Source organism: Patella vulgata, chromosome 2 (assembly GCF_932274485.2).
Source record: "Patella vulgata chromosome 2, xgPatVulg1.2, whole genome shotgun sequence".
NCBI classification, from domain to species: Eukaryota; Metazoa; Mollusca; class Gastropoda; family Patellidae; genus Patella; species Patella vulgata.
This window is the reverse complement of record NC_065880.2, coordinates 45,656,093-45,728,181: the sequence shown is the minus strand read 5'-3', so window position 1 is coordinate 45,728,181 and position 72,089 is coordinate 45,656,093. Positions and strand designations below refer to the sequence as shown.

Sequence of the window (72,089 nt, the reverse complement as noted above, 5' to 3'; positions counted from 1 at the left end):
GTTCACAATTATTATCCGATTTAAAAAAACGTTTGAATATATCACCGTTGCACCATAATGTTGGTTGAGTTCAAATTTCGTGAAAATCAGACCCTCTAGAGGTCACAATTTTGATCAGATTTCGATGAAACTTGAAATACATATTGGTTCCTGTCGATATTCGCGCATATCAGATCATAACTTCCTGAATTATGGCTCTTGATTGAACAAAAAATCACGTTTTTAGCTTGTGGTCCCTGTAGAGGTCAGAATTTTTATCCAATTTAAAAAAACTTGTGAATATATCACCATTACACACTAAGATCTTGGTTCCTTTTGATAATCGCAGATACCAAGACTTAACTTCCTAGATTATGGCCCCTGATAGTTCGAAAAATTGCATTTTTAGCTTGCGGATTCTCTAGAAGTCACAATGTTTTTCCTATTTTAAAAACTGTTTAAATACATCACCATTCCACCATAATGAAGATGAAGTTGTATTTCGGGAAAATCGAAATGAAACTGCCCGACAAAATGGCCGCTCTATGTTACAAATTGTGTAGAAGTGTGTAATACGAAGGTTGTGGACCCTCTAGAGGTCACAATTTTTATCCAATTTTGATGAAACTTAAAACATACCTTTATATCCCAAAGCTCTCAGTCCCTTTTGATATTTGCACATTTCAGGCCATAACTTTCTTGACTTTTGCCCCTGATTGTACAAAAAATAGTGTTTGTTTTTAGCTTGTTCTCTATCCATCTGTTGCAAAATGTGGGCGTATCCTGCCTGGCAGCCGCTGGTTCTTTTCCAAGTGCAATCAATTTTGTTTTCAAACCTGGAAAAATCAATAATAATTCTAATGTTATAATTAACATTTATTTTAGAGACTTCTTCATTCCAACAACCTTCCAAGATATAGTCTGACATAAAAGTCAACTTTAATAAAGTTGCACAGACATAGGATCATTAATTAGTCCGCCATTGGAACTACTTTCAAGTTGCCCATGACGACGCCTTTGAAGAATGTTTTATCATACACAGCTTTGAAAGTCTGAAGCTGTTTTTCTTTCAAGTTTATCCAATTTTATTTAAACAAGGACAACATTGCAGTAAAAATTCTACACCCTCTTCGAATGACACAATTTTGAGAACTTTTCTCAAAGCATCAAGTTTTCCTAATAAGTAAACCGGTAGCCGCATCGCAATTGTATAGGTGCAGGTACATATCACTTATCGTCATAAAGCCAAGGCTAGATGTAGAGTAACGGAATCTGCCGAGGTTTGCTGAAAGAGTGTTTTCGACATAAAATGTTGGGTCAACTAGCTTAGTGTCTATTCTCACGCAGAGCTAACTGTAGACAGACACTGAAACAGCCTAATTTTAGTATGTGCCAGCTCTTAATGGTCTAAAATTTATTTTCCATAAACCATGATTTTCAGCACATTTTAAATAATTTCACAAGTCATTTTATTTATTTATTTTAAATAGAAATGTTGTTTTACTTTTTTGAAAAAGAAATTAAAAAGAAATTTTATTTTTTTAAAAAGATATTGATGATGTTAAAAAAGAATTCCCTGGGTTACTACCGGTAAGTATAATTGATGTTTGAAGTTATCCAGTTTAAAACATAAATATTTGACACCCCGTAATAAAGTTATAATCTTTCCTGTATATAAAATAAAATATAACTTTACAAGATGTTACTTTGATACTAGTAGTACACACATGGTTATAGTTAGCTTTTTATACACAGGGGGTTCAGTGGCCGAATGGTTCGCGCGTTGTATCATAAAGTCTGTCATTGAGTCAACTGGCATGGTTTTGATTCCCCGGTTGTACGTGACAAGGAGTATAGTCACCTGTCCATCCTCATGGGTTTTCTCCAGAACCCCTACATGCAAGCAAATTATTGAAATAAAAAATTGAACCATATGTCAGTCCCGAAATGACCTAGTTTGTACCGGGTGGATGTTAAACCCCATTTCTCTCTTTTTTATACATCCTTTGTCTGGCATCCACAATTGCTTGTGGACGCTCTAGGGCAGTAATTCTCAACCATTTTGCCACGAGATATTCCTTATTGTGTCATGAAATTCTAAACAGCTGCTGTGGGTGTATGTGTTTTGTTGCCTCACAACCTGTCTTTATCAATATCTACAAGATATTTATATATTGATTTTCTATTATTAATAGTTTTTGTATATCTTATACATATATCCCAATAAAATGTTACTTTGTCATTATATTATTATTTTCTGCCTTTCTATAATTGGCTATTTGTTATCGAAACAGTAAGACATTTTTTTTTTTTTTTTTTTAATTATAAAATGAAATTGGTTTTGTAGAGTAAAATATCAGAATATGTTTGTGGATTTTAATTTCAACTGTGACTTTCTAATTGATTTTATAGTATAAGCCACATTTTTCACTCATTAGGTAAAAAGACTAGTGGATGTATTTTCAATAATTTTTTTGTTGATATAACACATACATTGCTTTGGCTATCTATGATTGAATCATATTATGCATTATTTACACTTTTGTTTTTAGGCAACTTATGAATGGTTTAAATTTTATAAAGTACCTGATGGTAAACCAGTTAATACATTTGCTTGGAATGGTGAAGCAAAGAATAAGGTTTGTTGTTATTTGTTTTATAAAAAAAAGTTGTTTTATTTGATTTTGTTGTATGAAATATAGTATTGCGTTGATCAAGAATAAAGTTCTTTATATCTGAATGGTGTAGGTGTTTTTAAACCGGCATCCAGAAGAGTGAGATGGCATAATCAAGTATACTGTAGTCTGTACACTATTGATTGTAAATCACAATTTCACTCCTGCTCCAGGTCAAGAACCAAAAAGAAACAATTTCAAATTTTATATTTATATTTCCTTCCCATCCAATATACTAGAATTGCTTTAAAACTGTGTATTGATAAAAAGTTAAACATGCATTATGCAAGAGCAAAATCTGCTTATTACAAGTCTTTCTTTAGGCCTGAAATGTTATCTAAATTATCAATTAGACATTAATTAACTTACCCAGACCATAATAAACTCTCGATGTCAAGGCCAGCCTTCGATGTTGGCTGGATTAGATTCCTATATGCCGCTAACGGCCGTTGATAATTAAATAAGAAAAAGTGGATATGCTGTTTATATTAATGATTTTAGTAATGATGACCGAGACTATGCAAAAATTTCACCCGCTTATTTTACAATAAATCCCCTGCAAACTACAATATTTTGAAGTTGAAACTCTAAAAGGAATATCAGTGCAAAAATGGTTCAATCCTAATTAATTCTTAAATAATGAAAAAGTGCAAATGGCATGCAGAGACTTTAATATACAAATTATGTGAAAGGATTGATATACCTGTATTTCCTAGAATTAATAATGTTTGTTTTATTTCAGGCAAAGGCTTTAGAGGAAATAAATCTTGCCAATGTGCAGTGGACTAAACTTATACAAGAAGCTAATTCATATGGGTTTAAATGGTAAGTTTATATATCTTGAATCCACCATGCAAGGCCCAGTTAGTGTTAGGGAAAATTTGACAGATGTAGAGAAATCATCTCTCAAGGGAGGTAACATCACTGAAAAAAGACATTTAAGTTCCACTGAATTTAAATAAAATTTTACATGTCCTTATATCTTTTTGGTATGACCTGAATTTGAGGGGAAGTTATCAAAACTTTACTGTTTAGAAGGTGTTTTGAAATTAGTATTGTACTACTATGAGTGACTTCTTATTTTAATCTTTATTAAAGATAGGTTCCCAGAAAAGTATTTATCGGGTGGTTATTTCCAATAAAAGTATCGCAATTTGGGTATATATGGAAGTAGAGATATCCAATCTTACTAGAAAAATACTTGATTCCCTGAAAAACACTTGTAGAGCGTATACAGGACAAAAATGTAAGGGTTCCCCTAATCGCCGATTAGGAATACCTGCGCGCGTGACGTCGAAGATTGAGTGCTTGGTGTACATGTTGATAAACTTTATGAAGAGTTAGACGTACAACACTTTCTGAGATAAAAATCACGGAAAAAGACGTTGGCAGTGGATAATCCGAAAATTTAATTAGGATTTGATATTTGGAATAAATAGTAAGCGATTAAAGACAACATCGTCTTGTGTATACAATGAATTCTCCTCCGACTTTGCCCCCGTTGCTATAGGTACCGAGAGAGTAAGTCACGTGACACAAACATGACCTCTTTCGATCGATTTTTATAGCAGGGTATTCCTTGGCAATTACAATGTTTTGAGAATGATTTGAAGCAAAATTATGATAAATTAATTAGTTTGAATATGTTTTTGGTCCAAATATATCATCAGATCACCCAGTTTGTATGCGGGAATGTATCTTTAAGACACCATTTACAAGCTCTTTAGGTTATCACTGATATTGATTAGCATACAATCTAATTAATCACTGTTACAAATTTTTGTATTGGTTTTGATGTTCAGGAGGATTAAAAGTTTATGGAAATTAATATGATCAGCTATATGTCGCATTTAAAATGTTTAAATCGTTTTCATATTAATTTCTTGTTTTACAGTATTTATCACAGTCATACTACATAGGTAATATATTGTAATATTATATGTATAATAATTGATATTATATATGAATTTATGTATATTCTATCTACAGTGAAAATACTAAAACGCCTGGCAGTAACATGATTGATGGAGATGAAGCTAGAAAAATAGTTGAAGAGGTAAAAGAAAAACAATTTCTTATTATTGTTTGTCTTTTTCTCTATAAGTTATGTTGATTGTTAAATTATGGTTAATATAAGTATTTATAGTTATGTCTACACTGCTTGTGAACACTATATGTCAAAATTCTGGACAAATTTCATTTTGAAATTGGTAGTATTGTCCTTGGAATTGATAATCCAATCAATATGCTTTACTTTTTAGACACCTGTTGCTTCACAAGGAGATCCTGTTAGTTCAGATGGTAAGTTTAACCTACACTCTTTCACTCTTTTCAAAATGAGTGTTTTTATTTGATTGAACTTAAATTTTCTGTAACTTATTTCAAATTGAGTGTTTTTATTTATATGTGATATAAATGTGTGGAATATGTTTATTTTCCGTAACTCATTTCAAATTGAGTGTTTTGATGTAATTGAAATATTAATTTTCCTAACTTTTTTCAAATTGAGTGTTCTTATTAAAATATAAATTTTCCGTAACTTTTTTCAAATTGAGTGTTCTTATTAAATTGAAATATAAATTTTCCGTAACTTTTTTTCAAATTGAGTGTTCTTATTAAATTGAAATATAAATTTTCCATAGCTTATTTCAAATTGAGTGTTTTTATTTAATTGCAATATAAGTTTATTTTCTGTAACTTATTTCAAAATGCTTTTCTATTTAATTGAATTATAAATGTATTTATTTTCAGTTGATGCTGTATATTATGTAATACCATCAGAGGAAGCATAGTGATAGAAATACCTAGATATATAAATCTTTTCATTTAAATCATCTCATGACATCATTTTATATAGCCGGTTGTGTTACAGTGGACAGATATTTTATAATAATTTAAAGATCTATCTATTAGCTTACTGAACAAATAATTGAAATACTGAAACCTGGTTGTATCTAATATTTAGATGAAGCCAAAATTGAGCTTACTAATCCACTACATACTGCATCTCCTTTTTGAGGCCTATAAATTAATTGCAAGTAAATGGATTGATGTTTACGTCTTTGGAAAAGGGTTTTCGATTTTCAAATTTGAAGCAATGTATTTAATTAATAGAGGGAAGAACTATCTTCCACAGCATATCTAACTTGGATTATATATTTTTTTATTTAAAAGTTTTTGATGCTTTTCTGTAGCAAGTAAATAAGAAAAGATATCAATGTAAATATAGAGGATATTTATTTATGTTTAAAGTTACTTTCCCACATACAAACTGTGTGATTCGATGATATATTTGGACTAGAAACATATTCAAACTAATTAATCTATCAAAAATTTGCTTCAAATCCCTCGCAAAACTTATGCCTGTCACCTCAATTTATTGTGAGAGGATCCATTTTTCAGAATGTATTTTTCGTTACTTACTGTCCATTTATCATACATATTTAGAATTTAGGCCCAAGTAATTTCTTAGTTATTCTCTGTCTACTTCTTTTTCCGCCCTTTAATTGCAGAGTCTTTTGTATGTCGACACCCCTCAATGTTCCCCAAACCGCCTAACCATCTGATCAAGAAATAACCGCTCCCTCAGTCAAGCTAGCACACAATAAGCTGTCGGACAAGCCGTCAGGTTACCAGTTAATAACCCTGACAATTTTGCCCAGGTAATCCATTATCTTTCTAGTAAGATTGGGTGACTATACTTTCCATATATACATGTACCAAATTTGCTATACTTTTATTGGAAAAAACCACCCGGTAAATAATGTTGTTTGTTATAGACTAACAATTTTTCAAGTTTTAGAAAAATCCCTTTCATTCCATTCTTTAATATCTTCATATTTACAATTGGCTAGACAACAGAAAGTTGTAATATAAATTCCTGTAACCTTTTGATTGTTAAATAAAAGAAATCTTTAGTGATGCTAGGTGCCAGTAGCCAGTAATTTACATATTTTGACAATGTTATATTATTAGTTATTTCAACTTATAATAATGCTTTAGATGTACCTGATTCATCTGTAATTGTTAATGTAAAAAATCATGGAAATAAAACTTTTTAAATATTCTAGTTATGTTGATGAACTTGTTCTGTTGCTTTCTGTTGAACAATATTTTGTTTCTCATTTTAACTTTGAACTTGGAATTCCAATTGCAAAATCAGTATGAACATTTCAAAAGGAATCTAATATCGGTTGTGAGAGACCTTACGTGTATATACCAGTAAACTTACTTTTCCCACGGAATAATTCAAGGATATTGCAAGACGAGTGCTTAAATAAAAGGGATGTGGTCATAATGGCCTTATAAACCATAAAGGAATCTAATATCGGTTGTGAGAGACCTTACATGTATATACCAGTAAACTTACTTTTCCCAGGGAATAATTCAAGGATATTGCAAGACGAGTGCTTGAATAAAAGGGATGCGGTCATAATGGCCTTATAAACCATAACAACCAAAATTAACTTTGGTCATAACCGCCAAAATGGGCAAAAATATTAATGTTACAAGGACAATATATTTTACAACACATCAATTTTTATACGCCAACATTTTCATGTGGACGTATCCGTCCACAATTTGTTTGTGAACATTCTACAGGTCACAATTCTTATCCGATTTTGACGAAACTTGAAATATAAGTTTCCTTTCGATATTGGCATGTATCGGATCGAAACTTCGTGGACTATGACCTCTGATTGTACTAAAAATCACGTTTTAGATTGTGGAGACTCTAGAGGTCACGATCTTCATTTGATTTTGATGAAACTTGAATGAAATGCATGTTTATAACCCAAACATCTTGGTTTCTTTTGATATTTGCGCAAATCGGATCGTAACTTCCTGAATTATGGCCCCTGACTGTACGAAAAATCACGTTTTTAGCTTGGGGTTCCTCTAGAGGTCACAATTATTATCCGATTTAAAAAAAAAGGGTTCGAATATATCATCGTAATGAAGGTTGATCCGATTTTGATGAAACTTTCAAGTTATGTTTATATCACAAAGATCTTGGTTTCTTTGGATAATCGCGCATATCCGAACGTAACTTCCTGGATTATGGCCCCCGATTGTTCGAAAAATCGCATGTTTAGCTTGTGGACCCACTAAAAGTCACAATTTGTATTCAATTTTAAAAGAAAAACTTTTAAATATATCACGGTTACACATCATTGAAGGTTGAGTTCAAATTTCGTAAAAATCTGACACAAACTGCCAGACAAAATGGCCGCTCCTTGTAAGCATATAGTGTAAAACTATGTGATACCAAGGTTGTGGACATTCTAGAAGTCACAATTTTTATCCGATTTTGATGAAATTTGAAATTATAATCCAAAGATCTTGGTTCCTTTCGATATTTGCGCATATCGGACCCTAACATCTTGAACTTTGGCCCCTGATTGCACGAAAAATCACGTTTTTAAAAAAGCGTTTACCGTTACACCTTAATGACGGTTTACTTCGAATTTCGTACGCAAATAGAGTAAAAGTATGTAATACCAAGGTTGTGGACTCTCTAGAAGTCGCAATTTTTATCCGATTTAGATGAAACTTAAAATATATCTTTATATCTCAGTCCACTTCAATATTTGCGCATTTCAGACCACAACTTCCTGAATTATGGCCCCCGTATGTATGAAAAATCGCCCCCCTTTTTTAAGCTTGTTCTCTATCCATATCTTTCAAAATGTAGGCTTATCTTGCCTGGCGGAGTCACGGTGGCTAAGTGGGTAAGACGCTCGCTAGTCTGGAGGTCGGGTGTTCGATCCCTACATTGGCCGAGAAAGTTCATCCAGATTTTCAGGTGTGGTTCCCCCTTGTCAGTGATGCAGGACGGAGGGCCTGACAAGGACAGCTGTCTAGTCGTTCGGATGGGACGAAAAACCGAGGTCCTGTGTACACATCGACGTGCACGTAAAAGATCCCTTGACGGTTGGAATTCGATATAAGAGTAGGCCCTCATATAGCACACTGTATGGCGCATGCCCGTCTTCATTAGCCCAGTTCGGAGCAGAATAGTAGGACGTTAAGCCCCATTTCATTTCATTTTCTTGCCTGGCAACTGCTGGTTCTTTAATAAAAATACCTAGATCTACTGATTATTTATTTTTGATTTATTTAATTCGTGCGCGTTTGATTATACGACCTGCCATTGAGTCATATGGTTGGTTTCGATTCGCCGCTTGTACGTGACAATGAGTAGGGTCGCCTATCGAACCTCGCGGGTTTTCTCCGGTTTCCTCCCACTGCCAAAGACTCCTAGAGAATTATTGAAATAAAATTAAACCAAATGTTAGTCCCGAAATGACCTAGATTGTGTCGAGTTCACGTTAAATCTCTCCCCCCTCTCTCTCTCTCTCTCTCTCTCTCTAAACACAATGAATTAGGTTATTGCCAACCCAGAAAATCCTGGTTGGAGAAAGCGGGAGGAGGGGGTGGTGGATGGCCGAATGGTTAGTTCGTGCGCCTTGTATCATAAGGCTGATCTTTGAGTCAACTGGAATGGTTTCGATTCCCCGGTTGTACATGACAAGGTGTATGGTCGCCTGTTTTTTGTTTTGAGTGGACGTTAACACTCACTCTCCTCTCTCTCTCTCTCTCAAAGGAAGGGGTGAATACTAATTAATCAACTGTTAGCTGTTAAGCTAAATACTTCTCACTTTAAGCTATTTCTGATTACGTAATATGAGTTCAACCTTGAATTTCTGTTAAGCTATTTCTGATTACGTAATATGAGCTCAACATTGAATTAGATATTTTTCAATAGTCAGCTTTTCAGAAGATTTCTTGCCTGCTGATATCAAAGTGAAACACTAGCCAGTATCTTTATTAGCTAAATCCGGTTGTCAGGTGAAAATGATGCCACTATATTCTTTTTCTAACGCTGTTTATTCAATACATAATAAATTATAGGTAATTATGGGATCTGAAAACAAGTCATAAATTCACCTGTAAGAAATATTTTGTTTAAGGTTTTAACTTTATATTCAAAGGGTTGATATTGAAAATTGTAGATAGAAGAGAGAGAAATTCTCTATGTTAAAGTTAAAGGATGTCTTTTTCATTTCACCGAAGTTATTTGTTGACATTGCTATGTTAAATTTATGTAAATAAATATCATTGAATTGATAATGAATAACAAATATTTCTTAAACCATTTTCAATTTTGTTTGGCCGTTTGGACCAAAATGTTTGTATGTTATTAAATGGAGTGTTTTATAGAGAATGTGTTATATGGGGTGGTTTAACAAAACTACAAATGTTCTATTTATTTTATGATTTTACAATCATTTTAGGTAAAAACAACATGGACTACTGCTAGCCAGTGGAATAACACTTTTATTTCACTGATAAAACGTGGTATTCCACTACTGATCATAAAATAAATAGATATATTTTTTTCTGAAACTCAACTAGGTAACTTGTCCAACTTTTGAGTTTGAACATAATCTACGCGCACGCGAATTATTGATATATAATAATTGAACCATATATTAGTCCCGAAATGACCTAGTTTGTGTTGAATGGACGGACGTTACCCCCCCCCCCCCCTTCTCTCTCTCTCTCATCAACTAGGCCATTACAACTCCATAGTCTTAATAATGAGTAGGCCTAATTGCTCCACCAATCCTCAGACATTCAGCAATTCGTCGTGGCATGCTCCTAATCAACCGTCTAATCACGATTTGGGGCAATCTTACCCACTCCTCTTGCAGTGCCACGGCCAATTCTTGCAGTATTGTTGGTTGACTTTGACGTCGACGAACACGTCTCCTGATCAAATTAAACGTAACACACGCTAAACAATAAATCTTATGCAAGAACCGATAGCAAACCAAACATAGGATAAACCAGCAAGCGGCAGTTTTCATCAACCCTGCCTTGAAGTGTCAAATGTGACAATGACACCCCCCCCCCCACACACACACACACCCACACGTGTATCGCGCTATTGCGTGTCGCACATGCAGCTCAGTGGTTCTGTTGGGGCGATAAGTTCTTCATCTGTGAACATACTCTCAAAGCATGTCAAATGTCCATGACTATTTATCATATCACAACCTGCATAGGTATTTGCATTTCAATATCCCCTACTTTTTTTGAAGAGTATATAAGTGTAAGGGGTATTTGAGTCTGTAATGTGTCTCCACTGCTAGCAATCATACACGCCATGCATGGAGGAGAAAAGCCCATGAATGGATTTGCCTCCCTTTAGCCCATAAATAAATTCCACATGTGGTCCATTTTCCAAATGCAATGACGGTTATGGACATACGCCATGCAGTGTGTCATGAGGGTGATATTGCCTGAACAACAATTGAGTTCCAATGAGGAACGCTTCGTGTACAAGTGAAATAGATTTGACCGAAAACTGGCGCTTGAAGAATGACAATTTTTGTTCCAAGTCCCGATTAAGTTCCAGATCAAAATCATGGGGGGGGGGACAGAGACCAATTCGTCCCCCCCCCTTCCGATTCTAAGGGGGGGGGGGTCCCCCCCCCGCCCCCTAAATCCACGCCCATGCATGCAACAGTCAAGGGCTCTTTCACGTGTACACAAGAAGTCGGGTTTTCGTACCATCCGAAAGATTTGACACTTTCTTGCCAGATCATCCGCCCTTCATCACTCGCGACCAGGAACGAACCGGAGACCTCCAGGTTAGCCAGCCAACAGCTTACTCACTGAGTCACCGGTGCAGGCTGTAGGCTACGTTGCACCAAATAACATTTAAGAAAATACTATCACCAAACTATTTGAAAAGTAATTGTATTTCATTCAATCACATTTTTTTTATCAGTACCGAGTGTTGACGGATAAGTATTTAATGGTCAACTAAATATAACTTATCCTTTTCTCACTCTTCCCGTTAATGCCTACGCACACGGTAGTGGATTATTTGTCGGCCATTCATCTTCCTCTAGTTGTGAGGGTGGGTGATTGAGGGGACATGGAATAGCTTGGGACCTCTCTTCACCCAAATCCGGGACTGTTGTTGGTAGGCTAAATACAAATAAAATAATATATGCAGCTCGACGTATTCCGCAACGTTTCGTCTGGAACAGCATGTGCGTTACTGACAGACAATCTTGTCCAAGCCAAGACAAACCATTTAGTTTGGTCGAAAAAAAGTCACGCTTTGATAGAGATGTAATCTGGACCATTGTCTGGACAATCTTGTCCAAGCCAAGACAAACCATTTAGTTTGGTCGAAAAAAAGTCACGCTTTGATAGAGATGTAATCTGGACCATTGTCTGGAATCAACAACTGACATCACTCTATGTTTAGATTGTCATGATAACATATATTTTATCATACATGCATCATTGCTTCCTTACACGATAACATGAACATATTCTCAAACACTATTTGTTAACCATAAATTATTCAATTATTTTGATCCTATTTCGGATAACCACCATAAAGCATATCTAATAGTTTGCTTTCAGTCATCAATTTTATTAGACGATTGAATAACAACATGTCGATTTGACCTGGGACCAGTTTTCATGACTTTGGGTCCATCCGGGAAAGGGTGTAGTTTATGATGTATTCAATTCTATTTAAATTGTGGGTACTCAAATATTGATTCACGCAGAGAAAATTATATCGAAGGTAATAAAATTGAGCAACTGTCGTAATGTCTAAGTTTGTCGTTCTTTCTACGATTTGTATACAGTACTATATAAACAATAATCTATTTAAAGGTTGTGAAGAAAGTTCATTTTGTAAGTTTAACGAAATGAATCAATGGTAGGATAATACTATAGAGAGCAACTCTTGTCCTCACTTATCAATCAGGCGACCAAATAAAACGTTTACTTAACAAGCAGACTGGCAGGCACAATTGACAATAATTGTTTTCTCCCGTTGTGTAAGAACACTCGCAGTGTTTTCTCAGTTGTCCAATCAAGTTCGCTTTATTGCAAGTCTCATTGAAAACAACTGTATTGCATTAGCAATTTCTTGCTAAAGTCCACAATGTAAAATAACTTGCTTCGGTAATTTCTTTTGGGGGACACATATTGTTGAAGCTGGATTGCTGGCGGCTACAAAATTTCATTCTCTGGAGAATTTCACCATTGATTTTTATACAGATATAAAATATAACCGGTGTCTGTTTTATTTCTTGCTAAGTTACTTTAGTTGGAGAAGACTTGTCCGACTTGACTCACTGCTTCAAGATGATCGTAAAAACACTTTTAATCTAATCTGAAGAAATATTTCAATTGATATATGGCTCAATAACTATTTATTGCACTTTACCGAATCCACGAACCAGGTTCAAGATCGCATTTTCCTTGTAGTTATCAGAAAATATTCTCTAACCGTTACTATCGTTACCGATGTTATATTCACCTGAAAAACTAGACCCCTACTTCCATCAAATTGAACAACTAATTTGGAATCGCTCGACCAATAAATACAACTTTGGTCACTTTGCATTAAAGTCTTCCAAATGAATTATTAAGAGTGACGTGGCATATCAATAGTCATATTTATAACGGAAAACCTTTTCGGTGATTTGAAATTAAACTTTTCTCCACCAAATTTCTAAAAGAAGAGAAATGCCTATGTTATGAGTAATGATGAACCAGAAGTATAGAATTTACACTTCTTATAGTAATTTTTGAAACCCTAATAATGTTTACATTTCGAATTACGCCTTTGACCACGCAGTATTTGTAGCCATCAGCCTATCACATTGAAAAAGTCCACTCATTTCGCCACATTATTTTGTTCTCCAATAAACAATTTTAAAATTTTAGACATAGTTGTTAAAAGTTATTATATTTGAAATGTTTTCTGAGAACAGATTCATGGTGTTCGAAATACGTGTTACAGCAGCATTCTATAGACACATAGCCTACATCGAAACTTTTTCGAAAAATAGGTTGCCAGGCAACAAAGCATACACCCACAGCAGCTAAATCGCCTGTGCAGTCGACAAGGGTTGTCACACATTTATTCTTCTGTAAGTAATGGGAGCTTTTACACGACACTGATATCAATTTCATACAGATGGTATGATAACTTATCATTTACAAGCGGTTCAACAAAGTCAAACAAGGGCCACAACTCTAGAAGTTAGAAACAGAAATTGCTCAAATTCAACAGACTTTTTTGTTTTACTAATCTTAATAATGCATATAAATTTAATAGAGATCGGATGATAACTTTTAGTTATAGCATTCACAAGGGGATCAACAAAATGAAACAAGGGTCATAACTCTAGAAGTAATATATGGAAATTGCTGAAATTTGATATTATGCTTCATTTTACTAATCTAAACAATGCATATAAATTTCATACAGATCAGATGATAACTTATGTCATTAGAGCGTTCACAATATTCAACAAAGTAAAACAAGGGCCATAAATCTGAAAGTTTTAAATGGAAGCTGGTGAAATTCAAGAGGCTTCTTCGCTTTACTAATTCAAATTATGCATGTAATTTAAATTTAATACAGATTTGATAACTTTAGTTTTTAGAGCAGTCACAAGGTTCTACAAAGTGAAACAAGGACCATAACTCTAGAAATAACAGAAATTGTTGAAATTAACTAGGCTTCTTCGTTTTACTAATGTAAACAACATATATAAATTTCAAAATGATCAGATAAATGTAGTCTGTAGAGTGTTCACAAGAACTTGTGGACAACCGACGGGCGGGGGTGATGACAATATACCACATTTCCATGTGGGAGTATTAGTAGTATTGCGAAAAAGAAACCTAAAACTGAAAAGAATTGGATTTTGAATATTATATTTGAAATAAACTTAGAATCACCAATTATCGAAAACAGAATCATTGACAAGGGCGATCGCTGAATTCTTTGAAAATAATTTACACATTATCTTACTTATACCATGGCATTGAAGATGTATCTCCAAATTTGCTTGAAATCTAATTTGCGCAAAAATCGACAATTATTGTTTACTGCCCTTTGAAGATTTCAATGCACCTATTTTAATGCAAATAGTCAAATTCAAGCAGAAATGCATAATATACGGACCTACTACTAGTCTAACGTTCCCAGCGACTAATTTTCAGTTACAGACTTTATGATTGATTGTGTCAACAATACCCTGGAATTGATTTCTATAGCTTTGTGAATACAAATGCTATTCCGCAAAAGGCAGAAGATTCCCGACTGGTTGAACTGTAGGCTAACTAATTTGACCGAATATGAATTCATTATAAATTTAACTTCTGCTAAATTACTTTCTGTCAAGTTTGAAAAAAGAAGTCATAATTCGTCATTATGTTATATACGGATGAACTCAAAGATGGCAAGTAGGCCTACCAACACTTAATTTATTGTAGTATTAAGCCTATGTCCACATTCTGCGAGACAATTAAATTCAGGGGCAAGTAAACCGACTGAAACAGCTTGAGAAACAAGTCTTTTATACCAAGTCCCTTTTCTCTTTAATTTTCTTCAATATCAGCTCTATTCAGTCAACAAATTTTTTCTTGCCTGTTCTCTAGGATCATTAATTTTTTTTGCTATAATATGATTGCTACCACAGAAATACATGGTGATTAACTCCATGATTTTAGCTGAAGAGGCATATATTTTTTTTATTTTTTTGACAGAAAGGGTCAACGGTCATGATCTGGACAGCAATCATATAGTGTAGTTAACCACAGAGTTGACAGATAATGATTTGGTGGGTGTTACCTAGGTATAGTCATTCGAATGGGACAAAAAAACAAACAAGGTCCTGTGTACACATTGGTGTGCACATAAAAGATCCCTTGGAATTTGATATAAGAGTAGGCCGTAGCGCCGCTGTCCAGACAAAATTTCCCTCACAGCACACTGTATGGCATATGCCCGTCTTCATTAGCCCAGTCGCTACAGAACAGTAGGACATTAAATGGTAAGGCCATTTCATTTCATTTCTGAACCCTATCTTAAATGGATGAATTTAGAGTGCTCCTTTGATTTAGCATTCACAAATCATACAAGTTTTCAATTAAGCTCTGCAAGCCCATACCCAAATCTCATGGCTTTAACAGACATATAAACTAAGCCTGTCAATGCTATGGATTAAACAAATGGGCAGATAGGACTAAGAGACAAAAACAAAAGAAAAACATGGTCTAATAATTTTTATAATCTCACAGTAAACAACATATGAATCTGCATGATTTCATACCATAGTGAAAAAAAAATTAGTTATTTGGGTTTTAACCCCAACATTTGTCTTGAAAAATATTTCATTCTATAAATATTCAGCACTAATAAAGAAAATGATGTATGATAATAGTTTGGGTTAATTTTTTTGAAAAATGAACAAGTTCCATAAACTACCATTTTTAATTTTTGGTAAAAAAAAAAGTTTTTTAACTGATGGTTCTATCATCATCATTTTTATAATCTTCTAAAGTTTTACATCAGTATAAAATTGAAACATTTTTTTTAAAATTCAAAACAATTTGATATTTGAAGTCATCACAGAAACGAATTAAAACAAGAAATTGAAACCATAACTCTGAAATCATGACACGCAGAAATGAATTAAAAATATGATCAGAACTACGAACTAAAAAATACAGTTCACGACTGCATGCTTGAGGTATGAAAAATGGTTGCTCTTGGAGCCCTAAATTACTACATATGGAATGGACAAACAATTTCTAATTCCAAATTCCAGATTTCCTTTGAAAATATAGTTAACATACATATAGTACATGCAAAACTGATTGTAAGGACACAATATATACATTTTGCTTCTTGAGAATAAAATCACACATAATAATTAATATTTGAAACTTCTATTCATTATAATAATAGATGTATTCCATAATAATATATCTGACATATTCATTATTAATTACTTTAATTAATTTGTACACAAATAAATTGAGATATCTTTTTGCTAAAATTACAAAAAAAAGAAAAAATTTTAATATGGCAAGAAAACACTGAAAAATTGGGATTCAGCTACAAAATTGGTTTAATATTTGGAAGTAAGTGCACAATTCTTATTGCTACTGAGAAAGTATTATGTTAGATCTTTGTAAAGATTTTGATAATGCACAGTCTTCTCTTAATATTTCACATTTAGTATAAATACACTTTACTTTATTTCAAGGATCATTCCACATTTTTTCCCCTTATTGCTTAATTTTTCCAAATATACAATTTTATTCATTTACCAATACTTATTGCCTTGGGATATACGATATACTAGAAAGGCATTCTGCTTCTTTTTTTAGTTTAAAGAACATAATGTTTATATAATTACAGAAAATTCTTTGATTAAGACTAGAAAAATGTGGTAAATGGTACCAATATTAATTTTTTTCACCTTTAATTTCATTGTCATATAAGTATTATTCATTCTATTTTATTATAAACTATCAGATCATTAAGCACATTTTATAACACAACATCACAGGTAATTAGAATACAAGGTTAAATTAACATAACCTCGTTAATTATTCACATATACTTTGTACTCGGCTAACTTAAAACATAATTACTTTGGGAGCTTTTGTACATAAAACATTATAATAATAAACGGCACATTTTCTGATTCAGTACGGATTGTAACTCAACAGAATGTGAAAATCAATTACTAATTGATAAAGCTTAATACGGTTATAGTTACATGTACAGAAGAAGACATTTAAGTTTTTAAAGCATGTGGTAAGGAAACAAAAACAAAAAAATTCAGAAAAAGACAGAGTTCGCAGAGAGGTACATCGTGTGTCTTTTGATTTAAAGTAAAGAACTATTTACTCAAACGTCAAAAGTTTATCTACAAAAACTTCAAGAATAATTGAAAAACAAGTGAAATGACTGTAAATAACATGTAATGTACATATATATTTGACAGATATATATATATATATTAAATGTGTTATTGTCGGACAGTACTAATAAATTCACTGAGTTTAAAGGATATAACTGACTGTACAAAAATAAATACCTTCAACATGGACAAATAAAAACAAACAACTTGTAGCTTCTCAGTCAAATTGTTACAAAAAATGTGCCACAGAGGTTAACTATCTAAAAACACAATAGTTACCATAATATTGTAATTTAGTTTTCTACATTGGAAGAACTGGCTACAAATAATTGAGTTGAATGAAAACTATACCTATTTTTGAGAATTTGTTGTATTAAAATGATAATTTGATTAACCTCTATATACTAGTATATTATCTAATAAAACATGGTATATACATGTTATATGTAATGAACTAATTTAATTATTGATTTAAAATATCATCGGCTGGTTTCCTACCATTGGGAACTCATTTTTGGCAACTTTGTACATCTTGAAGTCAGTGTGAAGGGTATTTCTGTCAATGACGTTTGGCTACAGGTCCTAGAATCGAGTGATGACATAACGCAATGTCATGAAGAAATGCATTACGAGTCCTTTTATGCTCTTAATAACATGCTTTCCTCACAAGCCCAGTTCTCATCGCAGTTCAGTATACATAATGAGTAGAACAGTTCAAAATGGATGGATCTTTTAAATCACCATACTTTTGACTGTCACAAGTGAATTCAGGAAATGTTTTCACCAATCACAATGAGTGTAACAAAAATAAGCACATCCTCACATATAGACAAATTTGGCCTCTTTCCAGTTCTTTGGCTTACAGTATATATCAGCCCACAATTCAGACCAACCACTTTCAGTTTTACAACTTGTCTTTTAAAGTTTGTGTTGGCCACTCACGTGCACTCTTATTTAATATTATGCTGCACAATGAATAATGTTTAGATGAGATGATAATAATAATAATATGTTACGTGGCCTGAACGCTTGGCGACGCACTAGGCACTGGAGGTCCCACATTAGACACTAGATTACACAAACTAGATTTGATGCTAAAGTTAGACACATCATCCTGTTCCATTTCGTCAACTATTGGCGAAAGTTGTTGTGAGTCATGACAGAGGTCAGAATGAGAAAAATCATCACCTCCATGCGAGGAAGGCCGAGGACTGTCAATGTTTGAATCACTATCATGAGCTGATCGCCCAGAATCACAAAATTCACTATAACCTTCTTCATCTGTATTACTGCCACCATCCTCGCCACGCATAAAATATATACATTTCTTCTTCCGCCTAAAACAAGAGAATACACACCATATAACATCACATTACAATGAAACATAATACTACTAAACTACGTACAATAAACATTAGCCTTATATAAAAACAATGAAAGAACCTTGGATCATGAAACTTGTGTCCGACCGTTTTTAATGTCTTTTGGTGAAAACTAAAAGCTATTAAAAGCAGTCTGCCATGTGCAATATTTATCTATATCATTCTTTAAATATAGAGAGTGCAGTAAAAAATTAGTATTAAGCTGAATATAGCAGGTTAGTGGTATGACACTTCGACAAAATATTTATGTAACAAAATGAATTACAATAAACTTTCGACTTGATTACTGTTTTAATAAATAATTACAAATATGACAATTATTCTTTTAATTGGGAAACAACAAATTTAAAACACAATTTGGGTTCAAAAAAAAAAATAAGACTTCTCTCATGCTATCATTGCTATTATTGTATCATGCTACATTCAGTTAATGATGGCATAAAATATTTAATAAAAGCGGATTGTTTATATATTAGTACAGCACACAGGTTAGAAGTAAAAGCATATTATGGCGATATGTTTATACTGGTTTGATAAAATATATGATATATATATTGATTGACAGTAGCATATATTAAAAGTGTATATTAAAATGCAATACATGCACACAAAAAATATATGCACAAAATACAGGGTGTAATATCCACATGCTTAAAAGGCTACCTGCAAACAAAACAACGTAAAACCAATGAAAAGTATTAAAAATAAAAAGCTGAAAATGATTTGCATGACCATGCTATGAATGATGATGAATAAGAGTAACATTACACATGATGACCACAACCCAAAATGAGTGACCCCCATCATGCACATGATGCAGAGTGAAAGGAGTAGAATCTGGAAAAGTCCTCAACACCTGTAATAAAAATTTGGTGAGAAAATAGTCAACATGCGGGGTATACGCACACAAAGCAGCTACAATAAAAGCGATTAGGTGATGAGAAAAGCGTAAGACAATGAAGCTCTGGGGGTATAAAAGATTATGATGTAATTGTTTTAAGATGAGTTATGATCATACACAAACAAAAGCTAGATTCCTCAACCCCTGCGGCTACATGCTAAGCTTTAAGGTTTTGAGGGCAGAGGACCAACAACCAAGCTGTTGTATATATACAGCATGCTGTACATAGTCATCAATACCTTCTGAATCATTATACGTTGGTGTTGCTTTTGTCTAAATCAGCAGTCGTCGGATCACATGTTTCATGCAGAGTTCTGAAACGAGAGGAGATGGCCATTGCAGAAAAGTTTTAGCTGATCAATGGTTTGAACTTTTTTTGTTAAACTTTTTTTTGCGGGGCCAGACTAAATAAATCTTATCTGCAAAGGAAAAATCTGTTACTTTCTGACTCCACTGGAACAAATGTAATACGTTGTGTTGATGAGAAAATTAAATCTGATTAAAATGATAAACAACCCGACAACATGCAGTATCAGGATTTACATGTAGACACAAATAATATACAAAACAAAAACAAGACTGAAATCCAGAATGGCGGCTGATAAATTTGAGACCAAAGGTCAACTTTTCTGCATTAGCCACTAGACTGGACATTTTTGACACCTACCTGCAAGGTTTACACCAATTTGTCTGTTGGTCCATGCCAAACCGAGCTCGACACTTTTTGGCATTCGGACATTCTGAAACGATCAAAAGGAAACAAAATTTTAATTAATTATAAGTAAACTTATTTCTAAAATAATTATTTTCTTAAAACTTACAAATTGTAGTTTGTCTTTAGCAACTTTAACAGATGGAGAATTAGGAATAAACAATCATATAAAATTGAATACTATAACCTGAACAAGACAGAGAATATTTAAAGCTCTGAATTATCCAAATCATACATTACCGTTACCTCTATTTTTGTCTATTGGATCTGTCTTTTTCCGCTTCTTCTTTTTAGTCTGTATGGCGTAATTATCTCTGGCACTCCAGCCAGGATATAATTGTAAATGTAATTCTTTTTCTTTTCTTGCCATCTCATAATACTTGGATTGTTCTGATCGGTCTAATGCATGCCACTAAAAAAAAAATTACAAATACCATAAATAAAACTGAAGACTTCATTCATAAAACAACTTCACAAAAAAAGTATTCAAGGACAAATAATTATAATGTTGAACAAAACAGTATTGTTGTACATTTGGGAACATTTTTTGACTCCACATAAATGTCAGTTGCTACAGACTAAAAGTTCACAGTTACCAATACAAATATATGCGAACATCTCCTAAATCTAGGATTATGATTTAAAATATACATACCCTTCTGCCTAATATCTGATTAATAGCTGCTGATTCTCTAAGTGTACATTCTGCTATAACTGTTGGTCGCATTTCTTTCATAAATAACATAAAAGCATTTAAAGGTTTCTTAATATGTGGTTTCTTTTTCTCTGGTTCAGGTGGCGGTTGATGGTGAGAGTGATTTAAACCATTGTCTGAACCTTGTCTAAAATATAATTATTATTAAATAAACATTTTATTTATTTATACATATAATATGTACAAGTGTAATAATACTGAAGGGTTGTCTCCCTTATATTAAAATACTTATAATTACGGGAGATATTAAAGAATACAGTACAAGACAAATATATAATCTTCAAATGAAGCTAAAAATTTCACATAATTTACAAACCTATGATGGTCTTGACTCATATGATGTGGCAGGATATCTTGTTTTGGTCCCGGACTAATAATGGCAGGGTGGGGCATACCAGGTTGTATCCCATGAGGCATCATTCCCGGGGGACCAAATCGTGATATGGTTGTGTTTAATAATGGAGGATAAGAACTGCTAAAGGCACCTGAGGAAATAGGATAGCCTGTTGGCCTATGCCTGAAAAATAAAATAAAATAAATACTTAAATTCATATGTCAGAATCATTTTATGACAATAGTATTTTTTAACTGAAATAAATCATCCCCAATATCTACTCTGAAACAATCCATCAAAATTGTTTCAATTTAGATTTCTGGCCCCCAAAAGATAGAAAAGTAAAATAAATTGAAAAGTCAAAATGGAAGAAAAAATGGTTTTTTATTACTATTTTTTTTCCAAGAATTTTAGTACAATAGGCCAAGGGACAAAAAAAGATTCTATTCAGTGACACATACCAGAAATCAAGAAAAATAACATGGCTATGTACTCAATGATTCCAAGGCTTTCCTTTTTTCTGAAAGCATTTTAATTCTAATGGAAGCGTTAAAATGAAACCATACATGATAGGACCATGAAAGAATAGAGGAGGACAGGGGTCACATATATTGAAACAGACTTGCCTGACAATAAAAGGCCTAGTGTTTATTCTATCAATATACTACCAAATATTTGCCAATATCTTTTTTGCCAGTAATAACTAAGCCTTGCATTCAAGTGTGTTAAACTAACATAATTGTGGGAAAACAACAACATTGACATAATTTGTGGAGAAAATCATTTTGATTAGTCTTTGTGTTGTGTTGTAGGTTGATTTCAAACCACCTGATATATTCCTAGCCACTGAAAACAATAAAGTACATTTCCGATAGTACACACAATACACACATTGCATCAATTGAGTCAGAAAAGCTTTTTTTCTCTTGACACGTGGCCCAATTCATCTTTTTCCTATAGAAATTGAACTGTATTTTTCCATATTTCATATTTTCACAATTAGTTGGCTTTTAAGTGTTCCGTGTTGACACCTGTTGTCAAGACAGCTGAAATTTGTCTATAGTCATTATGTCAAGTTTCTCTACCTCATCTGTTAACTCTTATTAAAATGAACTCCATATTTGCCAAGTATCGTATTTATTACCAACACCCTGGCTATTGTCCCCTTTGCCTAACTAACTCCTAAATGCTTCCCCCTTTTTCTAATATACCATATGTAAACATTTCAATTATTTTTCCAACATGCTTATTAAATTTCATCTGATCTAAAACACACACCTTTCAAACCCATTATTGGGCGCTAAAACTGAAATTCATCAAATATTTTTTATATCGACCTTAATATTTCAAATACATTTAATCAGATGTTTTTTGTACAAATTATTATTTGTATGTAAACAAAGTTTTAACAATAACTTTGATCTTGTGGATAGAAGGCCGTTGATTACTTTCCTTTTTCAACGAAGGTCAATTTGGTACACACAAAAATCTGACTCCTAAAACTAACAGAATTAAAATGGGCTTAGATTACTGCCATGTGGTAGCAAATATGTTTCACCTTTATACTTTTGTAAAAACTAGCCACAAGTGTAGTCCTGATAAACAACAAAAGCAATGCACACCATGGATTTTTAAAACAGTTTTTTTAAGCAGTGATTTTAACTTTTAAAACATTTTCTAAGACAGTGATACAGAGTTTTACTCAGATTTTTATTTTAATTTTTTTTTGGCACATTATTTTATGCCCCCAAAATTGTAAAGATATATTTACCATTGAGATAAATCTGGACCATACAGGTGATGAAATTGTCCTGGAGGATAGGCTGCGTATAAAGGGGGTCTCGGTAAACCTGAAAGAAAATTTTCAAATTGCTTCAGGTCAAAATATAAAGTATTGAATTCGGTTTATCTGATGAGTTGTTTCGTTATGTGAAGTAAACTCTATAAAAGATTAAACAGCAGTCAGTTTGCTTATAAATTTTAGTTTTGGCTTACTGTGTTGACAAAGGAATATACAAATATCTCAATATTGGCTTTTATCTATGGACATCAAATTTTGAACTAAAGACAGATCCTAGAAGTAAGAGGTCTATAATCATTTAACAAAATTTAACCGTTACCTGAACAGATCCCTTGTTAACATATTGAATAAAAGAATGAAAGGCCAAAGCACAATGAATTAGCACAATGAATTTAGAACAAACTTATCATAGATTTGGTTAAATATTTCATTTTGAATCTTACAAAGCTAGTTTGAAATATTAAGTACATCAAAATGACAGGAAAAATATTCCCATTTCAATTAAACTTTATAACAAGTTGTTTTGCTTCTATATCATTTTCACTAAATACTGTTGTGAATTAATGTTCTTAATCCAAATGGTTACCAAAATCCTTACATGTATTTGGTAAAACTGAAATAAATGTACTTAACAATCTGAGCTGCATCTTTGAATACTTTCAACAGTTTGTGAATTAAAACAATATATATTCCATTTACCTGTCTTGGGGTCTGTAGTTACTGGGGGGATTCCCATATGTGCTGGTGGAGGTGAAGCATAGTCATTATACATCATAAAACCTGGGTATGGGGGCATCCCCAACTTCCCCTGAAAAATACAACATATTATATTAAATTCAATACAAAAGTACACTAAAAGTATTTTTAGTGGATTAATCTTCTCAAATAAGAAGTGACATCAGGTGTTCTAGAAATATTTCATACACCGATCTACATCCATGCATAAACTTACGTCTCTACCATACTTTCCTAGACTAATTTCTCCATAAAATTTAAGTAACTATATATCTAATTCCTTCTTGTATCAAGAAACAACATGGTAGCAACTGATCTCACTGCCTATTACATTAACCAATAAAATCACTCTCACTTCAAACACAAATTAACAATTTTTATATAAACTTTTCAGTTCACTTAGTAATTTCTCTGTCTGAGATAACATCAAAGCTTTTTTTTTCTTAATCAAGGTCATTTTATGTAACATTAAATGTTGGAAATCATTTTCTTGATGGGAACCAACGTCAAAGTGAAGTCCTGATAAAATATTATATGAAGATGAGAGAACAGGATGAAAGAGATAGATAAAGGTAGCCCTGTCCATAATTTGCCAATTAATACCGAACGATTAGTTGGTAAAAGCAGGTAATTTTCCCTTCATTTCATTTAATCACAATTTGCCCTTGTGAGGAATATGACTTGTGATATTATAAACTGACTGTGCAGTTATTGTTGTCGAGATCAAAGGCTAAATGTACATGATGCAAGCTAGCATCAATTTAAAGACCATATAGCGACTACTATAATCACTAATTGATACTGTAACTTGATTACATAGAAGCTCCCGAGAAATCACTGTTCCAATTAAATCCTTGCGGATTAAAGACAGTAATGAAAAAGAGTATGGAACATTTCAGAGATCAAAGAGAAAATCATGGTGCTATTCCCAATAGTCAGTAAAGCTAGTTTTATATAAGAGAAAAAATATATTCTGCTTGAACTCATTATTCGCAACCTGTAACCTAAGATAATGGATGTTGTTTTCTTGGGTTCCAGTATTTCATTTTGTTGTATTCTGTTTGTCTTGAAACAGCATTTAGTATGAAGTTTAGTAGTATAAACTTCAGCCATGATTTTAGCCGTTTAGCTGTGAAAAAAATCTCGGGGGGGGGGGGGGGGGGGGGTCATGGGCAGAACAATATGGTAACAAGAGTGTTGTCAAAAATCAGAACTGACTGAAAAAAATCGCTTTAAAGCGGGAAAAAATCATGTCTGAAACTTATATAACTATTATTTTTTTTTGTTTATGTTCTGGAAACGTCTACGGACATCTAACTTTCCTTTTAAAGTAAGTTACCATTCACTTCCAGCAATTCCAACATTCTCCAGATTTGGAGGGGAGCAGAAATGCTGTGTAGACAAGGTTTACATCCAATATCCTAATCTACAAAGCACTTGCATGAAATAAAATCTTTGTGAATTCAACAATACTTTTAAACATTCTGCCACTTAGAATGTATTGCTTGCCATCTATACAAACACTGGTCTTTTTGACAGCTTGAGAAATCGCTTTCCTTACAGGGAGTTAATATTTACTGAGCTAACGGCATTACAGTTCTAGTGAGGTTTTCGCTTAATCAATTTTATTTATACGATCATGGAAGAAGTTTTGACTGAGTAAAAACCAATGATAGTGGGACTGTAATATCAATATTACACCCTTCAGTTCATTGACAACTAACAGACGACAACTGCTATTTTACTACTTTAAACATGTCACATGTTGTCAACAAACAAATGCTGATATCCATGTCAAAAATTTGCATAGCACCCACGACAGACTTCTTAAAGTTTTATCAACATACTTTGTATTATTTTTTTCTATGAACATGTAGGCGTTCAAGGTGTTTGAATTTCCGTAAACCTACAAAATTAACCACAATAATGACATTTAGTTCTAAATATGTAGTCCTAAAAAAATTTCAGATCCACCCAAATTTCTTTTTGCCTTTGACGTCTAAAATATAAACATAAATTTAGCTTCATCAATAATGTTTTTACCTATTCCTACAATATGTTATCATGGATTAATTATTGATTAAAACAGCCATTGAATATTTCTAACGATAGATACTGAGAAAGTATGAATTACCCCCAACCCCCATCCCTAAAAAATCCCTGTTACTAGCAAATTAGTTACTAGCAAGTCTGAAACTGAAAATAAGGTACCTGTCACTGACAATGTCTGGAACAAATTCAGGCTTTGTCAGCCAATATTTCTTTGCTGCCTGTCATTTTTTCTCTAGTTTTTTTTTTTTTTTTTTTTCAGTGTGTTTCTTGATATCCATAAGACATGTTGCACACGTCAAGTTCAGAATGTTAGGTTCTAGTTCAGTTGTGCCTGACATTTCATCAGGTACAACTAAAATCGTTATTTCCAGAACTGGTTACTAGGTTACTTCAGTAACTAACTACTGTAACCTGTCACTCTTACCATAGTTACCCAAGACCAATCAGCAAATCATGTAATAAAATTATTATTCATAGCTATACAAATAGCCTTAAGTTATATTTATACATATGAATATCGGAATATAAAAGTTTCCATTTCTTTGACGTTGGCAAAACTAAACATACTTTTGAATCTTCGAATTCGCTTCTGTAATCCGAATCCACATGGATTCCACCAAATCATGCTTTGAATAATGAATTGATAGGCAATATTGGCTACCTTGCCCTAGAAATATGTACACATATGATTATAAAATATCAGTAATAAACTAAATTACCAAAGTATGACTTTGCACCTGAACGGGGCACTATTATATTATAACAGGTCGATTGTTGTAGACAGTGTCATGCTATCTGGAATTCCTTTTAAAAAATACTAGCTGACGTAATTAGACAATTTTGTGGATTGATCCAGTATATTATACATAAAACTTTATTTTTGGCATCACTTCAAGCATTTTAAACTGTTACATAATCTGGGAAATGCTCTGCGTTTTTCCATATGACCCACATTTACCACCTACCCTTATTAGAATTAGGTCCCCTGGATATGCCTTGGGGATACACAGAATGTTATGAAATGAATACATGCATTGTAATGGTAACATGTTTATCATATATTTCCTAACATGTTTAACATTTCACACCATAGGAATCCCTTGTAAACTACAATACTGGTACTGTGAAAGTTTAATGGTAATATCAGTATTTACAAAGTTACGATAAATTGTATCTATGCTGTTCGAGCGTAACAAGACGCTGCCCTCTGATGGGTTAAGTTTAAATCTGATTGAATCCAAGACAGGCGATTTTCTAAGGTTGGCATTTTGATTTTGATTTCCTAATTAAATGTTAAATAATTTAACATGTATTAAGCCATGAGAAATGTGATATTTTAGCAAAAATGAAAATGGCACATTGGGCGTTTAATTACTGAACAATGTTCTAGAAAATAACGATGACTCGGACTGTTGTCAATACCGAAATTTCAGTGTTAGAATTTGTTTGCAAAAACCGCACCAAAAACAATTAAAAGTTTAGGGTCATTGATTTTCGCGATTATGTCACAAGAAATGTGATTGTATGATTTGATTTTTCTAATCCTATTTCAATATCAGTTTAAATTTAACTTATCAGTGTTTGCATTATTTTTGGTGTGTTTTTACCACTTTCCATGTCTGTTTATTTTTAAAATTGGTTCATTTCATTGATCAATATTACTACATATTTCATACAGGGGACAAAAACTGAATAAATTTAATTTTTTGGAATTTGGAATTGACATTGAATAATGAATTCTAAAAAATCTATTCAAATAGCCATGACAAACTATTTGAATACAAATAACGAATATTTGTGTGAGCGCTAATGTATTTTGTGATAGATAAAACTTGTACCATATGATTGAAATGTTGCAAGTTAGTTAATATTATGAAATAGCAGTAAAACAACCGCTTTCACTGATGTAGTTGTGGGGTTAAGAACAAGTTTAGGAACTGTGGGATTTGTTTTTTGGGTTTTTTTTTTTAAAAAAAAATAATGGGGGCAGCACAAAAACGATCTATTGAATATGTCATCAGGATTTCTCATCAAAACAACACAACCATGTAGGTAATATTTCAACAGTTTTATTTTCACATGAAAGGTGTGGGATTACCTCACAAAGTTGTCACCTAAAAGTGTCAGAATAAGACCTAAAGAAATTGTTTTGTGGAAATATATACTATCATTCCACTCCCGCTCAAGTTTCTAAAGGTAGCTCTTATAACTAGCCCGACCCAGGTGCTCTCTCATTTATCCCTTATACAATTCAACCGAGTTCCGCTACATAAAAGTTATTTGACGGCAGTAATAGATAGGACTGAATTTACTAGGAGCAGCCGCCTCAAATTGTTGAGTTTTTGTTTGGTTACATGATCATTAATCACCTAGCTATGGATATTGATGTTTCGTGTCAGCTTTACAGAGCATGACAAAAATGAAAATTTTGCTGGCACTTGGGTCAGTCTCACCATAGGTGAGAAGCCATGATAGTTTGGCACCATTCTGACCCAAATATTACCGCCAAAGGAGAAGATTAATCACTTTATGTAAAACTATGAGCTATTAAGGTAATTAGGATGCAAACTAGTGCAGTTATAGTGTCTTATCATTAGGGTATCAAGCTACGATTACAGATAACAGCTAACTAGCTACCCTACAAAATAGACTCTTCCATTGTGACACACGTCCATCAAACCAAATGACTGCAGGGGAACAAGCAAGTAAGGTTGAAAATATGAACTGTACCTGAATTTGTGAGGCCAAACTCTCTGAATTACTTTAGTCTAGCAATAGGATATCAGATAAAAGCCCATTTAAAGTATAGGAATCTTATCAAAAACTCTTTATACATAAGGCAAACTGATTTTCTACAATAACATATCAATGGGTGGTTCTTAATACAAAAACATCCCTGATAGAGCCTCACACGCTTTTTTCTATATATTTTTCTGACAGTATTTTCTTCACAACTATCAGTTAAAAAGTTTTTTTTCTTATGAAAATAAATCAGAATATCGACAAAAGATTTCATGTGCACTTCATAAAATTTCAAAATTTCCTAGATTAAGATTTTCAAAAAAAAATCTCCAAATGTCAAGTGAAAAAATTTATAAGAGAAAATATTTATCAAAAACAGGATTTCAAGTTGGCAATGTATAACAAGAAAATTGGAAATCCTTAAAGGTGTATTTAATATGTATTTAAGACATATTTAACTAAGCTGTCAGATAAAGGAATCAATGACATAATATTATACAACAGGTGTAATTATTGACAGTCTAATCACCATGATCCTGTCAAATCAAAGATCACTAATAAAGTCACAGTTACCTAGTATGACCCCAGGTCAAAGAGACTATTAATTACTAGTTAATAACCAATGAAATTTCAATCAGTAAAGAATAAGACTTGATAACAACATAATCCAACAATTTAAGATTTCATAAAATTGTATTTTTGTCCAAAATTTGCAAAGTAAAAAATATATTTATATTAAAAGTTTTCAGCTGACTGCCTGACTATTTTCTTAAATCTTAAGTTAATTTTTTTTTTTTTTAACAAACCGGACTAATTTTTGGTATTCAGAACATTGTTGTTGTTTTCTTATTATTATAACCAATTAAGTAAGCTTATTATTATTTTTCAAAATTATGATAAGGTTAATTCTTACCAGATCGAATACACATCCTAACGTACATGCCTCCGGCCAGAGGCAACACACGGGCATTTTGTCCACCGGGACTAAACCGTTACAGGTAGAACACATGTTTTCTTTGAAGTAGTTGGTTTCCACATCCCTCCTACTCACAGTATCATTGTTTTCACTGAAGCCCCTGAGCGGGGAGTGTGAGATGCCTGACCCCCAATGGCGGCCTAGGTAATATATCATGTCAGTTGCTAAGCTATGACACTTGACAGCTTGCCAGTAGAAGAGCCTCTAGCAGACGATCTCTTCAAACTCTAGTCCGATAGGATCCTACACATTAGCTTAAACCTTTGAACCCGTCTGCCTGCCTTCTCTCACTAACAACTCTTACATCTAAATTTGCACTTCTTATATATCTGTTTGAGACTGAGCTTTGCCCTTCTTCACGGTTTGATCTATAGGCCCTGTTATAATGGTGATCCTATACAATTCACTACCCGTGCTCTTTCAATATGCAAAAGTAGTTTCCTTATCAATAATGTTCTGATATTCACAGTTTAACAAAATTACGTCTACAGCATTTATGTTATGACTAAATAAAGGTTCATTTCCAGTATCGTACATGCTTCCCCCCTTTACACAGCAAAGTGGATGCTCCGCATTTTATCAATGAAGTGCTTAGTGTGGGATATGCCTTAAGGTATTACTATCCAATTTGTGTGAATCAATGAAGATAGCGGACATTCCCTGGTAACGTTTACACAGTCTCTGTCATTAAACAACCAGGTAACACAATTCATTCAACAAGCCGTCATACTTTATACCAAATACTTAATAATCTAATCACAAATTATTTTATTTGCCAGAAATTAAATCACATAAATATATGTTTTGATACTTTGATGACAGTTAATTAAAGTTATAGTTTCTCTTAAAACAACCAATTAAAGTTATACAATATCATTTGTAAAATCAATCTGATTGAAACACAGATCCTATTTCGTTTCGTTTTTTATAGTTCAAAATTTTGTTTAACTTGTCTTTACTACACTAGGATCTGGAAGAGTTGTTATATAACAGGCGTTCTAGCTGAATTGAGAAATTAGCCAATGAAACGGTCTGTTGCTCGAGTTCTTGGCATGCTCTGAACGGAACTGTGGGTAAACCCCTAGAACTAGGGCTGATTGATTAATCAATGTCTGATGTCATGGGGTCAAAAGTCGATTGTATGACCCCACGCAACCTCAAAAATAGATAATGCAAAATGAATATACATGTATTGAAAATTACATTCAAATTACTTTATTTTGAGCTAAGTTATCAATGGTTATAGTTTTGACAAGATGTGTGCATTGACCGTATCCACTGTACCGATCATTCGAGTCTTAGCCTCACTTCTCCATTTTTAAATTAAATCATTAAATGGCTGAACCGTTCTAATCTACTTAGAATCGGAGCCATACAATGGCATCAAGAGTTGATTATTGTCTTGTCATGTTAATAAAAGTCTTAATTAATAATTCATATAACAGACCCAAAGAAATACATGCAATAGACAAATTTAGCACTTACATAATATGCCCATTTAAAGAAATATATACCTCCTTGTATTTGAAAGTATGAATATTCTTGTAAAGATATGAACTTTCCAAATAGACAAGAAGTGGCATCAAGTGTTCTATACTTATTTAGCATACACTGTCTCTTGCATAAGATTTGCTCAAACATAGCTAATGATGAGAGTAGCAATCTTAGTACAATGGTCACTGATTTGTTTAAATACAACAGATATTACTATTTTCAAAAGCATTTGCATATTTGTAATTTTGTGCATGGCAAGATTATACTCATCTTACCTTAACTGACTATAGAACATCTAACATATTTGGATTTTGTTTTATATATTAGATTTAATAACTTCTACTTTAATTAAATTATGAAAACCTGAAACAGTCACAAAACCTTTTCAGAGCCTCTTCTTTTCTGAAACTGTATTTTATTATGCCAAGTTATTGATGACTAATGTTTGAGACTATCTATTGATACATCTGTCAATAATAATATGACACCCCATTATGATAACATATATTTGACAACTAACACAATGCATAATACAGATAATAATACTGATAAATAATTTAAATATAATGCATCATAAATTATTGTTCTTTATATCAATGAAAATGAAAGGAAAATGAAGATGCCAATTCCTACCAATGCCCAGGGATATGTCTATATGTACATTTAGCTACAATTTAACAGCAGTTGGGCTTAAAAAAAAAAATTCATGGCTGAGAAGAGGCATAATAGTTGCCAAGCATCCTCTGTTGTTATAACTAGTAATATTTTCAAAACAAGATGTGTACAAAATGATACAAAGTGGATTCAACAAATTACAATACTATAAAGATGGAAAGGATAGGTTGCCAGGCAACGAAACATAAGCCCACAGCAGCGAAATCGTCGTAGCGGTCAACAAGGGTTGTCGCATATTTATTCCTTTGTAGGTAATTGAGGGCTTTTACAAGACAGTTCCATACAGATCAGATTATAATTTTTGTCGTTTGAGGGTTCACAAGGTTTTACAAACTAAAACAAGGGCCTCAACTTTGGAAGCGTTCACAAGGTTCAATAAAGTGAAACAAGGGTCATAACGCTAGACGTAAGGCTGACCTTAAAAATATCTTTGTTTCGCCTAACGCGACCGACTAACTAAAACCACCCCCGACTTAAATTATTTTATTGCACTTTTCCAAGATCTTTTTATTTTATTTTGTGTGTCAACCTGAAATATATCATGAGAGTTATTTCCCTTTACTATGGCTATGGTTTGATTCATTATTGAAACTGGTTGATCAAGACGAAAGCGTCATAGGTGTCGCTTCTCAACAAAATGGTTGCAGACGAATACACGTCCATTCCCACGAAATGATTCTGCCTCTATGTCTGTGGTGCGTAGTTTTAAACATGACGACGATATTTTCAATATCCGTTTTCGAGAAAAATGAAGGCACAACCCGCACTATCGTTAAAAACGTGTTGAAGGAGTTTCACACTTCAAGTTCGTGGCAAATTGTGTGCGAGTCGGGCATCACGAAAAATCCCGATGTCATTGATTTGTTTGCCAATAAAGAAGACGAATGTTTAATAAGTTTAATAAAAACTTTCAGTTCGTTACTTTTTACGTCAGACCCCAAATTCATTAAACAAAATTAATGAATCTGTAGTATACAGCTAATAAGTTTTCTGTATTGATTTCTCTGACTTTAAAAAAAAATCTGAAAAAAAAACCGACCTACCGACCCTTCTCCTCGATTGTGGGTCGGGTTTGGTGAAACAAAGATATTTTTAAGGTCAGCCTAATAAACGGAAATTGCTGAAATTCAACAGGCTTCTTTGTTTCACTAATTTAGATAATGCATATAAATTTCACAAAGATCGGATGATAACTTTTGGCGTTAGAGCGTTCACAAGGTTCAATGAAGTGAAACAAGGGCCATAACTCTAGACGTAATGAACGGAAATTGCTGAAATTCAATAGGCTTCTTCGTTTCACTAAAATTAAAGCACAACTGTTTATTTAATGTCAATTAATCCATTTTTGTATGCTCACTTTTACATATGATTGTATATTGTCCTTGCTAACTTTGTAAAATCTTGTGAACTCTCATTAAAACTACTTCAAAGTGCTATTTTAAGACAAAAAAATTTTTTTTTTATTATTGCATATTTTTTTAAGACTTTTCACCCGTATAAAATCTTATAAAATCTCTGGCAGTCAAAGATACTGTTTACTTGTTCATAAAAGTTTTTGACAATTACTTCCCGACTTATGGATGTTCAAATGATGTTTACCTATATAAATTTCTACTTTTGTGTTACTCAAAGTCCTAATTTTAATGTTACAACCTTAATGGTGTGCTTGGGGTGTCACAGTGGCTAAATGGGTAAGACGGTGGCTCGCTAGGCTGGAGGTCGAGTGTTTGATCCCTGCATTGGCCGAGAAAGTTCATCCACATTTTCCGGCTTGGTTCCCCCTTGTCAGTGATGCAGAACGGAGGTCCTGAAAAGGACAGCTGTCTATTTGTTCAGATGGGACAAAAAAAACCAAACGACGTCCCTTGTAAACATTGACGTGCACGTTAAAGATCCCTTGACAGTTGGAATTCAGTATAAGAGTTGGCCGTAGTGCCGTAGTCCGGGCAAAATTTCCCTCATGCTTTTACTGCTGGGAAATCTATCTTTTTAAAAACAAAATGAAAACAGTATAATAAGATAAGGATGAACACAACAAAAGCACAAAATGAATCATATAATGATTTTTAACAACATTTCTGAATGGTGTAAGGTTGTAAACAATCGTAGCAGTAAATGGTTTATAGAACATGAAAGATTGTTATACTGAAATCATAATGAAAGAGCTTTTAATTGATTAAATTTCACTACTTTGGCAATCATACACTACTTTAGCTTAAGACCTTGAAGCCTCTAGACTTCATTTGAGGGATTGTATAATCCCTTAGAAACTACAATATTGTGAAAGTTGAATCATTAAAGGACAATCCGTCTAAAAATTCCATTCAGTATTACAAAGGTAGATGAACTAAAAATCTGTCAACATGCGGCCTCCAATGCAGACGATATAAACAGGATACAGTCAAACGTCAGCTGCGCCTTAATCTTGGCTAGTCTTTTTTGATGGACCTCTTATTTATCTGACTGCATCAGATCAGTGGCAAATAATCAATCTGAGTACATTTTAGTGTACATTTACATGTAGCTGTAGAATATTTTACATTTCCAGAAAAATGCAAATGATGCACAGAAACTATATTAAAGATGGGTTCCCGCGTACAAACTGGGTGATTTAATGGTATATATGGACCAAAAACATATTCAAACTAATTAATTTGTCATAATTATGCTTCAAATCCTTCTAAAACATTGTAATTGCGAAGGAATGCCCTGCTATTAAAATTCGATCAAACCATGTTTACGTCACGTCTTGGGTGTCAGAGGAGAATTCATTGCATATATAAGACGATGTTGTCTTTAAACGCTTACTATTTATTACAAATATCGAATCCTAATTAAATTCTCAGATTATCCACTACCCGCGTCTTTTTATCTCAGAAAATATTGTACTACTAACTCTTCATAAAGTTTATCAACTTGTACATCAAGCGATCAATGTTCGCTTGTGACCTTTGACATCACGTGTGCAGAAGTTCCTAATCGTCGGGCTGTTGATTAGGGGAACCCTTACATTTTTGTCCTGTATACGCTCCATGAGTGTTTTTCGGGGAATCCAGTATTTTTCTAGTGAGATTGGATATCTCTACTTTTCATACCAAAATTGCCATACTTTTATTGGAAAGAACCACCCGATAAATACTTTTCTGGGAACCCATCTTTAAATAATGTACCATTTAAAGTGTATAAATTCCCATAAAGCGTTACTTTGGTTTAAATAAGGGGACATTCAACCCATATAAACTGAAAAATCGATCAGAAATACTATATGTAACATGTACTTGCCATTCCGATATTACTTCGTGCATAAGTTTTTCAATGAAAGATTAGTCTTGATGTAATATTTACGCCTCAGACACTTTAGCCGTGTTTTTAAGGTTAGGGCAAAATTAAATGATTAAATATTTTCGAAACTTGTACTTTGGTCCTTTTTCATTCGCACAAAAAATAATTATTCTATTTGAAGTGTGCAGTGTGATTGAGAATATTGCCCAGGCAGCAGTTAAAATACAGCTTGCTATATGAGTAGGATGTGTCGAATCAGTGTGTCTTGAATTAAAATGAGAAACATTCTTATTACCCCACTGAACAACTTGTTAGTGTTAATAAATAAATGCATAGCTCAAGTAGAGATAGGTCTTGCGCATGACGACAGGTATTCTAGAAATTAGTACGAATCTTTCTTTACATAGTAACTAATTATCTTAAAATATTTTTTATAGCATCAAGGTTGTCCTGTCAGACAGTTACCAAGTGAAATTAGAGTGACACTAGTGACAGAGTGCCACAATTCTGACACTTCTCACTGGTGTCACCGACACATAAGATAAAGGCAACACACACTAATATTTATCACATGCATATAAGTAAATAAAAGGCTGTTTTTGTGTGGTAATGTGTAAAAGGTGTAAAATGAAATCATAAACTAATATATATTATTTATATGATGTTGTCAAGGTATATAACTAGACATCACAAAAGGGACTTAGTTATTACTTTTTAAGAAAAAGTTGCATTTTTCATTTGGGAATACACATGTAAGAGCAATTAATATATATGCAGGCAAATTAAAACGAAATGTTTCCCTAAATTAAAGATACATTATGGGAGATTAGATAACGAGTTGGCAGTTCTCACTATAGTTAAAAACTAGATAACGTACAGGCAATTTGCTGAAAATTTCATTCAAATTGATTTACTATGAACCGAGAATGAAGCGATTGAAATTTCCGCCTAGCTTCGATCATCATTACTAAAGTCAATACGATAAACAGCATAGTCTTGATTATCCATTTAATCATTAAATCGTGAAGGAAAGTTATGCAGTAAATCGGTTCATAATCCACTGAAGATCGCAGGCTAGCGATGCCATCGAGAGTTGATTATGGTCTGGATTGGTTAATTAATGTCTAATTAATAATTTAGATAATATTTCAGGCCTAAAGAAAGACCTGCAATAGACAGATAAATAGCTCTTGCATAATGTATGTTTAATATAAGATAATCATTCAATTATATTCTTAATATCAAAATGTGCTCACACTCCAATGTTTGGACAATTTTTAAGGGAAGATAAATCATTCTTTAGTACTTTGAATTTGTAAACCAATATTTTTAACCTTTCACACAACCTGGGTTGTGTCTATACTGTTTTAAGCTGTAATTCTCAGAAACATCCTGTATAGTATAGTTAGTAAATTGATTGACAGATACATTTGTGTTGGTCAATTTCACTGTGTCGGTTTTGACTGACAAATGTAGCCTCTCTTCTAGTAGAAGAGACACCCCCATCTTCTCCAAAGTCAACCACATTAACAAATAGTAATTATCACAATGCTAAACATTTATTTGAAATGTTTAAAACATAAATAAATGTTTAAAACATAAATAAATGTTTAAAACATAAATAAATGTTTCAAAATATCAATAATTATTTAAAAAGTTTTCACCAAAGAATTCATTTGAATAAACCTGGCACTAATTTGAAAACATATTGCTTGGACAATTTTGGATATATTTACCCTCGTCATTTAATTTTAATGATACCTTGACTAACCAGATAGGTGGACACAGGGCCTGATGCAAGTCAACAAATCAATATTGAGGAAAGGGCCTAGGTGAGACTAAAATACCATGTTTTGAAAATCTTTATTTGAGGCATTTCTGCATGATTTAATAGTTAAATACATAGTTTTAACATTTGATCATATTCATATCCATTTTAAACCCCGGTTTTTGATTTAAGAGATCTATATTAACTATTATTTGTGAATAACACTATTTTAATGTAGTACATGATACGATTCAATAAAATCTGATTTATAATTTAATATACATGTTGCTTAAAGTGGTAAGAAAATCTATTTCTTCTTACCTCCCTTGTTAGAGCAATTCCTCTAGTTTACTTACATGCAAGATATATTCTTTTTGTAGGTCAGGGGGGGGGGAATTTAAAAGATACTTAAATCTGTGTATTCTATGATTTTGGGCTTCATTTGTAATGAACAAAGAAAAACATATCCTAGTACAAGACAATGCGGAAGTAATTATTAGTAACTACTTATTTACAAACTGTCGTTTAATTTGAACTGTTCACGTATATTACCGAACATAACTGATTAGAAATTAATAATATTTTAAAAATTTAATATAATTTGTTTTATATACATTCATATTACATTCAAATGTGCTTTTAGACCTATTTTTGTATATTTTAAGGTTTCAAAAAATAGAGCCAAGCGCTCTTCAAACTGTTCAAGTTATCTGAAATTGTTGAATAGCATTCTTTGTCCCATAAACACTGTATATAAATTTAAAATCAATCAGATTATAACTTTAGCCACTAGAGGGTCCACAAGATCTTTCAAAGTGATCAAGGACCATGGCTGTGACAGATTGATCAAGAACAGTATACAACACGAGTTTGTGATAAATGTAGCTTGTAGAGTGTTCGCAAGAAATTGTTAATGTTGGGCACACAGATGGACAAAGGTATAAACATTTCAATGGGGCATATACAAATTTTTGGATTTTTTGAACAATGCAAGTACAAATATTGGGTCCCATCTTTAACATGCATGAACGGTAGCATATTGATCAGATAAAATATTTTTTCATCTCAACATCTCTAGCCATTTGGAAAATTACTTACCATACTAGCACCATTTGGATAGGCTGGAAAATGGGGCATAAAGAAGCCCATGGGTCCATGTGGCTGAACAGATCCCCCTTTATCTGAAAAAATTAAAATGAAGATGTAAAATTTCAAATAACTAAATAAATACTATTGGGAATTAGCAATAATTTTTTTCATTATTAAACAATAACATTGCTTAACTAGTTCCCCATTTAATAATTGCAGCCATTATATAAAAAAAATACTATACTATGGCATGTGATTCGGTGGAATAATGGTCTCCAATAGTGTTATGAATATATTGATAACATTCCATATATGATTGAATATATCATATATTTATAGTATATAGATAATAGCATATGATTCTCTTTAGTCTTTTTGTCTGTAACAGCATCACACTACATGAACAATACAATCCATTACAAAGCAATCAAACAGTCTTTAAGATTGCTTTACGATATACATGATTGATAGAATACAGACATTTCGCACCATTTAAATAAAAAATGCCAATGGCTTTCTTATTCATTTAATTTAATCAAGTGCAAAGGAAGGAAAAAGACATCTGAATTCCTCCTAAAAAAAAACAAATCAATTTCTTCTATATATTTTGTGTCATGCCTATGACTCACTGACAGACAGTAAAGTTAATAGATAATGTAAGGGAGGTAACTCTGTTAAGCTTGAATATAATCAAGATGTTTTTTGTGGCATTAAAATAAATTGTATTGCACTTGATAGTCATTGAAATTAAAATAAAATCTTGACAAGCTATCACATACAGAAAACCAGTATCTATTTGTTTGATATCTCAAGAACCACATTTAAAAACTACAAATAAAATTAAATGACAATATTTTTATGAATAAGACAGTAATTGTGGACTTATATTTACTATATAGATGAAAATTGAACCTAAATATTGCCCAGTTACTGGAAAATAACATAGTATGTCTTTTCAGTAATGGTGGCTGCAAGTCTTTCACACTCCATTGAACAGTGCCACAACGAAGTCAATACTGTTATCATAGCAATCATCTCGTCAGAGCACACGTTATACAACAATCGCTAACGCAATACTCCAATCAATATCAAACACAGTTAAAGTGAATCAATGCTGCCTTCCATCGTAAAAATACATGGCGCTAACGTGTGGCCTCCATACACGCCTGTCTCATTCAATGTTCACTTTCACTCGATTGCTAGAAAAAAAAGAGTCCAGATTTAAATGATCAACTCTTCATTCAATTTGCAATACGGAACTCTGAAGGTTTTTTCTTGGCAATGTTTTCAGAGATTGACATGGGCCACTTTTAGAGAATGAGAGTAATTATTTCAAGTTATCCAAACAATGGCCGACCCAGATTTTAGGTAAAATTCCAATCTGAATAGTATTTCCCATTTTAGGTTGGAATGTTACAAATGAAACAAAATTAACCAACAAACGCAAGATTTCAAAAATGGAAAGGAAAATGGAAGAATGTACATAAAAACCTAGAACAATATGGCTACAGGTAATAAAACATTAATCTGCGCAGTCAACATACAATCCCCACATTTAGATTTTCTCTTAATAGTAATCATATTAAAAAAGCAGGAATTTTTTTTTAAAAATCGGCTATTTTGCCTGACATATCAAAATATCTATAATGTTTTGCTCTGTACACAATTGAAAAACTCTGTTTAGTTTTTGTTTACTGCCATTGATATATTTTGTTTTAAGAATGTTTTGGGAGGGACAAAATTGATAAAGCGAGAAAATCTATTTTAAGATGTTCAACTTTGTATTATATACTGTGTATGTAAAATGTATAGGGGTATTTTTGTCATAAGCTGACATCAACTTCATCATTTCAGCCATTTTTTTTACCTTCTACTTTTATTATATGTAGCTGTCTGTGGCACTGATTACGTCAAAAGCTGTCTATTAATCTTCTCGCTTTTACCTATTACCTTAATGAAATGGCTTTACATAAACTAGCAAGAGGTAAACGTCATTGATATACTTCGGCTCATTTTCTTCAATTTGTTTTTTCCCTTGAGCCTATTTCATTGTGTAACAAAAGCGTATGCTCATCAGGACTGACACCATCAATATGTCTGGTGGGGGACATTTCAATTACTCAGTTCACAATATCATCAACTACCGTTACGTCAATACCAATCGCTAATCTCGCAGGATTTTTTTAAATTCAAAACTGTCATATTTCACTAGATCTCTTACAAACTTTAAGGGCATTGACAATGTATACAGTGAGTTGTTGTTTATAAATAGAACTTTCTCTACATGCCTAATAATGATCCTAAGAGTTTATCTAACATTTCAATAATTTAATTCAAATCGGATATTTGATGAAAATAAAGTGTTTGCTTCACTTGATGCAGAAAGAGGAACTGTCTTCTGATAAATATTTCAGGGTAAAAAACTAACAATATGAAATTTACGAGCACAAAAAACATATGTTGAGATAATTGCTAATAATAATAATTAGTCTTAATAAAAGCAGTACCCTTAGTATTTTCAATTTCTTAATAAAAACATAATCAGTAGTTTGTCAAGCATAACAAAGTATTGATCCACTGAATTATTCTTTATGTCCTTATTAAATATAGAATAACACGCACATAGCCACAGGTCATTGTTTTTTGTCAAATCTTTAAGAATATTACTATTTTTGAAATGATCTTTTGTCTGCTATTGATGGTTTAATGGAAGGATGAATGACCATATTTTCTTCAGGTGAAAAATGATACATCAATATTATAAATAACAATCTTTTCAACCATGTTGCTTAACAGTAACCATAAACAACACAGATGGTTTACTTCCCAGCTCATAAATAAACCTATCCTACAACATTTTTAACATCATAATTTAATTTATATGTTAAAGATTTTTAATCATCTACAAACACATTTTCTACTTCAGTATATCATAACAAAGATACATGCATTTAAGTTCTGTTGTCAAGTCTGCATCTTGATAATTAATTATTAGCATTCGGATCTGTCCATTTTTTTCACGCAGAATAATATGTATCTTCCTTGTAGGACATCATTCAAGCATGTTAAAGTCATAATTAACATGACATCAAGGAGTTGAGATAACACAAAAATAGATGATGGCTAATCTCATGGAAACTTCAAGTGACACACTAAATATATTAGCCCTACTAATTGTGGTGGATGGAGGTTTCTTTCTTCAAAAGATTCAAACTAAATTATTATAACCATGTTGGAGATATATGCATTATGCATGTAGCAAACTGTACTAGTACATAGAAAATATGCATGTGGCAAATTAAAATATTGTATAGCAGATATGCATCCTGCAAGATTATTTATATCCAGTCTAATTAGATGTAAAAAAGGATGCTAACTAAAACATTAGTTAGATGTACATAAGGAAAACTAAAATATTACACTAAAATATAACGCAGGGAGATATGGAAGTGGCAAACTACAGGGAGAAATGCACTTGATTTATTATTAATAACAGAATTTTGAAGTGAAAAATCGTATATTTTTAGGTATTATTTTGTCTTAAATCAATCTGTGAAAAGTTATTACAAGTATAAATAAAATTAAATGATAATAATTCTAACAGGAAAAAAGGCTATTTCATAAATCTTGGGTGAAATATTTCATTAAATTGTAAGGCTATCTTTAATATCATAATTAAATATAAATGACAAAAAAATAGTAGAGTGTAATTTAATAACTATATGACAGCATTACCTGTCAAGTGTCTATAGTCTAATAGATAAAATGAATGGTGAGTATAAGGTAGATATAATAGGTAAGGTATGATAAGCATATGGTGTATAGAATAGATTGAATAAAAAGTGTCTAGAAAAGTGGGTGTAGAACAAGGCGTGATCTGTGGTCTCTCAATACCCTCTAATCCTTTTTATTGTGCTATTTGTTATCGTCTTCTAGCCTGCCTATTTGACTGGTGTCAAATAAGAACGTAACCAGGTCAACTTCACAAAGACTACCTCTCCAATCTTGAGCATGTCTTTGTTTGATGGCAATCTGCTTGCTGCACATAGAATACCCAAGATTATCTTGCCTTTAGAAGAAGCTCTTCAATTATCATTTGTTGGGTACACACTTTAGTCAACGATGTGTTTTGAAAGTATCAATACCTGCAAGTCTACTGAAAGCTGTATCTACAATCTCTCAGATGGCCATTTTTGATTCTCTCTTGTTCACTCTACGCACGGAACACTATCAAAGAAAGTTGAATTGTTTTCAGTTTAGCACTTCTAATAATTGCCAACATTGATTTTCGTTGAGTTTTTCTTTTTCAACCAAACACTTGTGTAAATCATGTTTTGACAAAAAATATACAAGATTAATAATTTTCACTATCCGTCAATACAGATCGCTTTGAACTTGTCAAGATGGTGACTATGGTCCTACCCGGCTATTGAAAACTAAATATTAATCAAATTTAAGCTGGTTACTTCTCCATAACAAAACATCATTCCATTAGGACATCTAAAACAAATTTTCATTCAGAAGTAAACTTATACAATTAAATTTCTGAATAAATGAAGAGCATTGATTTTTATAATTTAAAGAAATTTTAGAATTAGATAGGATATAATTAATTTGAACCTCTTTGAAATTACAATAGTTTACAAAAATACATTAAATCTATAATTGGTAAAATATTGTATGCAATTCCTTTATTCATGTAATGTATGTTTTTAAATAATGTTTTTATGTTTTATTTATGCTTTTAATAATAAATTTTCCAAATAGATCTTTTTAACCAGCAAGATTGATACTACAAATAGTAAACTTTGCGTTAAACAATATTTTATTCAAATATATTTTTCTAGTGTATCTATGATATAGACCAAATTAACATATCTACAGAAACCTTAGTATATATTGACAATAGATGAATTAACAAACACTTCATTGTATTTACAACATTAAGTAGTGAAGTGTATTTGTTATTTAAAGTGAGTAATGGCGGATATAAGTAAAACAAAGAATGAAGTAAGACTGATGGGATGCTAGTTGCTATATTCAGCTTGACTAGAGATCAAAGGAATACCGCGGCCAGTGAGCTCAAGTTTCTCCTTTTAAATGGAACCTGCCTGCGTCTCACAGTACCAGGTGACCCGAGTTCTAAACAGGTAGACTAATTACCAGTCTAATCTACCTTAGCTTCTCACTAACATATTGTATGATTGCCTCCCTCTAGTTACCTGTATGCACCATGTTTATCTTTAATTAATAATACAACTAATACATGCTCTCCCTGTATTATACCACTATTTAAATCTATTATAATCATAGCAAATCAAAGGTTTTAAGCCAAGAGTTTTAATTTTTTTTTAAAAATTCTGGTGATAAAGAATATTTAAGGTGTTTTCACAACCTGTCACTGAATGATGTCATAATCAGATACAAATCATAGGCTTTTGCGCAGTTTGTCATGGTTTTGTTTTACAATAAATCACTGCTTTATTTAGTACCTTATGACCAAAATTACTTTATAAAACTTCCAACACTGACAAATCATAACTAGATGTCATCAGTAATGTCACAAATATTTTATGTGTTTTTTGTTTTTCTAGTAAAATTTAACATTCTTTAAAATGACATATTCAAAAAAAAAAAAAACAGAAAAATACTCAATAATATTTTTAAGCCTACAATTTACTAAACAAAGGATTATCAAAAATTTATTAATGCAGTTATCAACTCCATCTAGTTTAAATCAAATAATATAAAATCACAGTAATATTATTCCATCAAGCTGTGATTATTTTAGGAAGGTGATATATTTTCTATATCCTGGTAGACTATATAATAGACTAAATGATGATCGGTTTATTTCCCTTGATAAGATTGACATGATATTAATCCAACTATTGATTACAGTCAATCAGTCAACTATAAAAAGTAAAAGCCACAAAGCCAGGATATAGTATATTCACTCTATCAACAATATTTAGTTAGTCAATATTAACCCTGTAAACATCTGAAGATTGTACTAAATATACCCAATACTCAATACAATATCGTTATAAATCCCAATACCTAAAAAAAAAAAAAATCTCTTAACTTTTTATTTTCTATTGTTTATCTCGCTCCAACATCATTGTAAACAAATGTCAAGGAATGGATGTGGTTTGATTTAATAAATTAATATCAATATTGCTACTTTAAACTGAATAATAATTAAGACCATATTTCGTAACTCTAGTTTTCTTTACCTATAACCAAGGTTCACCTATACAGTGGGTTAATGACAAAACAGATACAGGCTTTCAGACAAAATATAAATAGGGCATGTTGTCCATATTATGAGCTGTAAATTATGATATCAATTTCTGATCAAATTAGATCATTCTCCTTGTACAAAGATTATAAACATGAAGTCTATAGTATGATACATTTATATATATATTTACAAGTAGATTACCGACATTGTATGTGAACTTTTATTATTATTATAGTATTAAAATAGAAGTGATATTTGGTGTTCTAGAAATACAAACCTTTTTGCATAAAACTTGTTAGTATTTACACTATCATCAGTATATTTATTGTAACATGTGCATCAACTATTTTAAATGTAGAAATGGAAATCAATATATTTACATATAAATTGACTTTAAATAATGTATATTATGTATCTGACATTACACACTGTGATATATTCTTTCCTCTTTATGTATAAATGGGCTTTTTAAATACAGTATATCTATGTACAATAAACATTGTGATAAATTCTTTCCTCTCTTTCTTTCCCCTTTTTATGTGGTTTAAAGCCACACAAAAACCTATTGACATTTTCTTTAATTTCAGACTCTCTGTTTTCTTTCTAAGCCAACAACAATTTACTACAAAATGAAAACAAATTTTCTTTTCTTTTTTTCAAATTTGAATTTATAAAGCAGTTTTTGCTGTTTTTTAATAATCAATGGGCCTATCATTTGTTGATATCAAAATATTTAAAGCTAATAAAAGTGTATCAAGAAGCTTTCATGTAAAAAATCTTATTTGAAAACTATGTAGCTGTACTTTATTCGTTCATTGAACCATGAATAATGGAGATTTGGTTTAGATAGACACTTGACACATTGCTAAATATTGTTTCTTGACATTCATAATATGGGATTGAAAATATACCTGTATGATTCACAAAAACCAAGAAATATGCTTCCTTGAGTTAAAATAAAAGCTATCCTTGTAGTGTGTGTCAAGTAGGGGGTTTATCATAGTTATGTTATTAGCATTTTGTAAAGTGTATTATAAAAATGAGAGGCTTTAAAAGACACCCCATGTCCTTAATCTGGTGTTTTCGGCTTATAGTAATGACAACAGGTTCAACATCAAAGACAAGGATATTAATTAACTAATATGCATAAAGAGAAGCTAGTAATTAATTACTATAATAGCATAATGGCATAGAGGGGGAAAGGATATGATCCGAGTTCTCATTTATTTAAACTAAAATCATGTCCCTACTATTATGCACAACTGATAGTGTTGTCATGGTCGTCACTCCTAGATGTTATTACTGACATGTTACACTGTAAACCAATCCTATCTTTTATCTCCCGATTGTATCGTTTCTAAAACATTTTTTCAACAATACTCATGACAGACCCATATAATCTTTTTTTTTTTAGCGTCTGCACCATAAAACCTGAATTACGAAAATTAAAAAAGTGAAAACAAATCATTTGCAAAATGCCAAGTGTTCTGGTTTTTTGTATGTTTTGAAGTTTTAGAGTATATTTTTAACATAACAGTCCTACCACAGGAAAATATAATAATAAAATAAAAAGTGGTTGACGTAAAAACATAATAAAAATAGATTAGGAGCATTTTTTATAATAATTAGTAATTAAAACTAATTGTGAAGTGGTTTCACTTTGCTTAACTATAAATACAAACAACATTAGGCTTTGATTAAAAATCCATAGGAAATCATTCACTCTAATGGAGGGTTGTTATCACTTGAAACTTAGTTCCTTCCTAACCACGGAAGTACTTTTAACACATTAACATCTAGCATGCACAGAAATACAATATCAACACTATGCATCATCATATATACAGCCATTTCACTCATTCCATTTTAATTATGTAAATAACGACAGCACTAAAAGATATGATAAATGACAACGGCATGTCAGTTTACAACAATGGATGTTTTGACACCTACAGACAAAAGAAAACAAAAGATTTATGCATACAACAACATATGCATGATATATATTTTAATGTCAAAGCACTTTCACCATTTTTTTTTTTTTGATTTTATAAAAATGAAAATAATTTTAAGTGTTTTAGTCTATTCTTTACATACTCTTAATGTTCTACTTTCATTTTCTTATCCAACAAATCAAATATCAAAATACCAATTCAAATATATAACAAATTAAGAAATTTTTGGCCCACCTCCCTAAATTCTTATCCAACAATCAATCTAAGATATGACAATTAAGTTAATTTCATGTTAATTATGTCATAAGTAACTGACATTCCGTCTCTGTCAATCAGTGCTTATTTCCGCATCTCCTGATTTCAAAGGCTTACAGTAAGTTGTTATAACCTCAGCGATCGGATTACCGGATTATGTAACTCGTATTTTAAGAGTCACTCCATCGTCTTTTCAAGTATTTCAATATTCAAGGCAAGTAATGTAGATAAAACATTCAACACAATTTGTTTAATAATCACAATCAAATAAACCAAACCCATATTTCAAATATTAGTGAAAAGAATCGAAAACTAAAATTATCATTATTATCACATATTTATCACTATTCAAGTATACTACAGTAACTTTGCCTTCTAAAATCCACATCAAATCCATTGCTAAACGTAGCGAAGAGTGTCATGCACAAAGTAAGATATGCATTCTAGGATACCAAATATACTTTCAATAATAGAGTTTTTAAATGCTGTAAGCTTACTTGAGAAATTTAGAGGTTTGTAAACAAAAAAAGCTTGTCGATGGCCATAATAATATACATGTAGTATATTTTTGTCATGCAGAGATAGGACATCATAGGGTTTATAACAGGGCCATAACTAGCTCAGAGCAACGAGGAGGGTGGGAAGTGTTGTCAGGGGTGCTGTAAAATTGACAGACAAGGTATATTTTTTTTTTTATAAATTTTCCTATGGTTACAGCATTACTATTGTAAATCGTGAAGAATACCATAATTAATAGTCATACATCTGATATGGAAAACCAATCTGAATCATGCTTCTGTCAAAACACTGATTCATCTAAAAATTTAATGTCAAATAATATTAACGATTCGAACCTTTATTAAAATGTGCACAGACAAAGGTGGCAGGGTGATAATATTCTTATCGTAGATAGGTACTAATGAATTGGCCATATATATTGGAGTAAGAGAATGTTCTATTATATATAAGCTGGGGATAATCTGCCTTCTTTTATGAGCAGTCATGAACTTAATCCTGTCTATCATTCACCACCTGGGCCAAACGGTCCACAAATAGACTTACTCACAACCATTGTACGATTGACAGTGTCACAAAGTTTCTTACTTGACTCGACTACTTATTTAACAACACAGCCCAGCTATTGTCTAAATAAGACGTTAGTTGAACTACTTAACATGTAACCTGATTTACATTCATACCCCAATCTTTACATAATCAGCATTTTAATTAGGAAATGAAATTGGGATAAATAAATTCCTACTTTTTTGCACCAATTGGGCTAAAGAAAGCAGCCATACACCATGGCAAGGTGCTACATGTCTAATTTTGCCCAGGCAGTAACATTTCCACCTGCTTTTAACTCAAACAAGTAGAATACAAAACATAACAAAATTATTAGTCAAACTTCTTAAATATTGAGAAGTGGTAATAGGTGTTCAAAAATAGTATGCATACACTGCCTGTTGTACAACATCTGTTAAAACTTATCAATAATGACAGATAGTTTTGAAGCTATGACTGGCTTGAGTTTTTATAATATAACTGTATTCACATAATAAAAGCTTATACAATTTTAACGATCTTGGATTATCATATATATAGATCGAAAAATAAATAATAATTATATAAGGTAAAGAATACCTAACAACCATTGATATATAGAACAGATTTTCATAAGGGTTGTTACTAAACACTTGTCTGGTGAAAAGCAAATTAAAGAAACTAGCATTTTGGTGGACAATTATTGCAATTCAAGATAAAATGGCCAGCTTTCTTTGATGGAGGCTTTCCGGTTGAGTGATCAAAGGCGAGGTGTCATCTTTCACTAATAACTACCTCATGTATCAGGTTTAGAATTCATCAGAACTAGGCCGTATTTCACTCTTTAAGTCCTTGCCATCCTGTGACATACTATAAATTATCAGCAACTACATAATATAATATTTTCTATTGCATGCTTCAACGCCTGCAATCAATGTCAACCCAAACAAATTTGACTTGGTTGAAACACCTTAGAGTAAATATATAGTATTGTTAATGCTATAACATGAAAAATCACCAGATTCTTCATTTATAGAGATGGATCACCTTTCTATTCAGTCAAAAACAATCTCACAACAAAAAAAGAATGAGTAATAATTTATGAGAATTATGATTAGGATGACACACCTTGAGTTGAAATTTAATATACCATGAATCAAAAACACTACAATAATCACAACCAAGTATTTTTCTATGTAGTCATTCTATGTAGTCAAAAAGTTTCAACTAGTCAGTCAAATTATGATCCCCATTTTTTTTATTAATCTAGTTACAAATGTGTATACAAAGATCAAAATATAATATTAGTAAAATTAAATGCAACAGATCTAAGTTTTACCACTGTATTCAATTTCTAAATACACATACATGTATATACATGTATTATACACATGTACATGCACCTAAGTTTATATTATGATACAGTTTTCATTCATGAAATTTGAATGAACTTTGTGAACCATGTCTAGTACATAGGTACATGTATATGAAGTTATAATTTATTTACAAGACACTGGTAATATACTAAACCTGTCTGGCATGCCTCTTAATGATTGCAGAATACAAATTGAAAGTATACAATTGGTCAAATGAGTACATGTAAGTCACCCTCTTCTTATGTTATAATTTATTTTACAAGACAGTGGTAATATACTAAACCTGTCTGAATTCATAGTCGAGGAAAAAACAGAAGGTAGTGAGCAACAACTTTCTACTCATTAAAGTTTTAATCGAAAGGATGAAAAGTATTAAGCTTATAGATTGACTAAAATTTATAATGTTAATAATTTTGATTTACACAAAAATGTGATATTCTGATTAGTGATAGTGCTAGCTTTATATGATTAGATATTTGTTTGGAATGATTAGGTGAAAGCCGACCTGTTTACTAATTTTAGTTTCATTTTAGTTTCAGTTATATTTTAAACCCTGGCTTTCTCTACTGACTCAACAAAAATAGATTGTAATCCCACAAAACAAATCAACAAACAAAATCCAAAGATGATGACTAAATATTAAAATCTATTTGACATCAGTTTCATTACTAAGAGTTGAAATAGTAGGGCAGAGGTTAAATGATTATGTTTGGTCCAGATGTAGACAAACAAGAGATGACAGTCTGTATTTCATTGAAAATCTTACAGTCCAGTGTTGTATTATAATTAACATTTGCAAATGAGAGGTTAACAAGCGATATCCTAGCATACAGGAAAACAAACCATCAGTTTACATCAACAATGATTTACGACAGGATGTACACACTGCATCTCCAACATCACTTACATATTTTAAAACTTACTCTAGGTAGATATGTGATTCATGTGATGTAAAGATGAGTCTCAACATTTATTAATGAACAAAGGATGTATTGTCATAAATTAACTAAATAATTTATACAGGGGCCTTTGGTCTACTCATTAGTTAGGAGATCATCAAATTTAGTACCGGAGCTGATGTCAGGGTGATTCATGTGATTAGCCATTATATCTATGTGACCAAGTCACGTCTCCCAACATCTTCATGCTCTAATTCATTAAAACTTGTTTGTTTTTGATGACCAACAATGATGTGAAAAACAAAACTTCAATTGAGTAGGCTACATACACCACCACCATTTACAGTGATCTATGTTGAGATCTCACTTATAAACTCTGACGTACATCCGGAAAAGACACATCATTCTAGGACACAATCAATTTCAATATATTTAAGTGTTTAGGTATTACCCACATACAATGAACATTTTGTAGATATTGCCCACACAACCTTCACGACCCCCAAAACAGCCAGAAACACATCAGTCATTAAAATATGATTAGTATTGTTAAAAACGACAAATCCCATTAAATATACAATAATAAGAATAAACCACTAATAGTTAACCTTAAACCTGTTACATTATTTGATCAAGATAAGTTAGTAAATGGACTAATAGATAAACTCTATCTACCTAAATATATCTATTAAAGTTCAATATAAACCATCAACATTTATAATAAAAACACAATTCATGTTCATTTCATATTTTACTAACCTCAAAATGTAACTTTTTATTGTTATATTAAATATGAAACGGTCATTACTGTAGACTATTGAGAAGGTGATAACCATTTAATTGTATATTATAAATGATCAGTATCTACAATATAAATAATTGAGTATGATGGTACTAACATAAACAACAGCTAAAAAATCAATGAACATTCCTTCTATAAGCTTACATTTTTTGTGTTAGCAACCCCAATTGTTGTTGCGGACCAGGATGATTATTTATTGTGTATCAGTGAGAATTTTGTCAGGCCTTGGCAGCCACTGGTCTAATCCAGTAAAATGACTTCCTGTCAGCTCCACAGATGTTCATACTAGTACATGTAGTAGAAAGGGAGTGGGCCGAATGGATTTGAATAAATGAAATGGGGTTTAACATCTACTTTTCAGCACAGACGGGACTAATGAAGATGGGCATGTGCTACGAGAGCAATTTTGTGCTGACAGCGGTGCTAAGGCCTACTCTTTATTTCGTATTCCAACTTTCAAGGATTCTTTTACATGCACGCCAATGTGTACACAGGACAGCACAGACAAGAAATGAAATTTGACGTCCTACTGTTCTGCTCCTACTGGGCTAATGAAGACTGGCATACGCCATACAGTGTGCTATGCTACTCTTCTTATATCGAATTCCAACTGCCAAGGGATCTTTTAAGTGCATGCCAATGCGTACACGGGACCTCAGTTTTCTGTCTCATCTGAACAACTAGACAAAGTGAAACCACACCGGAAAATTCTGATGAACACCAGGGTCAAACCCACGACCTGCAGGCTAGCAAGCGAGCGTCTTACTCACTGGCTCCAGCACAGAGAAGAGAAAACCACAACAGAAAATCCTGCAGAGCTTTCTCAGCCAACACGAAGTGCCAACCCAAGACCTCCTGGTTAGCAAGCAAGTTGATTACTCACTGAGCCACCATGGTTCCCATGATTTAAATAAAGATTCCAGTAAAAAATAATGGAAGATGCAACTTCAAAACATGTGAAAATATTTCTCTATATTTGTTTACCTCTTCTGATGGTAATAGGGTAGCTATGGTAGCTCTGAAGGGATTATCATGTTATCTTAATGAATATGTCATGATCAACATTCTGCCTGAATGTTTCCCACTAATATCACGAACCCAAGAGAGTGAGACAATTTGATAAGATCCTTAATTTTAAGCTCCTCTTTTAAATACATGTGACTCATAAGGACAGATCGACGCCATACAAACAGTAAATTTCTTAATATGAACCATTCTGAATAATAAAATATAAAGAAGAGGTATCCACGTTCTTAATAAATTAACATTCCAGTTATATTTAACTTTACCATAGAGGAAACGATGCATATGACAAGTTTCTAGCATTAAAAGGTCACTATCCTGTCAATCAAGTCAAATTCGAGAAATAACCATAAAATTGTAATAGAGTGTTACACATATAACTTTGGATTATCTGAAATAGTTAAGTTCTTACTTTCATCATAAATAAACAATCTTGCACCGAAAAAACAAATTCAATATTTAGTGTTTTGATGGAAAATGAAATAAAGAGAATGTTTCAATTTCATGGCAAGTAAACACATCTATTGCAGCAACTTGTCATATTTTACTGACACACTATTTGGAGCACATAGTGCATAACTGTACTACTTTGGTTTACACTTTCTGTCCATTGTCAGGTGATCCTTATAACTAATAATCTCTAATCATCTACTAATATTTTCAAAGTAATAAAAGTTATCTATTAAACCCAGTGGATCTTACACCAAGGTTAAATTAGAAATATATGTTACAACTAAATGACTTAAAACAAGAAAAAATTAAAGTCTACATGAACCGTTTGTAAAAAAAAAACCACATGAATATAACTAGGTATAAGACCACTCCTTGTGCTGTCAATCTTAACAAACTATAAACAATACTGTCTTCTCAATTTTCTAACTCATTTGATGGCAATATGGCTACTTGCCACCATTTCAACTAAACATGCCTTCTTTCTGTAAACCAATCACTGCTCCAATTCATTATATTTTCAATTCATTACTAATAGTTACTAGGGCAACAATAGAATCTTTTTCCAGCTCTTGCCAGTAACTAAGAGAACGTAAGCAGTTATATCATTGGTAACATCTTATCTAACTAACGTTGAGTAAATCGTAAAACCAATACGCTTCGAAACTGCCAATATTGTCAAACTGGCTTTTAAAAAAATGGCGATAATCATTTGACTTGCAGCACACCAGAAGTCATACAAGACGTGCATTATGACAAAATGCAAGATACGAATGTTGGCACAATGATGGCACCATGACAGTTTTTACCATCACCCTTCTCCTATCATGCCATTTAGTCGTCACTCGGCTAAAGTTCAATTCTTATCAGCATCATCAACACTCTGAATAATTCAATACATGAACAATGATCAAAGTCATTAGGGTCTACCTAGTGCCATTTTAAATTGCCGGCATCATCATCCATTTCATGTAGAAGAAAAAAAAACATTATCTAAAAACAAATAACCCTAGTGCAGTCATGCAATAACTATATCTAAAAAAAACATCATTGGTAAATGGTAAATATATTTTAATTGCTGCATAGTCATCAATAGATATTGTTTACTCAGAAGATATTTTTTTCTTTAATACTAAAATCAATAAGAGAAGATTTATCTTAGAGTAGAAAGTCCTTTCAACTATATTTTTTTATATTATTTTATGTCATTGTTTTTTTATTTAATAGTACACAATACCAAATATATTTAATGCTGCCAAATTATTTGTATGGCATACAAGTTTCCCTTTTTAGCTTAACAGACCCTACCATTAAAATCTAGAGCAAAAGATTGTGTTCATCATACTGTCATTGTAAAAGAGCATGGCAAGTATTGAATGAATATTTTCAAAATGAACACAACTATCAGTTTAATTTGCCACAAAATTTTTCTATAGAATTGATTTCATTTGATAATGTAAGTCGTTCTGGTAATTCTCTTGGAATGGTTTTTAACCATAACAGCTTAAATTTGAAGAATATTTTTAATGATTACCCAAACTCTATTTTCAATGTGGTAATGGTAGCAAAATGTACCTGAAAACGGCAATCAATTTTGTTAGGTTTGTACTAACCGAACTAATGAAGACGGATGGGCATAAGCCATAACATAACGTGTGATATGAGGGAAATTTTGCCCAGACAGTGGTGTTGCAACCTAGTCTTCATCAAATACCTACTGTTAAGGGTTCATACCAATCAACAGTATTATTAGGTTTATATGTCTATTCATATACATGTACCCAGCTATCTAAAAAAATAATCCAAAAGTTCTTTTTATACATTTTATCAAAGAACAATGACATAATGTCTGGACAAGAATTTAGCACTCCAGATTTTTATTGGAGTGGTGTTTAGAAATTGTTAAAACTGTCATGATATTATTGACAGCTATCAGTCATCAATGATAAAATCCACAGCAGACAGCATAAAATAAACTATAACAAACTGTAGTCTCTAAGGTACAATGAATACTTTTAAAGTTATGATATACACCGATAAATCATAACTTCATACATTTGTAAAATTGTACAGGGCATACATCATCTTTAAATAATGTAGGCTTTAATACAATAACATCATACTAACAGTCACTGTTAAATATTGAGTGACTACTTCTGTTCAATCTATCTAACAATGGCTCCATCTATTTTTTTAAAGTTCATCAATAAGTACATGAAATTATATGCCAATAATTATACTTCAGGAAAAAACATATTGATATATTTACAAAATTAATTTTTGTGTGTTTTGACTATAATATCTATTCAAAATCCCAGACATAATTGTCCAATATTAATGACATTGTGGATTTTTTTAATTTGTGGAAACAAGCAGCTTGGTTGATCAGCATTAAAAATTAATGGTAATTTCCTATAGTGCACGAACGGCTAAAATACATGTATACCTTCTTTGATAAGTTGATTTGCGCGACAGTTCAATATACCCAAACTAGCACCATCCAATTCTCCTATTATAGCATTCTTGAAAGTTGCCTGCGGCATAGAAATCCACAGAGCCACTAGACCAGTCATGAAACAATCACAAACGATACACATTTATAAGCTCGAATAAGAATGGATTCAAAAGAATAATTGTTGAAGCGCTTTGATATAAACAATCATGATAAATATAATGATGTATTTTTTATTTTTTTTGTAATACAGTGAAAGATCACAGAGAAAGCAGTTATTACTAACTGATCAATCACATTAACTTCACCAATTATGCAAAAATTGATATTAGGACATATATAGAATTTATCTCAAAATATACCAGCCATCATGAACAGTTAACGGGGGATTATGTAAGATCTAGATACAGTTCTCACTATAATAGTTCAAAAACAGATAATGAAAAGGGGAATATGTTGAAAATTTCAGTCAAATTACTTCATTCTGAGCCAAGTTATTGGCATTAGACAAACAGTGTAGACTCAATTGTCATTGCTATTGTTCTATGGTAATAAACAGTCTTGATCATCCATTTTTAAATTAAATTATTAACCGTAAATCGTATTTAAATTTGTCGAAAATCTAGAGTCTCTGATGGCATCGGGGGTTGATTATAGTCTTGGTAAGTTAATAAATGTCTAATAATTTATATAACATTTAAGGCATAAAGCAAGACGTGCAATAGGCAGATTTAACTCTTGAATAATGCCCCTTTAAATCAGCTATTAACACTTTTTTTATATATACATGTATAATCAGATCTGATTCAGGACAACTGATCCAATACATATTGAAAAACCAAAGTAGAAACACCTAAAAAAAGAAAACTTAAAGAAGAAAAGACAAAATGTACAAGACTTTTAACTATGACAATTTCACCAATTCCTAACAAGTGAGACTAGCAGCAAGTCATATTCTGGTATCTGGTGTCCAATGTTCTTCATTGGGTAAGCATATCCTGCCATGTACAGGAAAACTATCAGAATTACCAGAATCTTTGAGACAATCAAATTTACCATGACGATAATAGGTAACACAAGAAAAAGCATAAAAACAAACAAAATATTACAGATCAAGATTTAATGACATTTTTCTCCAAGCCAGCTGGGCAAGATGTCTAGAATACAACCACATTATCATATTAACCAGGCCTAATCCTTTTGACTCCTGAAGAATAAACAATGCATTCACACATTCAAAAGATATTATTTGTACTACATTTTAGATTTTTTAATATTGATCAGGACTTATTCATTATTTTCATCATATTCTTGCAGAAGAAACTTCAAACATATCATGCAACCTGACCAAATAAATAATTTGGGTCAAATCAACCTATCCCTATTATCATGGTTTAATACTGAGTCTATCTAGATCTGTAACTGAGAAAAGGTCAGCGTTATATTTTTTGAAATTCTCACACTTAAGAAACCAAATTGATGAGAAAAACTTACAAGTTTATGTTAAATAGTGGCTATTTATTGGGTCTCCTAAATTTGATTATCTACATTATCTATGTAGAACTGGGCCATAATAAGTTAGATGCCTTGCCCTCCTGGTTTTTATTATTGGTACTAAATGACATTAAAGCCATACTACCCTGCCATCTGACTCATTGCCTTTCATCGTTTCAATGTCCCAGTGTCCTAATTAACGCCTGCCTTTGAAGTCTCACAGGGCTAGCATAAAAACAGTTCTCTTTTCATACTAGGTTTAGCACTCTTTTGAAAATATCCATAACCAATTTCAACATTGAAATAATAAAGTCTTAAAATGTCATATACAGCAGTTGCATGGTGAAGAAAACGAAAACTAAAATACATCAAAATTTTGTTTAAAAAAACAAATCACAAGCCATCAAAAGAAGTGATTTTGTTACTTAAACATATATATTAATAGAATTTACAAAATTCTCCATGTAAACAAGTAAAATAACAATGAAAATTCAATTATTCCGAACGAATCCCTGATTAGTCCATTAAAATAATGTGTTATCTACAGCTAGTTACAAGTATGTTGTACATGAAATTCAAGGAATATATTATACCGAAAACCTATGTATGTCCCTTTTTTTTAAGCAACATTCACTCCTGCCAGCTTTATGCCCTATACATGTAAAACCGTTTTTTCATTTTATAAATTTAAATGAACTATTATCTTGGTCGTATAAATTATTGAAATAATAATTGATGAAATGATGGCCTATAAAAAAATATTACAAGGTTCACCCATGGTTATAAATATTCATGTATAATACATGGTCCACCGATAAATATTTCGTCATGTTAAGTGTTTAGTACAGATATCTTGAAAAAAGCTTTTAGCTTGACTCATGGTGTTACAATTCTATCTGATTTGAATCATTACAAGGCTCCAATGTGTCAAATTTTTTTAGGGGTTTGCTTGAAAGTTATCTCGGGTCAAGATGAAATCTAGCTACAGTTTTGATACTTGTACAACATTGCATCCCTTGTCACTGTCTGCAAGAGCGAAAGCCCGGAAAACATTTCTAAGTAGAACTTTGAAAAAAATTGCACTTGAAATTAAGATTTGTTGACCGACGAAAGTCAAATACAAAACCAAAACTATCATAAATTGATACGAAAGCTTCACTTCTATGACGAAAAAAAAGAAGAAAGATTATGAACCTATCAACTTGTTGTTCTGGCAGATGCTCAGCGTATTACATCAAAATTTTTCATTAAAAAAAAATAACCAATAGAGCAAAAAAACAAGTTTAACTCAAACTGCCTTAGAAAATGAGCAATACAGATCACCTAGAATTTGTACAGAAAGCTGTATTATTATATCTATTCAATTAAAGCCAAGATTCCAATAGTTTCGTCAAAGTAATGAATTTACAAAAAAAAACAATACTGATCTAATCATAATCATTTACATTCAGTGAACAGTAATGTAATGGCTACATCCTTTTATGCATATCAATACGTTTTTGTCTGCATCTTTTTTATAATCTTTTAATCACATCATGAGATTTTTTCCAGATCAGACATAATTAGTTTGTACATTTGTACATATGCATGTTAATTTTAATAAGAGAAACCAATCAAAAAAAAACTTCTGAAAAACCTAACCTTTTAAATTTTCTGGATCTATTGGGTACTACAAAAAACAGATATGAAATCAGTTGCAGTGCCAGGAATTCAATAAAACAGATCAATTAGATCCAAGAGAATACTGATATTAAGGTGCCTTAAGATCTTTTTGCCAACCCCAAATTTACCAATATTATTGAAAGTCAAACGAAAAGAGCTGTAGCCCTTCATTGGCTATACCTTTATATGATGTGAATATATTCAAAGAGGGAATAAGTCGATGCAAGCCAAAAAAAATTGCCATTATTAAGCAGTTTTTAATCATTTAAATTTTTTGAATACATGTACATGTACGCATATTGATGTTAACAGCTTAAGCTCTGGTACTTCCAATATTCTTGAATAATGCCCATTGTTTATCTCTTAATAATGTCACTTAATGTAAGCAAAGTTATTCTGGTAACCAATCAAGTTTTCAAACATTGTATTTGAGAAATGAATAGGATTGTAAGTAAGATTCAGAAAGTTTATAGTGAGCCATAAAATCATGTTGTTGTTTTTTTTTAACTCCATGGAAAGCCTGGAAATGGTTGGTTTCTATAGATAAATATTAAATAACAATATCACTGTAAGATAACCATACACAACTTTATGCTTCCAAATGTTATAGCTCTTCTCAAGTGATAAGTATTTGTAATCTGAATCAAGCTCTTGGTATTACCATTTTTTTGTCATGTCTACATTAATTAAATCATGACTTTTTATAAATGAAAAGAAAGTTTTTAAGTCAGTAAATGTATTAGATAAATGATACTTGTATTTATTTGATTTTCTGTCATATTAAACAATCAGACAAGGGGGCAGCTGTTAACAATTGAAGGTTCCAATGTCCACACATAGGGGAGTCCACACATGGGGGAAATCTATCAAGGCACTGGAGAAATAATTTAGTTAGTGAAATCTACACAATGAGAAGTAGACATTTTTGGTTGATACCAACTGAGAAACCTACATGTGGTCAGTTCAAAATACCCAAAAGCAATTGTATTATATCATCTGACCACTTCCCCACAGGAAGGTCAAATAGTTTTTATCTGATAATTGTATTAGTAAGTAAAAACTCAGTCAAATATCATGGGTTAGTCCACTAGTCATGCCTTATTTTCCACTCCAAAAAAATCTAACTTTCAATCACTGTCATATTTTAACAGTGATGTATGGACCTATCAAATATTTTCCAAAGAACATATCCATGCTCATTTGCTACAAGCCTACATTTCCCTGTACTAGTAAGATTGTGTTGAATATTGATTACTATGTTCAAAACGCTTCACTGCTTTATGTTGTGTTTTTCCAAAAATTGTAAGTAAACATACATGTAGGCCACGTAACGGATAAATCACTACAAAGATGACCCATTTCGAACCAATTGAACAAATTCTCATAAAATATGGAATTGAATCAAACTCCTTTCGACCTCTACCCTCTACAAAATAATATTTGGGTTAACTTTGTTTTTAGCAATCATCCTTTTTTGAATCACAGATGACTAAAAAGAACAGTTGTGTCCTGTCATATCATATAATTCACATAATCTTTGAAGTTACAGTTTTAAAAAAAAACTAAAATACTTCCCTTTTATTATTACTTAAATAAAACATATTCAAAAGTTAATTGAAAAGGGGGGAAAAGCTGACCATTAGCACACAAAATGGAACTCTTAGTTACTTTTAATGGATGAAAATACTTTTTTTAGATTTGAATTAGAAAGGATTTCCATGACATCTAATCATAACATAACATTTAGAGCAGCAAATATAGCTTTCTAGGAAGATTTTAATTAGTATGTACATTGGCTGTCGAAGAAATATTTCTTCATTTTAACAACAGATAATTTTCATCAAGATATCAACCACTCACTTATCCATCAAAATTCTCCCAGGTATCCAGGTGGGAGTGGAATTGCCGTGGCCTCTATCACAAGAAGACGTTACACATCAGAGGCTCCAGAGAGGCCATATATTTCTGACAAGAGAGAGAGAGAGAAATGGGGATTAACGTCCACTCGACACAAACTAGACCATTTCGAGACTAACACATGGTTCAATTTCATTTCAATAATTTGTTTGCGTGTAGGGGTCTTTAGCAGTGGGAGGAAACCAGAGGTCCCAGAGAAAACCCACGAGGTTGGACAGGCGACCCTACTCCTTGTCACGTACAACCGGGGAATCGAAACCACACCAATTGACTCAATGACAGACCTTATGATACAGCGTGCACATGCTAACCATTTGGCCATCCAAACCCCCTTATTTCTGACAAACCGACCACAAACTCAAATCACCATTGCATTGAGCAACATTTAGGCAACAGACAGTCCAATTCATATTCAAACTTAATAGTGTACAGTTAATAATAGCAATAATTCTAAGCCAGCTTTCATTTAGAGTTTGATTTTGATCTATCTACTTGTATGTAATATACATGTATAAATGTATAATGGTAAGCAACGAGTTGTTTTATCCATAATAATTTAACAACAGCTGTAGGCTTACATGTATAATAATGTTTTAAAAAATCGACGCAAATCTTGCAAGCATGCCTCAAAGATTAGTCGATCATTTGATTTCATGAAAGTAGCGGTACATATTTAACATAATTCTCAAGACTCAAAGTAAACCGTGACATACAAACAAAAGATTATAATATGTATCTTGATGTATTACATAATCCAGTCAATATTTGTAATCTAACACAATATTCCACAAGATCCATCATAGCTTAGAGACCAGATAAAATATCTGGGATTTATGATGCAATTATAAGTTTTACGATTAGAATAATAAACATTGACCACAACATCATACAATACAAAAAGATACAACAAAAATTAGTAGCTATATGTGAGAAGTGGTATTTGGTATTCTAGAAAGAGTTTGTCTATCTACCCTGCCTTGTGTAAAACACACATTACTATTTGCAGGTAAATGAAGTGATGGTTAGCACTTGGATATCAGAAGTGAAAACATTTTTCTTTTAGTAGAAAATTAAATAAAATTGTCAACATAAAGAATCTATTCATTGAATTATAAATCTATGATTTTCAAAATATTAGTAGATTTGGGAGTATAAAACAGCATCAACTGTGTTTTGGTGTCATGTTTTTATGGAATTCCAATGGATTTGTCAAGATTATGGGTTATTTGAATTGACTCCCATGTGTAAAATGATAGGCTATACACATCCCTGTCATCAAATAGGTGAAAGAGTATTTCCTGTTCTAATTGGGCAAGAAAAAGGTCAAAATGAAAGGGATTTGTGCAAATGTTATGACATACAGTATTTATGTCAATAGCTCATCACATTCTTAACTACATGTAAATCGAATATTATTTCAATTTAAAAATTTGAACAGAAATAAAGATCAGAAAAAGGTGAGATATAGGCTACATTTTTTTTTTCAAAAATATATAGAATTTGCTCAAAATTCCCACTAAAAAGAACATTTAGTACTGTAATATAGTTGACATTTACCAATTGTTGGCATATCAGTTTAAGTCAAATTAATGACATCAATTTTATTCTAATTTTCTGATATGAGAAGGTCGACAGAGAAATAAAAAGGTCAGCTTTGACCCCCAACAGACATAGATATATATAATATAGATTTATATTGGTAAGATATTAATATAAAGGACTGTGTACCGATTGATATATATTTCAATATACCCGTATATTGTGGAGGGAGATATGGCCAAATAACCATATTTACTTATGTCTAACCTTTCAGCACAAGTTTTGACTAACATCCTAAAATGTGATTTGAATTGTATGTAATATGTGATAATATGACTTCAGTGCCTGATTATCAGTGATGTATGATGTATCAATCAATTATCGCGAGACTGATTTATGATTAGGATTATGACATTGACATTTGTTGACTATAATATGACATCATAATGGACTTTGTAGCCATGTCCAACTCTTCAGTTTTACACTTAAATATAACAGTTCTACTAATCAATGAAATATGTAGAGTACCACTCTTACTCCTAAAAGTCCTATCCTAGAATAACATTTATGTCCAAGTAGGATACCTACAATGTACATTTATTTCCACATATCCTAGATCATCAAATTAAATAACATCTTCTAATCGAAACCCAAACTTCCATAATTCTCACTCTTCTTCAAGTATAATAGAGTGGAAAAAATAAGGTTTATCAAATAATATGATTAATTTTCAGAAATTAGTAATTGTCAAACTTGAAAGCACCCTGCACAATGTGTTATTTATAAATGTATGTAAATTGTAGGTTAGCTTTATATCTATTATGTATGTATTATTAACATCCGATTACACAAATTAGTTCAGTTGCTTTTTTTTTTTTTGGTTTCGTGCGATAGAGAAAAAAAATTCCTAATCCTTTATTACAATGGTGTTTAATATTTCATAAAGCTAATAAACATGTGTGATGACAAAAATAAATGGTAGTTTTTACTTTTCCTGTTCTGGATCAGTGTACCATTTTAAAATTAATAATTCTAAATTAAACATGTATGTCAGAGATTGATAAATCCTTTATTAGATATAAACACATTATCGTGAAAATATGTATAAATTTATAATTGCATTGTTGCCGCTTTATTATGTACGGTTGTTTTTTCCTGCATTGAACATTAGCATTTGATTTAAATGTTTCATTGCGAGAATATGTATAATTGCATTGTGCCACTTTCTTATGTATGGTTTGTGATTCTGCTGTATTCTACATTAGCATTTTAGAAAAAACTAATCAACGCAACTGACTTGTTCACATTAGTTACTTTTTGGAATGAAAATAACATTTTTAAAGCCTGACACTAACATTAAAGTAAAAAATCATCTTAAGTCCATACCGCAATCCAATATTTTTTCAGAATAATACATTTAAAGAGACTGCCTTTAAATTTCAACTGGTCAGGGCCTTGAAGAGCATCAAATTTTTAACAGTGGTAGGCCTATGTAGGTAGTTTGAGATTTTCAAATGAAGTGTTATGTAAATACGTAAAATGACTGACTGATCATGTTCAGAATTTTCCATTTTACTGTATATTATTGTATTATACCTGTTCATGGTCATTAATTAAAGAGACATCAGTTTTAGTTAACAAAGTTACAATATGTTCCAGAATTTGTGACAAACATAGAATTTATTGTTATTATGTATCAAAATACTAACAAATATTAGCTGCCATCTAATGACAATTGAATAATTATGGAAGTTGCCCTTTGTTTATACTGTATACATTTAAACATGACCTTTTAAACTTCTTCTACATGTAGTTTTGGTACAAAAACTTAAAAATTATAACTTTAATTGATAATTCAAGCATTTCATATTTCATATCATTAGTAATATATCCAATATTATGCCTGATAAATGGGCTTTATTTTGTTTAGCTTTTTCTTTAGCTTGACATACATAAAAATTGATAAGATCTAGGCCACTGGTCCCCTAACTTTAACAGAAATATTTTCATTTCTTCACGAACTTTGTGTGATGTCTTAAGAGAAATAGCTTTCTTTTAGCATTTGTAAATATAACAGAATATTACTCTTTCATGTTTAAATGAACATTTGCAGTAAGTTGTAAGTAACGTTTGTGCCCTTTTGATAGCAATATCGGCATGCGATCCCGCGCAGTCGCCCCCATTGTGATGCATACGTCGTTCACAATAGGCTTGGCAGACAAAAGGTGCATACTTTTACACATCAAAGGAAATGCTTGAGCCAGCCGAAATCTCCCTCAAAATACTGTTGATAAGGATATCGCAGGTCAAATTTCTCTCGTCGAAAATACGAAGTACTATACATCCAACACAGCACAATACACAGAATATCCACATAATTATACACAGTATACAACTTTAGCCATAGCTCACATAATAACTAGACCTACCCTCTTCGTTTCCACCACCGCTAGATTTGTCGTTTCCCGAGTAATTCCCTTGAATACTTCCATTTTTACCCTGTAATAGTAAAGATTTTAATAATATTAACCAATATTCATACATGAATCCACGTTACAGAGTATCCTTGAGATGCAATAGCCGTCCAAAAAGATCAAAAGACATCAAAGAGAAATCGGCGATTGTAGGGCACCGTGCACTAACCTCTTCCGATTCTGTCACAAGTCCCAACTTTTCTTCCGAGAGGTTTTCAGAGGATCGTTTTTCTTCCTCTCCCTCATCTTTATACACCTTAACCTCATCCTTTGAGAAAAAATCTTCCGAGCCGCCTGAGCTCATATGCGGCATGGTCAAAAGTTCTGCACTGCGATCTAATTTTCACACAGGATAATAACGTCCCTCAACACACGTTTTGAATCCGCCATGAATATACTACGTAAAGGCGATCTAATAACACCCAATTAACGACGAGTACCGAGAATAGCCGACCAATCACAAGCTCCGTTACAACAGCACTTAGTCACTCGGCTTTGTTGTCCAGCAAGTGCCCCTCGCTATTACAATCACTGAACCGAGTGTTGTTGTAATCAAAACTTTCTCCGTTCTGCCATTGTCTAGTGGAGAAAATCGTGCGCCAGTGATATGTGATTTAATTACGGTTAAAACACACGAATATATAGCACAGGCCGTGCAAATGGAAATAGCGACGGCACTTCGTTGAGTTTTCTACCGTGTTTACACTACATTATCCCGGGAAATATTGCGGGGAAAAAATCCATATGTCGATATGCTAATCGTTAGAAAAATATTAAAATTCATCAACAAAGTGCATTAGTAGCATGTATCGTATACTATATCGTCTTTCTGTCGTGACTCCAGTGTTGCTTTTTGCAAAGGAACAAAGCCGAGCCCGGGCAGAGCGTCGTCGCCCTGAACATTCTTGTTATGCGTCTGAATTGGATGTTTTCAGTGAGAAGTCTTTGATCTAGCCGCCTATCTACTATCTCAACAATCTACTCGTCAGTCGTGCGCTCGCAAAGGTCAAGAGGCGTTACGGCTGGAATTTCGCTTTCTTAGTTGTGTAAAGGCCAGAGCGTCTCCTGAAACTGATTTTATTAAAGTTTATATATTATATTTGGGTAATATCAATTTATTTGCCATGCGTGGAACGGACCTGGTTGTACAAATTTATCCCAGTTTAAGCACTCGGCAGTTTTCTTTGATGTATCGGAACGCCTTTGTGATACCTTATATGGTAGTGGCGCCCGAGCAATGAGACAAGATTTGTTTACACTCTATTTCCTTTGTAGCTGCCGCCATCTAGCGGATGCGTTCTGCGAAAATGCTTATCTCAAATCCATCACTTAAAATCGGTGCTAAACGAAATTTTAATACGGTGTACTTTGCCGAGTTTACATCTATAATGATTACGTGGGTCGCTGGTCGAGCAGAGGTCTGTTTGTTCAATTAATATCCTAATACATCATAATCTTGTTATATAGTTTATTAATAATAAGATAAACACACAGCCATAACATACTTATGTTTTTTATCATCCAATTTAGTAATAAATATCCTCGGCTATTCATAAAAGGAAATATAATTAAAACAAACCATTCAATTTTTGATAAACTTATATGTTGTTGTAAATTTTATATAGCCCGACAGAATTTGATAACGGTACATTCGGAATATTGAGAATAAAGTATAAAAATTATATATGTTTTCGTTTAGTAACAGAGAAAGTAAAAGTAACAATAAAACACTACATTTTGACAGCGGATACGGACATATATATACATATAGTTTTAGATTTAATAACTATAATATGTAGATCTATAATAAGCACTATATTATTCTTTTCTACAATCTGTTCTTTTTTATTTTTTGCTGAAAGGGCGGAATCGGCAGAAAACTTATGACAATAGGTGTCGGAACTTTTTTATTTCTTATTATCCGATAAATAACAATAAAAGGTACGTCAGTATATTTTCTCCAGGGTTTTTAAAGCTCCTATGGTTTTGTTTATTTCTTTATGTTGTTTCATTTTCTACAACTCTTGAAGAAAGTTGCAAATACATTCATGAATGAATCTAAAAGAATAGATAAACCTCTAAAGTATAGCCCTACAATAAATCATACATTATGGACCTAATTTGGGACAATTCATCTGAAAAAAGTTTAATTTAATTTTATCATTTTTGAAAGGAGTTTAGATTTAAGAGTCTGTTAATAATTTAAATGAAAACGAAACATGATAAATGTAAGAGTTTTTTGGATATAAAAGCAACACGACTGTTTATATACAAACACCTTGTGTATAAATAATGATGATGGTTCGTGTATAAATTTACCCCCCTTTTTATTTTGGAAAATTTGTTTGTATTTCCTTCTCTATTATTTTGGGTTATTTTCGGCTTTCCCCCTCAGTTGTAAATGGAAGGTTATAACAAATGAAATGAAAGAAGTATGACTTTAGTGTTTTTAATACAAAGACGTTTATTTTCATAAGACCAAAATATTATATGATTAGCCTACATATAAAAATTTCAAAAGAGAAGGTGGCATACATCGTGCAGATATGATTTTTTTTTTTAATTCATTGTGATGAATGGGGTGAAGTTGATAATCGGTGACCTTAACACAACTTTCATTGGCGCGTGTCAGCAAATATAAGTTAAAACCGGAGGCATTATTCATTGCGTATATATGACCCGTTTATGACGGAGCAATAATTATCATTCATTTGCCCACGTCTAAGGTTATTAAAGCCTTGATCAGTAAGATAACGAATTCATCAAAAGCCTGGAGTTACATCAGTGACAAAGGCTGTTATATATTTATTGTCTTACATTCGACTTAATGAGCGACTCCTGATCAAGGAGGTGGGCAGGTTAATTGCCTAAAAGCCAGATCATTGTTCAATATACGTTATATTGCCGGTCATAAAACGCCCAATTATGTATTTATCTGTCCCAGATGCCTGTCTGTTAGCTAACTCATTGTTTGAGAGTTGTTTTTGTTATAACGAGTCCCAAACCTGACGTAATAAAATACAGGAATATATTATTGATAAATATTCATGAAATCTTCAATATAAATTTCGAATCATATATCATATCAATCAAACCCGAATCCAAATTACATGTAGTTTTTTTTTACATTTGACACCAGTTATAAGTGTCTAAAATCAAGGTTACGAATTATCTCCGAATCTATTTGCGAGGGCATAAACAATATTGAATTTATAAACCAAATGACGCCCGAACTATTATAGAGAAGTGGAAATTGTACAAGATTAAGCGAGAGCACCACTGCCCTGGTAAAATAGGTCCTTCGTATTTCTGGTTTAAATGCTTAAACAGATAAACATAAGTTAATTCATGGTCATTATTATTATTATTCACTTGGTCGTTTCTCGCGGAATTAAATTATGATGCCAGCTGTTATGGAGTGTATATGAAGATATATAAATGTACAGTGTATCTAGGATTAACAACTTGACAGTTGGGTGAAATCCAAAGATAGATGATGGCTTTAAACAAAACTTACATTGTCTCGTTATTGAAGCACCACTTACTTTATCTTAACGTACAACCTGTCCGAAAAACAACCACCCAACCATAATCAAAATATATTCTGCAAACCCTACTAGCCTATACTATTTAGATAGGCTTATACAAAACTCCAATCTCAACAAAACATCCAATTGAACTGGAATTTTAAGTACGAGAACGATTTCAACACCCAAATTGAAACCTTATAAGCGTTAAGTGTAGTCAAAACAAGTATTTGAAAGAGAAAAGCGCTGATTTTGATTTAGATGTAAATATTTCTAAACGACCCAGAGGCTGTGAATAAGACATATCATCCGAAATACTGATGTAAAATCTTACAAAAATATAATAGATAAGTCATTTAAAAAATTCAAATTAAATATGTAATATCTATTTTCCCTTCTATCTTCGAGGTTTTATAGATACTGCATGCTCGAATCCCTAGTCCTAACCCTGGAATTTTATTCGTACACAGCCAATGCGTGCAAGGTTAGCAGTTTGCAGGGATGAATGCCGTGTAAACCAACCCTTATGCCGAGAATAGTTTTTTTTTTGGCCAGGGCTACGATACAACAGCCAAATGCTTCCATGATTCGCCAGGGACAATACATCTTTTCTTGTTGGTTCTGGAACATAATCCATCCTGAAAACACCCAGACCATCGCAATATTGTAGTTCACCGTCAAATATTCCAGGATTACACGCAGAGGACCACAACGCAACATAGTAACATCTCCAGAAGTCATCAATACATAGATAATCCAAAGAACATAATTTTCATATTCAATAATGTTAAAGTACCGAGAAGCCACATACCTGTTTTGGTAATTTAATGTGTTTTGAACTATAATTGCTTGACTGGGTGGGTTTACAAATGGGTCTTTCAGACGAACTTGAAACTTTGGAAAGATTTGAGTCCTCACTGAATATTCAATGACAATCCGATATAAGATTCAATAGTGGTTACCTCATGACACACGGTTGGGCAGAAAAAAATCCATCGGGATGGATGCGCCGTGTTCAACACAGATTAACTTGGTGTAACACGGTGTAACACCATGCTTGTTCAAACTCATAATCCACGTGCATGTCAATGTGTAAACGAGATCTCTGGTTTTCGTCCCGTTCGAACGACCAGACCCCGTTCCTTGAAAGACCCTCCATCCTGTACCACTGACAAAGGGAAACCACGCCGCAGAATTCCAAAGATCCTGGGGCCTTCAGGTTAGTCAAGACTAGACATAAAAAAACACTGCCCGGTCAAAAGCCAGAGCCCTAGATTGCCAGACGAAGGTTTAAATAAAACCCTTTCATTAACAAACAGTTATGAACTATACAATTTTTCGGAAATGCTCCCTTAAGTATACATTATTATGCAAGAGCTAAATCAGCCTGTTGCAGGTCTTTCTTAAGGCTGGAATGTTATGTAAACTATTAAATAGACATTTATGAACACTAAAGGACCTTAATCGACTCTCGATGCCATCGTACATGTTCGATTTCAACTGGATTTGAATCCGATCTGATGCTCAGTGCTCATTGGTGATTAAACGCAAAAATGGATAATCGAGACTATGTTTTTTTTATCGTACCGACTTTAGTAACGATGATCTAGGCTAAGCCTAAAATTCATTCGCTTATATCTCGGTTCAGAGTGGAGCAATTTGACTGAATTGTTCAGCATTTTCCCTTTACATTATCTATTTTTTAACTATTATAGTGAGAACTGCTAGCCCTTTATCTAATCTTCCATAATGCCTCTTTAAGTGTCTTGCGTATGTCTTGCCTCTCATTGTTTTCATTTTAGGTGGAGCCCGTATCTCTGCAGCGTGCAGCTCTGGATTTTCCAGCGCGTCTCCTCCACGTCAATGATGCAGGATGGAGGACCTGGCAAGAAACCGAGGGCCCATGTACACATTAGCGGGCACATGAAAGAACGTATGAGAACTAGATGAAAGGCCGTAGTGCCACTGTCCGTGAAAAATTTCCTTCATATATAGTACAATGCATGGTATACCCGGGTTCATTAGCCTGGTTGATGAAGAACAGTATAAGGACGTTAAATCCCATTTCATATCACATCATTTTCATTGGCTTTAACGTTTTACTTTTGAACACAATTCGGGCTAATGAAGCCGGACAGGACAGTTTGCTACATGTATGAAGGGAATTTTGAACGGGCTGTTATTTTAATTTATAACTTCAGGGGGACCTTTAACGTTTTGCCAAAGTTATATATACAGGACCTCCGTATTTCGTATCATCTGAACGACTAGATGCCTTTCCTTGCCAGGGACCGAAATCAGCAGAACAGGCCTATATCCTTTTACTTACATAAAGGGAGCCACGGTGGCTAAATGAGCAAGACGCAGGCACACTTGCATGGAGGTCGCGGGTTCGATCCGGGTGTTGGCCGTGTCAGTGGTGCAAGACGTGGGGGGGGGGGGTCTGGCAAGGACAGCTGTCTAGTCGTTCGGATAGGAAGTAAAAGACCCCCTGACAGTTGGAATTCGATATAAGAGTAGGCCGTAGGTCCCTTTTCCGGGCAAAATTTCTGTCATAGCCCGTCGTTATTAGCCCATTCGAGCAGAATAGTACGACGTTAAATCCCATAACATTTCATTTTTTTACTTATTGTACAAATTAGTTTGTTCCGTGCATGATATTCGCGACAGTATAACGTGCAGTCGCGACTTAATATACATCAAAGAACATCAAAGAAATGCATCTGATCTTCCACTTGCTTGAATCATAGAACGCCTTTGATAATATTACCCATCTTCATACAATATTTGATAAAAACCAAAATACGCCGAATGTGTAAATGTGTATTGGTTACAAAATACGTATTCATGAAAACGAAATTTTGCCAAATATATATGATCGGAGATTTTGGTCCCATTTCAATTGAACTGAAGTATGGTCCTAGATTGTCCCGACTGCAGCATGGTTTGAGAATTCCCGCATGAGACGAAACTCTTCCATTCGCAAGGAAAAATGACGTCTGTGTCAATGGCACCAAATAAAGTTTTTACGAGTTGTAACAAATTCCCGGACATCGTCTTTATACATTGACGGCGCATATGAAGATTGCCCATACGTAGTTACTGGCATGCTTAAATTCCCTGTCGGGTTGAGAGTACAGAGTTGTCCGGACCACAAAACACAAACATGCATAAATTGTTCATTTAGTCTAGGCCGAATTAAAGGCAGTCAGTGTCCCAATGCTGAAGGGGTCCCCAAATTAGTTCCTAAAAAAATGTGTACCATAAATAATTATGTCATTTTTTATGTTGTATATACGAAATAAATATATCTATCTACTATACTACTGTATTGCCCTTTCACTGTTGAAAACATTTTAACCAGAAATCGCTTTAGCACACACATGAATCTAATTCAATTACTAAAGAAACCAAATTTGGCTCAACCGACATTGCTGTCACCAACCACTAGAGGATTCATTGAGGCTCTATTTTTAATGAAACTGCTGGTTTTCAACGGATTTCTGCGTGTATGCAATCTGTGGGCATTTTCAAAAGAAATATTTTAAACTCACATTGTAAACCTAAGTGTTTGAACTCAGAACAATACCCATCTAACGACGTGTACTTTGGATAGCCTTTTCAATTTTCTCAGCCAGGCAATCTCTGGAAATTTTAAAAAGATCTATGTGGGAGTGTAAAAATAATGTATTATCCTATGTGAATGATGTGTATTTGCATTATAAATTGAACAAAGGACAAACTACAGTAAAGCGCTTTATAACAGCAACAAGGAACGCTATGTCAGAATACGTCGTTGTTATTTAGAACTATCAGATAATGAAGTACATTGTTGATAGGATGGACCGGAAGTTGGTTTGATTGTTGAAAGAAAACTCATGATCGGTGAAGTAAAATATAATTCTTGAGGACCATATGGATAAGGTTGTTCTTTGCAAGTATGTTAGAGCCAAAAAAGTCATCTTCGATACACTTTAAAATATTTCCAATATGAATACTTCACTTCTAATGGTTTTAAGTCTCTCAAACAATCTAATGTGGTATGTACGCAATGGTTAACCATCGACAAGGCATGTTTACCAAACGATGTTATAATACCCGAATATCTCGCTGCATGTCTAAAATGGTAATTTTCTCTATAAAAGCCATTTTCGACGAGTTTGAGTAATCATGACAGAAGTGGACACTGATTAAACATATACATCGATTCACGTTTTCAAGTCGTGTTTAATCTTTAGTTGACCGACACCGATGGCGTGTTATCACTGCCCAAGCTGGTGAAGGAATTCTAATCACTTAGTTTTTTCAAAGTTTAAGCATTCATGTCATCGCATTACGCGGTTTAATTAGAAAAAGTACAAAATCGATGGGAATTGAGATGGTGTGTGCTCGTTCTCGTCGCTTCTGGCGAGATTTGAGCGTGAAGAAGAATGGGCGATTTATCTAGATGCATCTCGCATCGATTTGATGGAAAACAAGCTGACGTAACAAAATTAAAATTGATTTAACCCTGCCGAGATTATCCCCAAAACTATTTGACCAGGGTTTCAACAGAGTTTCAGGCCATTTTCCCGCCAGACCGTTTCCATGCCATTATTTGCTTTAATTGGTAGTCAAAAATAGTTTGGTCTTATAGTCTGTTGCCTGTATACCAACAATTGATTGTCTGGTACTGTTTCTGTTGGTACACAAACTCATTATTTAGTTTTTTGATAAAAGAAATGTTTACAACCCTTTTCGTTGAATATACTATCTATATGGTAAGAAAGTTAATTAAAATAGTCCTTAACCGCTAGATTGTTTGTCTTCCGAGGTCCCATAATATTTTGCAAATAACTGTCAAAATTACTAGACCTCTTTGATGTGGGTAAAAATAAACTTAGCGATTTCACTGGA

General features: G+C 32.6%; 2 protein-coding genes across 6 annotated transcripts in view; one reads left to right on the top strand and one right to left on the bottom strand.

Moving 5' to 3' along the window:
• Positions 1–6,720, top strand: part of LOC126810829 (uncharacterized) — a 21,303-nt gene extending 14,583 nt beyond the window's left edge. The window contains exons 7-12 of the mRNA XM_050536130.2: positions 1,529–1,569; positions 2,532–2,618; positions 3,397–3,479; positions 4,644–4,710; positions 4,916–4,955; positions 5,406–6,720. Of these exons, the coding sequence (XP_050392087.1) occupies positions 1,529–1,569; positions 2,532–2,618; positions 3,397–3,479; positions 4,644–4,710; positions 4,916–4,955; positions 5,406–5,446 (359 nt within the window). The 3' untranslated portion in view covers positions 5,447–6,720. The remainder of the gene's footprint in view (positions 1–1,528; positions 1,570–2,531; positions 2,619–3,396; positions 3,480–4,643; positions 4,711–4,915; positions 4,956–5,405) is intronic.
• A 9,041-nt stretch (positions 6,721–15,761) lies between these two features.
• On the bottom strand, positions 15,762–64,360 carry LOC126810828 (protein pangolin, isoforms A/H/I/S). 5 transcript variants are annotated; one of them, XM_050536128.2, is made up of 11 exons: positions 63,836–64,247; positions 63,622–63,691; positions 38,093–38,175; positions 23,970–24,078; positions 23,241–23,319; positions 21,452–21,652; positions 21,076–21,262; positions 20,661–20,832; positions 20,376–20,448; positions 19,948–20,022; positions 18,730–18,762 (listed from the first exon to the last, which is right to left on the bottom strand). In XM_050536128.2, exons 1-10 carry the CDS (start codon positions 63,977–63,979, stop codon positions 19,959–19,961), a joined length of 1,182 nt encoding a protein of 393 aa, XP_050392085.1. In that variant the 5' UTR covers positions 63,980–64,247; the 3' UTR covers positions 18,730–18,762; positions 19,948–19,958. The 5 variants fall into 5 exon arrangements, with proteins under 5 accessions (XP_050392081.1, XP_050392082.1, XP_050392084.1 ...); XM_050536129.2 differs by having other exon boundaries at positions 20,667–20,832; positions 63,836–64,231; XM_050536124.2 differs by lacking the exon at positions 19,948–20,022 and having other exon boundaries at positions 15,762–18,762; positions 63,836–64,360.
• Between the last annotated feature and the right edge of the window lie 7,729 nt (positions 64,361–72,089).

Excerpts from the sequence above, each read along its gene's own strand:
- LOC126810828 (XM_050536124.2), bottom strand. The coding sequence starts at position 63,979 with ATGCCGCATATGAGCTCAGGCGGCTCGGAAGATTTTTTCTCAAAGGAT. Across the intron at positions 23,320-23,969 it reads AACTACAGACCCCAAGACAG|GTTTACCGAGACCCCCTTTA; the intron begins GTAAATGGAATA and ends ATTTTCTTTCAG. Across the intron at positions 20,833-21,075 it reads ATCAGATATTAGGCAGAAGG|TGGCATGCATTAGACCGATC; the intron begins GTATGTATATTT and ends TTTTTTTTTTAG.